This window comes from Myotis myotis, unplaced genomic scaffold, assembly GCF_014108235.1.
Source record: "Myotis myotis isolate mMyoMyo1 unplaced genomic scaffold, mMyoMyo1.p scaffold_m19_p_7, whole genome shotgun sequence".
NCBI classification, from domain to species: Eukaryota; Metazoa; Chordata; class Mammalia; order Chiroptera; family Vespertilionidae; genus Myotis; species Myotis myotis.
The window spans coordinates 6,448,168-6,513,497 of record NW_023416379.1 but is presented as its reverse complement, the minus strand read 5'-3'; the positions used below and the strand labels follow the sequence as shown (position 1 = coordinate 6,513,497).

The window sequence follows — 65,330 nt, the reverse complement described above, 5'->3', positions numbered from 1 at the left end:
TCCACTTTGGAGGTTGCCCACATTCCTTGGCTCATGGCCCCTTTCATCTTCAAGTTATTCATCATACCATTCCAACCCCTATTGTCATCTTGTCTTCTCTGACTTTGACGGACTCTTCTACCTCCATCTCCTACTTGTTACATCTCTGTGAAAACATTGGGCCCACCCAGAAAAATTTAGGATGATCGTTCCTTCTCAAAGAGAATCATGTCAAAATAACCACAATTTCATCTGGAACCTTAAGTTCTCTTTGCCAAATAATCCCACATATTCAAAAGTTTCAGGGATTAGGATGTGGAGATCTTTAGGCCAGGATTATACCTACCACACACCCATCTAGTGAGTTTTTCTCCCATTTCTTGTAATTTTAAGTTCTAAAACTTGCAATTGTTCTTTTTATATCTTCTATTTCTTTGCTGAGACTATTTTTCCATTTGTTTCACGAGTGATCGCAGTTGTCTGTTGAAACATTTTTAGGATAGCTGCTTTAAAATCCTTGTTAGAGAATTCCAACATTCGTGCCATCTTGATATTGGCATTTGTTGATTTTCTTTTTTTATTTGAGTTGAGATGTTCCTAGTTCTTTGCATGACAAAAAAAAATTTGGACTGTATCCTATACATTTTGAATATAATGTTATGACATTATGGTTCTTTATTTAGATCTTCTATTTTCGTTGGCAGTTGACAGGTTTAGGTTCAGAACACACTTCCTGGCCCACTTTTGTGGTTTGTGGTTCCAATATCAATTTAGTCTTCAAAGCCTTTGCAATGATATTCAGGTCCTTTGAAACAGCAAGGATGGACTGGCTCCCGGCACTGATACACCCCACTTGTACATACCCAGAGGCCAATCTGAAATGTGGAGGTATTCCTCATCAGAGTTCAATTCTCTAATCACTGGCTGTGTTGATTTTGGTTGGTTTCACACAGTGGCGTCTTGGGAATTTGCCCAGGACTTCAGACACAAATTTATGAATCCTTTTCTTCAGCAATCTTCTCTCTGTAATCACACCCCCCCTCCCCCACCACCACTCCATCCGCCGCCAAACTCTAACTAGCCGCCAAACTCTAACTATGTAGACATTTGTTTAGTGTTAGGCAGGAATGATTGGCAGGTCTCCATCTCACAGTCTCAGGGTGGGGTACAGGAGAAGCGAAGGAATAGCACCTCTGTTCATGTTAGTGTGGGGGAGATATGGTTGATAGAGTTTTATAATTTTCTTTTTAAAAATTTCATATATATTGTTGGGATTATTTATTAAGACCTTATATGGTTTGATGCTGTTCTTACACTTCTAAACATTTAAAAAACGAGATCTGAAGTTTGAGGTAACTTGGTTAGGAATTTGGAAGGTGTGGCATGAGACTGTCACAGAAAAATGTAATGGTGGGGGTCCTGTCCTTAGCTAGGGGACTTCTTAAACGAGTCAGTAAATTGAGACTAGAGTATTATTCAGCTGTTATCTTTAAGATCAATTAGGAATTTTTATAATAATTTGAAGGTATTTGATAATTCTTTTTTTAAAATTTTTTAAAAAATATATTTTATTGATTTTTTACAGAGAGGAAGGGAGAGGGATAGAGAGTTAGAAACATCGATGAGAGAGAAACATCAACCAGCTGCCTCCTGCACACTCCCTACTGGGGATGTGCCCTCAACCAAGGTACATGCCCTTGACCGGAATCGAACCTGGGACCTTTCAGTCTGCAGGCCGACGCTCTATCCACTGGGCCAAACTGGTTAGGGCTATTTGGTCATTCTTAACACAGCTTTTCTTCTCTTTGGTTTGAGAGGGAGAACTGAGAGAAAGTAACTTAGAAGGCTGCAGATATTCTTATGATTTTTGTTATATTTTTCTATCTGGATAGATCAGACTCTACATAGTATGTAGGGAAGTAGCCTAAAGTTTGCAACTAAAAAATAGAGATATTTTAAAAAGCAGCAAAATTTGTTTCTTTTTAAAAAGAGACTTTATTTTTTAGAACAATTTTAGAACAAAATTGAGAGAAATGTATAGAGCTTGAATTCTTTGTTTAAGGACAAGTATACTCTAATATATTACACAAAATTAGTTGAATATAGAGTACATTTTATTTTCAAGAATAAAGGGAAAGAAAAATAATAATTGAATATAATTAAGAGAAAATATTTTAATAGATTAAATTTTCCTGCAATAGTAAAGATTTAGTATATACATTTGACTGCTGAAAGTTCTAGTTGTAAAGGCTGAATCAAACTTAAATGGGAAAATAAATATACAGAAAGACGTGGGTATTTTGAAATTAGTTGAGTTTGAATGATATCTTCGAGCAATATTTAAAGAGACTGAGAAATTTCAATGTAGAGTTAATAGTAATAATTTTGAGACATCAGGGAATATACCCAACTTTTCTCCTAAAGCATATTTAAAAATCGTAGAATTAATGTCAATATCTTAGGATAAAGTAAAAGAAATAATCATTTTATAATTCAGAAATCTCTAAAAGAGCTTAACTGGCTGTCTGACTTTATAAAAACAAATCAGACCAATTTAATTCTTTTTTTATGACAGAATGATATCATTAAGCATAAGAAGCATTTATAAAATACTACCTATTTTAATTTCAATAAATGTTTTTTTTCTACTGTATATGGCATGCTTTTCATAAGCTAAGAAAATATGGGGTGGTGTTCTCAATGGCTAGCTATTACTAACCTGTTCCAAATTAGAAGCTCATAGTCAAGGCAGTTGCAAGAATTAGTGGTGGAATTATATGAGTTTAATAACATGATTAAAAATCTAAAGAAAGGTTTTTAGATATCACTAATTAAATCTGTAGATATTACTAAGCTAAATACTAGTATTAGTCTCTGATTGTAAACTTCAAAACAATCTTGAAATATTAGAAAGAAAAATTCTAAAAAATTAGCCAGTATCAGTAGAGAAAGCTATAAGATATGAAGAACACGTTGGGAACACTTTTGGGGTAAAACAATTGCATGATAAGGAAAGAATAGCTCAATGGGAGTATAGAATTTAAAACAAAATTCCAGTATGTTTGTGAGGTGGAAGGTGAGTTGGAATATAAGTGTCAAAGTGACCATAGATCAAAATGTTATGCAGCGGTTCTCAACCTGTGGGTCGCAACCCCTTTGGGAGTCGAACGACCCTTTCACAGGGGTCTCCTAAGACCATCGGAAAACACATATAATTACATATTGTTTTTGTGATTAATCACTGTGCTTTAATGATGTTCAATTTGTAACAATGAAAATACATCCTGTATATCAGATATTTACATTACGATTCATAACAGTAGCAAAATTATAGTTATGAAGTAGCAACGAAAATAATTTTATGGTTGGGGGTCACCACAACATGAGGAACAGTATTAAAGGGTTGCGGCATTAGGAAGGTTGAGAACCACTGTGTTATAGTGATAAAAAGTATTTGTCAAAAGAAGGTGAGAAAGAAATAAGAAAGGAGGAAAAGAAGAAAGAGAGAAGGAGAGACAAACAGAGTTTAGTTGTACTGAAAAGCATATGGGACACCAGATCTAAAAAATCACTCTGCTCAATACTGGTCATGCTCTTATCAGAATATTATGCCCATCTGAGTCAGCTCCTTTTAGAAGGATGTGAAGAAATGGAAATGAATTTAAAGAAGAGCAACAAGAATGATTGAAGGGCTACCATATATATACTAGGCTGCAAGGTTAAGAATCCAGTATTGTTTGGACTAGAGAAGGTTTGGGGAAGGGATGATTTTATTGTTGTTTTCAAATGTATAATGGCTTTTTGTAAAAGATAACCCTCATGATGATTTCTCAGTTCTAAAGGGTGAAAAAAGCACAAAGGAGCTTAAGTTTAAGCAGAAAAGACCAGGTCTGGACATAAGGCAGATGTCTCTGCCATCAGAGTGATGGAAATTTGAATGATTCTACCAAAGACTATGACCCAAACTGTCATGCTGGTCTCCATGATGGACGTCCCATTAAGCATGAAAACACGTTTGGGAAAGATTCTCTGTATCAGTGGTCAGCAAACTACCCACTGGCCCACAATCTGCTTTGGATAGTCCAAGAGCTAAGAATGTCTCTTACATTTTTAAGTCATTGAAAACAAAGAATATTTCATGATATAAGAAAATGATATAAAATTATATTTCAGTGTCCATAGATGAAGTTTTAATGGTACCCACCCACATCCACTCATTGGCGTATTGTTTATGGCTACTTTGGTACATTGCAGTGGCAGAGTTGAATAGTTGTGACTGAGACCATAACCCACAGAGCTTAAAATCATAATTATATTTGGCACTTAATAGGAAAGGTTTCCCAACCCATGACCTATATGATTGAAGCCATATATATATATATATATATATATATATATATATATATATATATATATATATTTCAGAGAGGAAGTGAGAGGGAAGGAGAAATAGAAACATCAGTGATGAGAAGAATCATTGATTGGTTGCCTCCTGCACACACCCCCACTGGGGATCGAGGACACAACCCGGGCATGTGCCCTGACTGGGAATCAAACCATGATCTCCTGGTTCATTGGTTGACACTCAATCAGTGAGCCACACTGGCTTGGCTGCAGTCACTTTTTATCTCCCAAGTCTAGAAGCTTTCTTTGTTGTAATAAAAATGGACCCCTCTGGGGTCTGCTGACGAATATAGGCGGCACATCCTCTGAAGCGTCTGTGAGAGAGCCTTGGGCCCACAGAAGAACACGCCAATGCTGCTGCTGCAGGAGGGGTGAGAGAGGAAATAAAGGTCACACAGGTCAAGGCCAGCCAGAAGCCGAGACAGAATTGCAAAAGCTGGGATGTGGTTGTGGTTGCGACTTTACTTATTGATTTTTCTCCATGCACTTCCTTTTTTCTCAGATTCTCTTTTCCTATTTCATCACCGTGGTCTCCCAAAGGTCCTCAGGGTTCTGTTATGCCCTAAGTCACACAGGTAGGTGAAGCAAAGAAGATTGAGGCTGGTAAGGTCATGATGACTGGGGAGGGATTTTCAGTACAGAGGTGATAGGGCCTGGATTTTTGGTCGAGTAACTTTGATTGACATCTTTTTGGATGGTAGAATGTAAGCTCCTTCAGAGCAGAAACCTGGTCTGTGTTTCTCATCTTTTACTGTAATCCCACCACCCAGAATAGTGCCTGGCATATGGTAGACAATTAATAAATGCTTATTAATTGAATGAATGAGTTAACGGTTATTACCTATGTGGTCTCGGGCAAGACACTGGACCTCAGTCTCCAAAACAAAGATAATAATGACTATATTGTATGTTTTATGGAAAGTTAAGTATGATAATTCATTCAAAAAGATTTAAAAAGTATTCGTTATTACTCAGATGCTGTTCAAACCTCTTTTTTTTTTATATAGATAATACAATTTATACTAAGTCATAACAACCTAGTTTATTTCTCCTGCTGGAATTACTTTAGTTTTCAAAGAAGGCCAAAGAGAAGGGTCAGAAAGGAGAAAGACATTGCTGATAATGTGGCCACCCAAAAGTTGTCAGTTGTCATGTGTAATCACGGTATTTCAGAAAACTGTGCTGAAGAGCTATTTTTGCATATAGTGACGGTCCCAGGGACGCTCAAATCCCTAGTCATCGCTACTGCCAACCTCGCTGACGTATAAACAACACCATCAGTGAAAGAACTTGGGTTATCTCTGGAAGATGGGAGAGGCTAGTCCCTATATGGACTTAGAGAGACCATGTTTCCTCTTGTCTTGCGTTGTGCTATTCCTTACAGCATTTTTCCAACCTCTGACATATTTTAATTAGTTACTTTAGTCTACATCAACAGTTCTACTTTGTGGTGCATAAAATTATCTAGGCCCATTGTTAAAAAGTAGGTTCCCAGTCTTGAGGTGAAGGAGTACATTTTTAGCAAGGCCCCCAGGTGACCCCGAGGCACATGGTGTGTGGGCCACACTTTGAGAAGCACGGCCTTAGAGGAATTCTTCCCATGCCGGGCTCTGCCCACCACACCACCACTTGCTTTTCATACTTAGTTTTTGTTAGGAAGCACTTCTATAGCCTCATTCTACTTAGCTCATGTATTAACAGGGTTCTCTGCCTATATCACATCCACATTAAATGATGTGTTCCAGGACCATAATATCCATGGCAGAAATTGATGGTTCAATTACATTTCAAACTCTATCTTCAAAGAAACATACTAAGTGGATTCATTTGTAAATGACGGTATGTTTAAACTGTATAAGTCTCATTTTTAAAGGCATCAGTCCCACAGCTACATTCGAGAAAGTACTTTTTTCAGGAACTATTTCTTACTGAAAAATATGAGTGTGTGACTTCTTGAAGCAAGTGTAATAGAAGGCAGTAATTAGGAGTGCTCTTGGTCCCACCATTTTATTGCTGATCAACTTTGGGCTCGTTAAGTGCCTCCTCAAAGCTCTATTTCCTTCCCTATAAAATGGGAGAACTATCCCCCGAGCTCCTAGAACCCCTGTGAGGGTTAGACACACGGTACAGCTTTCTGCCCCACACTTGGTACGTAGTGAGCGCTCACAAACAGCTCAGGCTATGGCCCACACAGTGTCCGCCTGCTCTCCAAAGCCGCACAAAAGACACGAAGTGCACCGTTAACCCAGAGATGATTAGGGACTTCCCTGACCAACACTCTGTCACCAGGATTTTTGAGTTCTGGACTGAAACCTTTTGAATGACAGATGGGTCAGTGAGCAGTCACAGCGTGGCTCTGTGTCTGATGCCCAGAGGTAGCCTTGCATCTAGGTTCAAAGATGCTGTGGTGGGTGGTGATATTTTTCCATTAGCGTAGGTGTCACCAAAGAGATTGCCACCGGCCCATTCCCACCAGGCTCAGATCGCCCTTTCGTTTGCAGCCGCGGCCAAGCGCGCAGAAGCTGAGACCGCCCTTTGATGCTCTGCCTGGAAGACTCCATTTCAAAGGATTCTGATTGCTGGCGGCCAGGTGGACCGCTGGTGTCCCCACAGTTCACAGCCACCCGGTCTCTTTTGAAGTTGTGGCTATTCCTCGGCACAGCTAAGTCTCACAAAAGCCATTTATTGTCTACCTTCCATTAAGGCAGAAAGGCCAGTCCTTCCGCAAACTGTGCATTCCTGTCCCCACCCGAGGCATTCCTTTACCCGGCTCAGCATTTGTGATTTCCAAGATGGAGATTTCTTGTCACAAATGCGAACTGCGACTCACAGAGCCCAGCATCCGCCCACAGCGGTTAAGACACGGATGTGGCTGTATTTCCCCCCCCTCCTTTACGAGGCAATGGACAAGTGCAACAGAACCCTAATGGGGTTGGTAAAGAAAAAAATTCTTCTATAAAATTTAATCACCCATGATTGCTTAGAAGGAAAAAGAGCAGATTCTCTGTAAAAGAAGTATAAAAACACGAGGCGTTGTTCTGTTTACAGCCTGCCGAGCTTGCACACGCAGGAGCTGGACTGGGGACGTTGTGGCATTGATCAGCCTGAGCTGCTGACTTTGATGAGAAAAGGACAAATTTTACACAAGCTGCGAAGACGGTTAACATTACAGCATTGTATTTAACTCTGATACACTATAAAGAAAATCCTCTTTCTCCTCTCTTATTTGCTAAATAACTATCATCTTTTCTCTGTGGGGTAGATGCAGTTTTCAAAAACCGATTCAGCAATGCCATGCATGAAAGGCACTGGAAATGTCACCCACTGGGCGATTTCCGGCCAGCAGATAGATATATGGGAGATGGGTGTGCCCGGGAGTCACTCCACCATCTTCCTGGATTCTCAGCTCCTGCTGCCTTGAGCCCTTGTCTCTTTAAATTGTATGTTTGTTTTTATGTGTTGGCTTTTATGCTTGGTAAGTTATAACCCTGTAGGGGCAGACCCTAAACCCCATTTTAAAAAAAATCAAATTACTTTATACCCTGAGTGCTTTCTGCAAATAAAATCGATACACAGAAGCTTCCTGTGAATTTATGAAGGCTGAGAAGGAAGACAATGAGAGCTACAAACTGGGTATCAGACAATGGGCACGACTTTGGGGGAATCTTTCCCAGAGGATGTTTTGCATTACAAATGCCTCCAAATGAGTCACCGCATAATTCTATTTTGTAAGACACCTTCTTTTTCGTAACCACAGATGATCATCGTGTTGGCCAGTTTCTTATTTTAAGCCATCTCCCGATGGATGGGTAGCAGCCTGCCCTGTTACTTCTCTCTGCACCCCAATTCCTCGGTTGTTGGTAAGAACCCACAGGCAGCTCTGGCAGTTTCCTCACTGCTGTGGCACTCCTGCCCTCTTCCCACCAACCCCACCTTCTCTGGCTAGAGTGAGGACTCTTGTCCCGGCTTCCTCACCCTTCCTACTGCCCCTTTGCTCATCGAGTAACGGTTGGCCACTGTGCTCGGCTCTGAGGGGCACAGAAACAGTTGCTGTCCTTGAGGATGTCAATAAAAATAGTTGACTTGTAGCATTGGATCCTTGGAAATGGTAGACCCATTTTTCTGCCAATCCTGTCGCCTCCCCCTCTTTGATAAGATTTTATATATATATATATATATATCCTAATCTTTTTGCCTTATCTCATGATTTGAAAGGAAATATCCCCAAAGAAACTTTGCAGAGCGATGATAAATCTACCTTGGCTCACCTACTCCCCAATCCCACCTACCACAAATGGAGTAATGCCAGGAATTTTCATAGAATCTTCACTTGATTATAAATGAAGGGCTGGTATCCTCTGGTGCAAAGATTCTATCTACATATGCAAACAATAGTCCAGTCATAAGTTTAGGATGGCATTAGTTTTTCTCATGAAGCTATAACTTGTCATGTGTGGGATTTCCTTTGAAGTCTATTTGTTTGAACATTCTGAACATTCTAGGTCTATAATGAATGTTTAGTATTCCTATTAGAGGGCCTTGCATGCCATAATCAGAGTGTTACATTTCTTTAAAATATCATTTAAAAACACTTTGCACATATGCACGTACCAATGGGACATGGAGGGTGTGCACAGAAGCAATTGTGGTTCCAGACGGACACATTTACTCACTTTAGCACAAAGGTATTTTTACATTTCTGAAAGCAATGGGTGGTCTAAAATACATTCTTGCAATTTGAATTAGAAGCTCCCAATCACCTTTCTTCATCACTGGGTTGGGTTGAACTTTTCTAACAAATGCTTGTACTCCTCTTTTATTCTTTACTGTTTACTTCCAGATGAAAGAAGCACTTCTATTGAAGTTATGACGTTTTTATGGTAATTAATTATATAAAGTTTCGTGCCTGTAAGGCATGGTGAAGTTATTAGTAGATAAGTTGCAAATGGCAAACCATAAATATTATGTGAAGTATAAGATCAACGAATGAAGTCCTATGGAAAATCACTTTATTCAATTAATTAAAAACAATTGATCCATATATCCAAAAGGTTGAGTATATGCACAATATGTGTTTATCAAAAAAGTAGCTGGGTGTGACAAAAATATATTTATTTTCATTCTGTAGACCTTCCTGGTAATGATTTTCTGATTTTCTATTTGTCTAAAGCTTGGGAACATATTGAAAATGCTTACAAAAAATGAAATACAACTTCCATATTTTTAAGGTACACATTTTTATAGATTCATAAGGTAGCCATCAATGCATGTGTTTAATTAACTTACTGAATTCTAACTGAGAGCATAATTTTCATTGTTTTTAGAGCACTTTTCTGTGCTTGTCTAACAAGCAGTATACCAGTTGTCACATGCATGTCAATCATGTCAATCAAAGACTCAGTTTTTATACAACCACTTACTATTGGTTGATCCTTTAGAACGTATTATGTTGTTGAATACAGCTGATATAATTATGAAAATTAATTGCAAATGAAAACAACAGAATACACTTTCCCATTTTCAACTTTCAGACTTTGATCTTTTTAATTTTTCTCCCCCTCTTTCCTTATTTCTATTCATTTCGATGCCCATCAATTTGCTTTTCTATTACTATTAGTTTTGCAATTTTCTGGTTCCTCTATAGCTTGCGCTGTTCTCTTTGATCTGCTTCCCTTCAAGCTTTGGTGCTGTTTTTCATGTTCTATAAAAATATTTTTTCCCTTCTTCCCTTTATTCTTTTGATTTAACTCCTTCTTTTTAGAACAAGAGCAATCTCTAGCTTTGAGCAAACAGGTAAATGTTTTTAAGACAGTAAGCCCTAAGAATCCCCAGCTTCATGCTGATGAATAGAAATGGTTGGGAGCCCACTTCAAAGGCCCTCAAGAACAAAGAACCTTTTTTGAGTCCACTAACAAACCCACCAATTCTTTCTGACCCATCTTTGCCAAAAGATATGAGCTAATGACAAGACAGGCCTGTCTTGTAAGACTAGCCAAGTAGTCTTGGGAACAAATATATCCTTGACATAATCAGGGGAAAACATGCTGTTTATCTCTTTAATAACCATCTTGAAGAAAATTAATGTTACTTTGTCCTTTGTGTAGAACCATAATTGGATTGTGTATTTCATTTATATCTGGACAAAGGCCAGGATATTGAAATACTTCTCCATATTAAATCTTCTTGTTTAAAAATTAGATTTTATTGGCATTCTCTTTCCGAGATTTCTTCATTAAAAGCTTCATTAAACATAAATCTTCTATTGCACAGCAGAAAACAAAATTATTTTAAGGAGGTCATTTGAAAAGTCTTTTGGAAGGGTGGTGCTAAGCTCTTTATTGGGGACTCGTCTTCCCATGGAGCTGGCACTCAGGGATATAATGATTATTGTTCTCTGACAACATGTGTCTAATATTAATGACATAGATAGTTGGAGCTATATAACAAATTGGGGTGTTCTAAAGTCTAAGGCTATTACAAATACGCTGTTTTTAAAATTTGGGCGAGGAAGTGAGCTGTGGAGATTTGATTCAGTGACATCTAAACCTTGTGGTCTGTTCTACTCTGGAAGAGTGAAGTCATCCATCAAGAAGAGAGTTCACACTGAAAACTATGAGTGCTGAAAAAATTCAATGGGGCTGTAAAGACATTCATGTACTAAACTTTTGATGATGGCTTCCGAAAAGGATTGTACACACTCTTCATCAGGGCAATGTTGTTTCCCACCTTCACACTGTTCTCCATTCCTCACTCCCTGCAAAACCAGGCACACTCACTTCTCAGCACCACGCAACAATTGTTTTGGGCAGAGTTTGTGCAAACTCACTTTTACTCTTTGTCTTTTGATGCTGTTGTTTCTGGTTTACACCTTCTGAAGGAAGGGAAATAATGAAATAATTTGGCTTGAAAGGCCTTTCCCGCTGGACTGCAAACTTCATGTGCAACAAAAATAAACAAATATAATATGAGATGTCACTAAGGGACAATAATAATAAAGAAGGGTCCTCTCTATAAGAACTTACAACCAAGATGTGTCTTCCTCATCAGCCTGCCAAGTGGGAACATTCGTTCCATGATCACTGAAAACTCAGTATAGGATGAATCTATATATATTTTTCCAAAAGGAGAAAATAGCAACAACAAAAAACCTGGTTGTGGCTGTAACATATGAGCTTGTAACATTTTGTTAGTTTTCTACTTATATTTTTTTCTTTTCTAACCTACATACTCTTTTTAAGGAAACTGCAGATAAAATGGTCCAGTCTGTGCCTTTGGAGAAGTACCTGACGGGCGTGAGATGAAAGGTAGTGACCTTCAGGGCTCAGAGGAGGCTGGGCTGCAGGTGTAGGGGACAGCCAACATTTTCTGAATTCAAAGTCTATTGTAGGCTCTTTGTACATATTCATGCATTTCATCCTCATAGAAGCCTATGAGGTAAGCACTATTATTGCCTGTAGTTCACAAAGAAGGGGACTAAGTCAGTGGCAGAATAAGTAACCTGTCCAAGTGAACCCGTGGCAATGGCAGAGCCAGGATTTGCACCCAGGCATTGGTCTCCATATCCTGGGTCTTTACCCACCATGAGAAATCCCTGCTTGGTCTTATAACATCTTGTCTGCTTTGTTGGACGTGCTGGGTAGAGTTTACAGTTGGATGTCAGTGAATTCTCCTGTTGGGTATTAGAGATCAACTACGTACACCAAAGAAGACATAGGTAGTTTCAGAAATACTGTCATTGAGTTTAAGTGTGAAAGGGATCAACATAATCGCTAATCATCAGTGTAAGCCAGTCAAACCGACATGGTGGTTCCTGAAATATCCCATGACCACCTTTTCTAAGGCCAATGTTTTATCTCTAAACAAGATGCCCACTGCTGCAGATGAGCCAGCGTGCCCCAGAGCTGTCCATTTCAGCAGCAACTTGTATTTTTCCAGGGAGACTCCCAGCAGGCAGAGGGAGAGGGCCTTACCTGGGGTGATTGTAGGCTATCTGCCTGAACTCGTTGTTCCAGTTAGGTCTTCCAAAGAAGGTTTTCTGCTTTAGTCCTGTAATCACGTCAGTATTTTCATCCCAGTGTAAAGCAATGTGAATAACCTACAATAAAAATTGTGGTATCAGATGACATTTAGGAAAAAAATAGGAATCTGCTTCTAAATAAAAGATAAAGTAATTGTGCTCATTTGTAGATTTATTGGTACAAGGCCCCTCCCACATAGTAGATGTACAGTAAGTCTGGAAGGAAGATTTTTCTCTAAAAAATGAGAATAATAGAGGAAATTTGGTTAAGGGAAAGCAAATGTTGAGCTACTTTTTTCCTGCCAAACTTTAAAAAAAAATTAATCAGTACCTCTGTCTCCATTTACTTAATGCTAAACCTTGGGGATCTGAGAGGGGCACTGGCAGATGAAAGTGACAGGAAACTTCCAGGAAAAGGACTGTACAATCAGATCTGCCCACTGGGCTGAGAGGGTGTGAAGTGCACTGTCTGGGTTCAAGTGCCGGGAGGGCGTGAGTCTGGCAGACTGGACATGGTGGCCAAACAGAGCAAGGGGCGCCGCTGGAGCTCTGTGCCCAGCTGTTTGCCTTCAAATTCTATGACTGCACCCAGGCTTCAGGTAACAGCTGGTCCATGGGGAAAGCCTGGGCATAGCAGTGCCTAGTGACGCCTTCTTTGGTGTTGAATTCTGGTAGCTTCTCTGGGATTTGTGTTGCCCATGCTCATCCGTTAGACCCGTCCACAGCTCTTAAACTCATGTGTTTCTTCCCTTTGGTTGCTCACATCTTAACTGTTCCTGACCAGTTTGGCTAACCACCCTGCTAGGCCCAACTCTTGCCCTAGGTTCCTGCTGTGCACGTGACTTCCCTGGCTGGGCTTCTTATCAGTCTGGAAAGCAGCCAGGGGTAGGAAGAGGGAGGCTGAGCAGAACATATTGGTGGTGCCCTAACAGGCCGGTCAGTGGCTGACCATGGTGGAATCTAGGCTGCAGGAAGTTGCCGTCAGGCAAGTCCTGACCTCCGGTAGCTATTCGAAGTGGGCTTGGCAATAGGGCTCCAGGAGAGAGAAAAATGGTGAGGAGGGCAGGTTTATCATGACAGAGAGGGAAGCATGAAGGCCAAGGCAAGAGTCCAGGAATAAGAGCTGAGGTGGTGGGCGAGGGCTGAGCCTTGGAAATGGGCAGAAGCCCTGTTATCAGAACTGGAGCCAAAGTCAGGGTCGTATCAGCCTCCAGGTTAGTGGCAGTTTGACATCCCCACAGCCCTCTTGCTTAACAGGACTGATGGGCGCCATATAGTGAGCTGGTTTCTGCTGAGGGCAAAGAAGACGGCAGAGCCCATTTACTTTTGATAAAATCAGGCCAACTCAGGCCTGATTCTCCTTGAGTGGCCAAACACTGCTTCCTCCTGATTCGGTTTGCATTGTAGGATCCCATTTCTTCTACTTCTCTCTGGCTTTTCTTTGGATTCAAGGGCGAAAAATTAGGTTTTGTTTTCCTATCATATTGTCCTGTCTCAAAAGGCAGCTGCCTCTAGTCTCAGCTCCCTGCACCTCTTGGGGGCCATTACACCCCAAAGAGCTTCCATTTCCAAGGCCCCAATGAGTATCATCTACAAAGATGAATCCAGACTTTCTTCCTGAGCCCTCCTCTTCCTGCCCGAGTAGAGCTGCATCTCGAGCTCCCCTAACATATGTTAGTGAAGAATTCTTTGTTCCTTGAAAATGATCAAAACAGCTAAAAATGAATCTTCCCAAATGATTCACGACTTCAGTAGGCGAGTGATCCCATGAGCGGGCAGTGTGTGCTGAGTGCGAGGTACAAAGAACAAAGAGGGAAGGCCTCTGTTTTAGGAGGAACTGGTCATTCAAGGGGAGCAGCTCACGTGCATAACTAGGAGTCAGGCCACAGTCCTCTGTCCTAGAGACGGAAACAAGCGCTCTGGTGAAGCCAACAAATTGCTCGGGGAAGCCCTTTTGACCAAGAGAACTGGGGAAGGCTTTATAGGGGACTGGGCTTTGAAGAATGATTCTGCGCAGTGGGAAGCAGGGAGGGGCATGTCAGGGAGAGGGGACATGTCAGGGAAAGGGGACAAATACGGGAAGACAAGAAGCTGACAGCATGACAGGAGACCACACATGGCTTGGTGGCCCCAGCACCAGAGGAAAATGATGAGCGTGGAAGAGAACAGGTGGGTTGCCATCAGGTCAGGAAGGGACTTAAAGAACTGACTAGTACTTTAAGTTTGGGCATCATTTAATAGAAAAAAAGGGCCTTTTCCTACTTGTAGTGGTACCATCGAGCTGCCAATCACTGATGTTTGAGCTTTTGGAACTGTATTTGTTCCATATTTCTCCACCCAATGCTCAATTAATCTCTAAACCCTGTTATCTGCCCTTCGTAACACCTTTTCCATCTGTCCCTTCTGTGCTTGTCATTCTGCCACTTTGAGGTTGTTGAATTCAGTTTAACAATTGGCTATTTCTAAAACAGCCTCTTGGGTTCTTACCAACAGATTGCATCAATTATTTTATTCCTGGAATTTGAGCATCTCAAATATTTCCAACATGTCATGGCAAAAATTTAAGAACATTATTTTAATTTACTTGTATTCAGAAAAAAAGTATATGTTATGGCACACTTTTGGAAGGGGCAGAGTGGGATGGGACAAAGTTGCATTGTCACACAATCAAACAGAGCCCCGTCTCCCGCATGCTGGGGCCTCCTAGGTGGACACTTAGAGCAATTCACGTTAGAAGCAGAAGAGCAAAGCAGGGTACTAGGGAGCAAAAGACAAAGGCTATGTCTATACTTCACCAAATGGGGGGGGGGGAGAGGGAGAGCGAGAGCTCACTAGCTGACAAGAGTGCATTCACTCATGAACCGAGTGATTAACACAGGTCGCCTGGGCTCACATATACTTTCCGAAGTGAAGTATCCATAGAAGCTGCTACAGAAGTGCCCATGAGAACATTCACTTCATAACCTAGTCATCACATCACTGTATCTGCCATGCTTGAGGAGTTAAACAATGATTTAAAATCTAATAATTATGATTCAATATCTGTAACACTGCTATACTCCTGTAGTGCAATATTTGGCTAGACATTATTTTTGGTAAATTCAACCTTACTATTTCTAGCACAATACACTGCAGAACACCTGTCACAGCAGAAGATGATCTTGATCTTTGGTGATTTCACATGCATGCACACAATTGCTAAGTACGCCTTAAGAAACAAACACCTCTAGATAAGTCGTGTACTCGTAATGATTATTTTCTGCAGAAGCTCACATACTTTACAATATAAAATGTTGAATATAAACACCAGGGAATTTTTTTTCTGCTTAACTTCAAAAGCATAGAACCAGAACCAGTTAGGAGCTCAACTCGACAATACAGCCAATAATATTCACTTGATGTCACTAAAATGACAAATGCCACTTTCAGTGACATAATTTTTCTTGGATTTTCAAAGTTGGGGTTGTCTTCCACTGACCACTCTCTTTTCCTATCTTCTTTTCCATTCCTCAGAATATTAACTGTAGGTTGTTTCATTGCTACGATTTGAATAGCTCTTTCTAGTTTGGTTTTATTTTATTCTCCTTTACTTTTTAAACACGAAAACATAATTCTTAAAGTTTTCTGCTACCAGAAATCTATATAGCTCATTATTGAAATTGTTCCTCTTCTCTTTGCTCTATGACAGATAATATTGCTTATTCTCGGTCTTATCAATACCTGGTTTTCATCCCAGCCTGTAAGAAATATGTGATAACTCAGAAGGTGAGTTTTCCCTTGCTCGCTCATGCGTGTTTCCAGCGAGAGTAAGAGATCAGCAAACCACTCAAAAGCTCTGGAATCCCGGCAAATCCAATAGAAATACACCTGCCGAGAGAAGAGGCGAGAACAGATTTGTCCCTCTTTTCACAATGTGCTGATAATCGCAGACTACTTTATCTCCATTAAATTATTTGAGCCCAAATGGGCACTTCTGCAAAATAACATGCTTCCCTCTGCCAGTGAACAGTCACACTGTGATTTCTTTTGAAAAAATTCACAGAGCGTTTCAAAAAGCCCAGAGTGAATTGAGAGTCAGGAGCCTGTTGGCTGTTGCCAGTTTCGCTGGATGAAAATCAATTCACCACATTCCTGGCTGTGCTGCTTTTGAACGAGGTTAATAATCATAACTAGCTGTGCCTTTCACTGCTCCCAAAGGCGGATAAACTGTCAGCCCAGCCCTTCATCTGTACTTATGACCTAAGCTGGGGATTTGAACTCTCTTCTCCAGAGACCCCAAAGGCTTGTGCACTAATCCACTCCACCAGCATGGCCTCCGGAGGGCGCAGATTATGGAAATTGTAGGCCAAGAGTTTCCCCTCAGCCAGACATGCCATTGTCCAAGGAGGCTGGTGGGTGGGTGGTGGCTATGGTCGTGTGCCAACTGCTGTAATAAAATTATACCTAGGAACATTAAAAAAAAAATAACACCTCTCTGTGATTAGCAAATGGCATGTGACAAGAAGTAGTTTGCGTTTGTTAAAAATACAGGCTTCGTTTTTGTGCTTTGAGCTTTAGATAATTGTCTCTAGGAGAAACCACAGGAGATAGATCTATTAATTCTCCTGATTTTTCTCACACTCCTACCTCCTGTTGCCCACCTCTGTTTCCTGCAACCCCTCCCCAACCAGACACATCTCTACTCCTTAACAGTCTACCAGGGGGCTGGTCTTGAGCTCCACCAGGAAATATCTCCTCCAATTGTGAGAGTTCTCCCTTCCCCCTCACCAACCAGCCTGCAAGCTCACCATCCTATAATGGAAGTTATAGATGAGAGTTAATTAACAGGTAAAATTCGCGAGGAAAAAAATCACAGAATATATTTCAAGGCTAACCAACCATCTTGCCTTTTTCTCCAGGTTTGGGAGGGAGTTTAAATATTAACAGTGAGGAAGAGCAGAAGCTAGTGATGATAAGACCTCTCCTCTTAAGAATTAGGGCTTATATATTTGTTGGACAGCTGCCACTTGGAAGGGCATTTTGAATATTAATTCCAGGATGAATGGTAATCTCTAAGCGTGCTAACCCCAAAAGGAGTGCTTGTCTCTTCCCAGCTTGAAACTGAGCCAATGGTTCCTTTAGGCGGATGCCCCAAGAACCCCCACAAGGACAGTGATTGCGTTCATCCACTCACTGGTTGACTCGGCAAACATGTATTCAATGCTTACTCTATGGCAATACTGTCTTGGCTCTGGAACTATAAGAGCAAACCAAAGACACAAAAATTTGCTGTCCTCATGGAGTTTGCATTTTTAGAGGGAGAAGTAAGACCGTGCATTAAGACATAAACTATAGAATATGTCAGCCAGTGGTAAATGCAATGGAGAAACATAAACAGGCTGGAAAGGGCTGCGATATGAAGTCAAATGGCCAAGGAAAGGGGACACTTGAGGAAAGGTGTAGAAGAGGCAAGGGAGTGGAATAGTTAGGGGAGGGACTCACCGATGGAGGGAACAAGGCGTGAAGGGACCCTGGGTGGGACCTGTCAGGGCAGAGCCAGGAGGATGGGATGGCTGGAGTGAGATGGGAGAGCATGTCAGGTGCCTGATCTGAGGAAGGTCCAGGAGGGCAGGATCACCCTGGCTGCTGTGTTGAGAATAGACGGGGCTGTGGGTGTAGGGTGGGGGTGGGGGCAAGGATGAGAGGATGGAGGCAGGAGGCTGGCTCTATACTGTGGATGATGAATACGGCTTTGAGAGTATTCTTCTTTCTTTCCACTTGGTGCAATGCCCAGTCTAAATTATTCTTTGCAAACCTTAACTCTCCCTTTATCTTGCTTTGCTCCCCATGGAAATAGGAAAACTACTGAATTCAATGCCGTTCTCACCTACGCACCTCCCCCTCCTCCTGCCCTCTGAAGGTTGCTTTATCTAAGAACATTAATGTTGACAGCTGGTATGGAACAAACTTCACTCACTCATTTTCTGTTATTCCACTCTTTAAGGAACGTGCTTAAAAGACATTCATATAGGAATAACAAACCAAAACATTTTTTTAAACCTGTCAATTTCAAATCCAGTCCCAATCATTCTTACTTGAAAAATGCCCCATCTTGCCATCTTAGCTTTCCTTCCAGACAGGAATCATTCCCGTCCTCCATGTGTGCGGAAACCACACGGAGGAGTTGCATAGGTGCCAGAGTTGCCCTTGACCTTGGTCAATACCTCCACCCACCATGGAGTTGCAATGTGGCTTTGCCTTCTCCTGGGCAGCACTCTTTGCTCCCCATTGTGAGGGACTGAATGTTGGTGTCCCTCTCAAATTCACATGTCGAAACCCAATGGGATGGTATCTGGAGGTGAGCCTTTGAGAAGTGGTTACATGTAGATGAGGACATGAGGGTGGAGCCCCAATAATGGGATTAGTGTCTTTCTAAGAAGGACATGTGAGGGCACATGGGAAGGTGGCCATCTGCAAGCAAGGAAGAGATTTCTCACTAGAGCCCAGTCATACTGCTGCCATGATCTTGGACTTCCAACTTCCAACACTGTGAGAGATACATGTTTGTTGTTTATGTCAGCCAGTCTATGGCATTTTGGGTACAGCAGCCTGAGCTAACCAAGTCACACTGTCTGAAATGACAGAACTGACAGAAGTGTCAAGCCAACAGGGTGGTGGAGACTTTTCATTGCGGGAATCATGACCATTGAGGAAGCTTCTCTGAAAAGATGAAGACTGTTACTGATACGTAGAAAGCACAATATGGTACTTAACAAATGGGAGCGATGATTGTCCTGGTCTTAATTTCCTTGTTGTTGTTGCCAAGCTCATCCTGGATGAACACAATAGCAAAGTTTGAAGTAACTATTTCGTCTTATTGAGAAGCTTCCTTAATGTGGTTTCTGCGTCCAGTTTTAAAGAAATATATTTACAAATTGTTTTTCTAGTTGACAATGATAAGACTGAAAACACAGTATATCAATCATGTTTAGTCCTTAAGACTTTTTTTTTAACCATTATCCTTAATGTTAACTATTTCATGACTATCCTGCTGGTTTGCCCTGTGACCAAGGACTGACCTTGTTTGTGCCTTGTTCTGTTCCACTTAGAGTTAATAATAACTGTTAGACAACCAAAATGTCATTAATAATAGAATGGTGACAAAATTGTGAGATACCCTTACTGCAGAATACAGTGAAGGCATTAAATAAAATAAAGTCAATCAGCAGGTAATAACACTGAATGTGCTCCAAGCCATGTTAGAATGAAAACAAAAATAAAACAAAAAACACACCTCTCACTCTCTCTCTCACTCCCTACCCTGCAAAAATAAAACCACACCCTGCATATGTGCATCGATGAGTATGTTCATGCAGATGAATGGAAAAGGAACGGAATAAGATGCACTTAATGGTGCACCCCCTGGAGAGCAAGGTGTTGGTGCTGGTTAGTTTGGGGAGGAAGACTAATGAAGGAAGATTCTTGGCTATTTGAGTATTTTATTTGAATCTTTTACAAGGCCACTGTAGTCTTGTATGGTTAATAAACCAAGATATTAGAAATATTAATACTGGTCACCTCCCCATAAGGCAATGGTGAGGTCTGATGGATGACTGAAGTTTCTGGATCCCATCTGGTGAAAGACGAGAAGAATGCGTGTCTCTGGAGGGGCAAACAGGGCCTCATGCTCCCCGTTCAGATATTACAACCCTCCACGTGTCCAGGAGACATGATCAATTCCAGGAGTAGCCACAGCTCCGTGAGGGAAAGTGAAAGTAAATGATTTCTCAAACTAAACGGATTCAATTAAATGCATTTTTCATTCATTAGAAAAGAGAGCAGGCCTGCCTTTGTTCCATTAATATATTTAAGTAGAGTATGGATTTTTGCCATTCTTGGCCTCTTCGTCTTGTTCCCACTGGCCCGACTGTCTTTTTATTTGAATTATCTGTTTATTATATTAGGTTAAGAACCCAAAGGCCATTTTGCATGGGACACACTATAAATACCCATTAGCACAGTTGTATATTCTAGAGCTGATGAAGGAAGACCATTTATGAAGAAATTAGATTACCTCGGTTTTTCTATAACCTATTCTATTATAGAGTGAGGATTACGTATGCAGTTAAGAAAATGAACCCACTCATCTGGTTCCTCTCAGTTCTGCCTACACAGCTGTGACATCGGGGCGAACTACAATATGGAAGCCAATATATTTATGTCAGCAATCTTCCCACGCCCTCCCCACGTGCACACACCTGTTTCATTCATCATTTTGACAGTTTGCACAAGCAAACTGTCCTAATTTTTTTCAAGCTCTTTTCACAAATTGAGTGTGATGTAGAATTAATCTTATCCGTTAGGCAGGAGCCGGAGGGCATCCATGGCAATGGGGCATTTATACGCCTCAGCACCCAGCTTCCACCTTGTTGCATCAGAGACTCCTCAACCAATCATTCCCCCTTCCCTCATCTCAAAGGAGACTATGTTCTCGTCTGCCTTCTGCTAAGTGAAGGTTGGCTTTTACTCCTGGGTTCAAAGTATTCCTTTCATAGAGTGCACTGTTCCTGCATCTTCTTCACCGCAAACCATCATTATTATACTTATTGTTCTGCTTTCTTGGGAAGTCTCCTCCAAACCACCTCTCCCCCTTTCTCTCCACCTCCCCTGACTATCTTTAAAAAATAAGAGACTAGCCCTAACCGGTTTGGCTCAGTGGATAGAGCTTCAGCCTGCAGACTGAAAGGTCCCAGGTTCGATTCCGGTCAAGGGCATGTACCTTAGTTACAGGCACATTCCCAGTGTGTGTGTTGGGGGGGGGGGGTGTAGGAGGCAGCTGATCAATGTTTCTAACTCTCTATCCCTCTTCCTTATTCTCTGTAAAAAATCAATAAAATATATTTTAAAAAAATAAGAGACTGTTAGGAAGAAATTTTTAACTTCCAATAGGAAGTGCTACACATGATTGGAAAGAAGCAGCAGGTGTGCTGTTGGCTATTCTGCATCTTACTTAGATGTGTACTAGAATAACGTGGAAGAGGAAAAGGGTGAAGAAAAATGGTTTGCAGTGGGAACAACAGAGAAAAGTTTGGTGCAATTTGTTTAAAATTTTAGACTTGCAACATGAGGCTTTTTACAAAAACATGTATGCCTTTGTGCCAACTGGTGCTTTACCAGGGGAGGAACAATCCACTCTAGTTCACCATTCAGGCTTAAAATTCCAGCTCTGAACCCAGATGCTATTTTTCCTCTTTCCTGTTACAGAAGAGAACAATCTGGAAACTAGATCTATAATTGTTAAGATGCTGTTAGATAACCATATACTGCTCTGCTCTGCTGCACTTTAAAAAATTCTATAGATGCTGACAGGTTAGTTGGAAGAAGTAGTATTTATATCTCAAAGCATGTGGGTGGCTCTGACAAACATTAGTCACATAAGCCTAATGTTTATAGCCACACTCATACAAACATGAACATGCTTTAAAACAGAGAAACTTCTTATAATAGACAATAGAGTGGGGAAGGCCTAGGGAGAGGGCAGGACCTGGGTGCTGGGTGGAGGGGGTCAATGGAGAAAAAAAGGGGACATCTGTAATACTTCCAACAATAAAGATAAACGAAAAAACAAACAAACAGAGAAACTTCTTAAACTGTTTCTCATGCATGAAGATTCGAAGGAAGTGGATCTTCAGTGTAATTTTCTGCCTAAACTGTCAATAGCATGGAATCTCACTTTCATGGCGTAGTGCTCCCACCCTGACTCAGTGGCTAGTCAGCGGGGTGACTTTGGACAAATCACTTCCACTCCAAGGACAGATGCTGACTTTTGTTGTCATGTGCAAAGCTAGGAGGCTAAGACCCTCAAGTTGTTTGTGATTCTATGTGTTTAGCTCCCATACACTATTATTTCTACCTTTAGTTTCGGTTGAGTTTTGACCCAATATTACCCCCAGTTTTTATGTTATATAAAAGATTGTCTTTTTATTTTCAATTTCTATGTTTGGAATAAAGGCCATTGTCCCCGTTTTATAGTTGTGTGTTAACTGCCTAACCCTCCCATTGAAACAGCCTTGAGACACCCCATATAGCATCCAGGAATAACAATGGAATGTTGAGAGAGGAGGCAGTATTAAGATTTTGAGGGTTCCTATATGGACTTTACGATTTTGTGGGTTTTTATAAGATTTATTCCATTCTATTTGTAGTAAAATAATTGGATGCATTATTTTTATTATAGAATTACTGAACAAACAGTCTTTCTGGTTAAATACAAAAATGAATTAACCTTAGTAACCTAGACGCTTATAGAGAATTGCACAAAAGCCATTTGTTTATTCTTTTGGGCACATGGACATTTATTCACTCATTCATTTATTCAAAATTTGTAGTGTGTGTGTGTGTGTGTGTGTGTGTGTGTGTGTGTGTGTAATAACTAAAGAAGCTATGGGAAATAAGATATTGCCTGAACATGCAGGAGGTAAAGAGGTAGATGTTAAGAGAAGGGTGAGGTATTGTAAGTCTGGTGTGAGGAGAATTCTGGGCTTTTCATATCAGTATGAGAGGGCCTGGCATATACTAGGTCAGGGGTGGGCAAACTTTTTGACTTGAGGGCCACAATGGGTTCTTAAACTGGACCGGAGGGGCGGAACAAAAGCATGGATGGAGTGTTTGTGTGAACTAATATAAATTCAAAGTAAACATCATTACATAAAAGGGTACGGTCTTTTTTTTTTTAGTTTTATTCGTTTCAAACGGGCCGGATACGGCCTGCGTGCCATAGTTTGCCCACGGCTGTACTAGGTGGTAAATAAATAAATATTCATTGAGTGAATAAGTGAATGAAAGTGAGACAATCTATCATCATCAGGTCACATGAAATGTAAGTTTTAGTGGAATGAAAACAATGCAGCAAGGAGACATGTCTCGAAGGGTGTTTCACCTGGTAGACAGCAAGAGGAAAGAAAAAGATTAGGAGGAATGAAAATGATCATCAACCCTAACAAAGCATTGCTGTGGGACCCAAATATATAAAACAACAGCTATGACTGGCTGGTTTGGCTCAGTGGATAGAGTGTTGGCCTGTGGACTGAAGGGTTGGTCCCAGGTTCAATTCTGGCCAAGGGCCGTGCAAAAGGCAGTGGATCAGTGATTCTCTCTCATCATTGATGTTTCTATCTCGCTTTCCCTCTTCTTTCCTCTCTGAAATCAATAAATATATATTTTAAAACAGTAGCTGTTTTGCTTGCTTTGTACCATAGACTGAATGTTTGTGTCCATTCAGAATTTATATGTTGGAACCAATCCTAAACATGATGGTGTTTGGAGTAGGGTGTGTCTTTAGGAGATAATTAGGTCATATAGGTGGAGCCCTCGTGAATGGGATTAGTGCCCTTATAATAAATCTAGACCTCTATATCTTTTTTCCTCCTCATTGAGTTACAAACTGCAAACCAATAAAGGTGACTCCTGCTCATTAAAAGAAAAGACCCCAAAGAGCTACCCGTGTCCTTCTGCCATGGATAAGGACAATTCTAGCTAGAAGACGTCTGTCTATAGACCAAGAAGCCTGCAGGCTCTTGTCAGACACCAGGTGAGCCAGCACATTGACCCTGGACTTCCCAGCATCTAGAACTAGAGAACTAAGGGCCTGCTGGTTACAGTCACTCAGTGATGGTGTTTTGTGCTAGCAGCCCAAACAGACTAAGACACTTTATTAGATTTGCTAGAGGCCTGATGCACGAAATTCATGCAAGGAGCCTCTGCCACCTCTGCCTCGGCCCCCCACCTGCCGCAGCAGCCAGGAGACCTCTGCCACCTCTGCCTCGGCCCCCGCTGCCTTGGCTTTGCCCTGTAGGTTGTCCAGAAGGACATCCGGTCTAATTAGCATATTACGTTTTTATTATTATAGATTGTGTAGAGGAAAGAAGATGGGCTTTAGCACAAGAAGGACCTGGATTCAAAATCCCATTCTAATATTTACCAGCTCTCTGTGCTTACGGTCCTGTTGGGCACGGATTCTTATTTCTCCATAAATGGATCAGGAAATCCAGCTTAAAGAGATGCACTGACTCACTCAAGGTGATGCTTATGGTGAGAGTGGAACCAGGCTGAGCTGGAGTCTCTGACCAGGAACCCCATCCGCACTGCGATGGCAGGAGGCTTGTCTACCATGTGCTGGTTATGTCATGGAAAGAGCCGGATGGACCTGAGTTTGCATCCTGAACCTGTCCCTTAGTATCCATGTATTTTCAGGGAAGTCCCTTTGTCTTGCTATGCTTCAGGTTCCTTATCTGGGAAACAGGTCTTTTATTATCTACTTTATTAAGGTTGTTGGGAAGATTATAATGATCAAATGGGAAAATGTGTGGAAGTTCCTAAAATGATAGCTAATTTTGCTCTCACTTCTTAATTGGAAGCCCCAGCTGTAGCGCTGTCCTGGCCTGGCGTTGCCTTAGGAATGAGTGATAGTCCCTAATAAATGTCAGGTGAAGAAAGCTCCCATGGCTGAATCAGCTTGGGGAGGGTGGGGGAAGCAAACTGAATGAGGTTCTTCTCTACAGAGCGTGTTCAATAGGCTAGCGGATGCTGCGACTCTGCTAGGGTGCCATCTGTACTAGCATTTCTTAAGTTCTTTTGTGGACCACAGCATATGACTAATGCTCCATAGGACACTCACTGAGACATGCTGATCTCACCAAGCATCTGGCTTTGATAGATGAGGACACTGCAGCCCAAGTGTCAACCAGGCAAGAGGTAGCAGAATCAGGACCAGAACCAGGCTCGCCTGGCCTCCTGGCTCCTCCTAGCTGACACCACTCTGTCTTAGCAAGGCTCCCTTTCTTTGGGGCTCTCGGGTCTGCGGCTGGTCCCGGGAGGCTTAACGCAGGGGACAGAGTCTCCCGATAGCACAGAGAGAGGAAGGCAATCATGAGCATCTAGTCAGAGGACACACAAGAAACTGGGAAAGGGAGGTTTGGGGATGGATGACAACTCCAAGTAAGCAAGCCAATGCACCCCATGACGGCATTTTCGCTTCTTATTAAGACCCGGACTCCATGGGAGGAAGATACTGAATGGTACCCTTGCAACCGGAGTATCAAGCTGAGGAGACCAGAGAAGGCAGCCTGTTAATGCCGCTCCCTGCGCCCCAGTCACACAGCCATCTGCAGCCGGGCCGCATTTTACTGACATGAGCAATTACATGGCCTGCAATGGCAATGAAGCAATAAAATTTATGTCTTGTCATCTTTAACAAGATTAGACAAACCCTTCTCATCAATGCAATACTAAATGGAGGTTTTTAAGAACATAAGTACAGCGAAGGATCCTCGAGTTTATCCCCCCGAGTTCATTAAAATCCTCCCGAGAGTCGGCAGATGATAGATACCCGGACGTGGAGCCTTGGACTCCGCGGAAGGTGGGCACGTGCTTGCTTCCCTACCTTGCTCAGCGGCAGCGGGGGTTGCGGCTCACAGCATCTGTACCACAGGGACTTCAGGACAGCGGCGAAGGGGGTGACCCCGATCCCCGCCGCCACGCACACGCTCACCGGGTAGCGGAACACGTCGGTCAGCGCGGCCCCGAAGGGCCCGTCCACGGCCAGCCTGCAAGCAGAGCGCCCGCGTGGTCAGAGCCCGGCGCTCAGGGCCTGGCCTCCCCGCCCAGCGCTCCCGGGGGCCTTGCTTGCCAGTGTGAGCGGGGAGCTGGCCCTGTGCTCCCACGGGCCGTGCTTGCCAGTGTGAGCGGGGAGCTGGCCCTGTGCTCCCAGGGGCCGTGCTTGCCAGTGTGAGCGGGGAGCTGGCTCTGTGCTCCCAGGGGCCGTGCTTGCCAGTGTGAGCGGGGAGCTGGCCCTGTGCCCCCAGGGGCCGTGCTTGCATGTGTGAGCGGGGAGCTGGCCCTGTGCTCCCAGGGGCCGTGCTTGCCAGTGTGTGCGGGGAGCTGGCTCTGTGCTCCCAGGGGCCGTGCTTGCCAGTGTGAGCGGGGAGCTGGCCCTGTGCCCCCAGGGGCCGTGCTTGCCAGTGTGAGCGGGGAGCTGGCCCTGTGCCCCCAGGGGCCGTGCTTGCCAGTGTGAGCGGGGAGCTGGCCCTGTGCTCCCAGGGGCCGTGCTTGCCAGTGTGTGCGGGGAGCTGGCCCTGTGCTCCCAGAGGCTGTGCTTGCCAGTGTGTGCGGGGAGCTGGCCCTGTGCTCCCAGAGGCTGTGCTTGCATGTGTGAGCGGGGAGCTGGCCCTGTGCCCCCAGGGGCCGTGCTTGCCAGTGTGGCCCTGTGCTCCCAGGGGCCGTGCTTGCCAGTGTGTGCGGGGAGCTGGCCCTGTGCTCCCAGAGGCTGTGCTTGCATGTGTGAGCGGGGAGCTGGCTTTGTGCTGCAGGCCCTGCTGGAGCTGGGACTCAGCGCGAGCATAGGGGCTGCCACATGGGAGGGGGTGGGGGGTAGGGGGACCAGACAGTCGGCCCAGGTGCCCTTCAGGGAGGGGCAATGCCCAGACTCCCCGGTTGGAGCTCAGGCTCTTCTTCCAGGTCTTAGAAGCTTGTTTGGGCTCCAAGCATCATGAAGCCGGGTGGCAGGGCCTTTCTTTCCTTTTATTCTCCTCGCTGCCACCAGAGCAACAACGCGGGCCTCCAGGTGGTTTCCATGGTTTATCTGTTCTTTCGTTAATATATTTCTCTCCCCCGTTTTTATTTATTCGGTCTCACACCTTCGTACCATCTATTTATATAATTTCAGCATAATGGAAGCCATTTGTTTGAAATCAACAAGACATTTTGAGATCATTTGTCAGTTATGTGCAATTTCTAACACAGGTTGTTTTAGCCTGTGCAAACTCAACCTCTGTAACCATTAGGCCAGGGTGGCACAGGTGTGTCCTTGCTTAGCAAACTGGTCTTGATAAGGAGAAAGCATATGCACTGCATAAATATAATTGTCTTTAACATGGTCCTGGCTGGACTGGCCCCTGGCTTCCACTCCAGTTCTCACAACCAGTTCTCCGCGCTGGCTGTTCTGTCATTTCCTAAAACAAACAGTACTCCACTGTGCCACAGGCCCTTTGTACATGATAACCCAAGTCATCACTTGGAATACTCTGCCCCAAGTTCTCCCCTTCCTGGGTTAATAGCTGCCCTTTCATTAAGTCGCATCACAATCATCACTACCCTGGGGAAGGTTCATGGACCCCTTAGACTAGTTGAAGCCCCCTGTATATAATTCACAGCACACGTACCCTCCTCTGCAGCCCTCGTCACAGTTGCAATTTTACACCTGTTTTGGGGGGGTGCGTGCATGACTGTTTTGGGTCAGCCTTTGCTTGTTGCTGCACCGCAGTGCCTCACACCTGCATGCAGTTGTTCACTAGCAGTTTGTTGAATAAATTGTAAAGGGAATGTTTAAAAGATTTCAGTCAGCAGAATGTATTAAAAAAAAAGTCAACTATTCCAAAAGCACACATTTACATATGAACAAAGATATGCTAATTAAAAGGGTTCTAAGCTATTCATAACCACTCCCTAAGGGTGTCTGTTGAAGGCACCCCAGTTTGGCCCACTGGGCTTAGGATGTGCCGTGAAAGTTCAATTGAGTTTATTTAAAAATATTCCACCTGCCAGACCTCCTAATAATTCAAATGAAGTCTCCCCAAGTTAATCTTAATTAATAAGGTTTTATTACATATGGATATATGGAAATGGAAGAATAAAAATAAAAGGCCGCTAACTGGAAAGGGTTAGTATTTCAGCCCACTGCAGATTATTTCATAAATAATTAGAGAAGGGGAATTGAGAGAGAAAAGGTGAAACTGTCCATGGATTAACATGTCCTATTGGTAATTGCTTTTATAATTAGTCATATTGGGGATTTATATGACACTGATTTGAAAAGATAACAATTAAATCCAAAGAAGAATTGTGTCATATAATCCATAGAAATAGATAATACACAAATTTCTGCATAATTAGAATTGAGAACCTAAGTCAGAAGAGACAGGAAAAGAAATAGTCAGCCCCTCTTCCCTGCTAATATAGGCGTCCCTCCTGCCACCTCCCTGACAGCTGACATTTTCTGAGAGTAAATTGCAGGGCACCTGGCTCCATTCAGGGGCAGCTCTAAGGAGAGAGTTTTTTTCCACGTCTCACTCAAGTATCTTCTGACAACGCGCTCCTCCTGTCTTCTTGAGACACACACATATCAGGTCTTTTCTCTTCCCTGCACCTCAGGCCTTTACATACTTGACGGTAGCTATCATGACACTTTAATTATTCTTTTTGGACCAAAATGTCCTCATTTCTCAAGACCTCTCACGATCCAGAGATGGCTTCCTTTGCCCAAATTCCTGTTTATCAAGTTCGCTCAGCTGCTTCCTCTTTGATTGGGATTCAGAGAATTTCTAACAACGCAGCCTCAAAGGCAGTTTGCCCTTCCAGCACCCACATAGGCTGTTCCCCGTTGCTAATGGCTAGCAGCTCACCCCACTCACCTCATCAACCTCTAGTCTCGCCTCTTTTTTCCCCCCAATTTATTTTTAAAACTGTATCTTTTTATTGATTTCAGAGAGGCAGGGAGAGGGAGAGAGAGAGATTAACATCAATGATGAGAGAGAATCATTGATTGGCTGCCTCCCACACGCCCACACTGGGGATTGAGCCTGCAATCTGGGCATGTGCCCTGACCCGGAATTGAACCTTGACCTCCTGGTTCATAGGTGGATGCTCAATCGCTGAGCCACGCTGGCTGGGCTAGTCTTGTCTCTCTGAACTCGAGACGTTTATTCATCGGTATGCTTCTCCTTATCTAATCACCCCTTTGCTGTCATCTCTGTGGTAAGTGACCTTCCTTATTTTGCTAATAATAATAGCTAACTTTAAACAAAATCTTTATTGTTGAAAGTATTACATATGTCCCTTTATTTCCCCATTAACCCCCTCCAGCCAACCCCCCACTCCCTGCCCCAGGCCTTCACCACCCTATTGTCTGTGTCCATGGGTTACACATACATGCATTCAAGGTCTTTGGTTGATTACCTCCCACCCACCCACCCTCCCGCACCTTCCACTCGGAGCTAACTTTTTTTTTTATGCATCATGCTAAGGGCTTTATGGATCTGTCACATTTAATCCTAAACAAAGCCTCAGGTGCTATTATCATCTGAGGCGCGGCAGTTCAGGGCCACACATACAGTTTGGCTTTGAACCCAGGCTGTCTGAGGCTGGAGCCCTGGCTCCGAGAGGCAGGTCAAACTGCAGAAACCTCCAGAATCAACTCTGAGAAAGTCTTCTAAAGGAGCTCACGCGCTCCCCCTTTCTCCTGGGCTCAGAGAAAGGCTCTTGGCCCTGCTCTTTGCTTCGGTTTGCTTCTGCTCTGGGTTCCTTGGCCAGTTTCCCTGGGGCTGGATTTAAATCCTTTCTGGATCCAAAAGCAGTGAAAACCTACAGTTCTCTCCCCAACGTGTTTAATTTCATTCAAAACACCTTTGAGAGATAAAGTCATTTAAGGAGCTCCAATAAAATGCTGGTTCTTCCTGGGTTAAGATATAAACAAATTCTAGGTTTTTTGGTTTTACTGCTAGTACTTGTGCTGGCACATACATGTTTGTTCAAATGAATTGAACAAATAAAAGGGAGCTGCACTGTTTATGACGACACGTTTTTATTTATTCCCTACATATTTATTGATGCAACTAAGAGTGAGGGCCTTTTCTAGTTCTGGGGGCACCAAAGTGAGCCAAACAGATATGGTGCCTTTACTCATGGAACGTCCATTCTAGTGTGGGGAGGGAGATGTAAACAAGCAGATGTCATCCTAGCTGGTTTTGCTCAGTGGATAGAGCGTCGGCCTGCAGACAAAAGAATCCCGGGTTCTATTCTGGTCAAGGTCACGTACCTTGGTTACAGGCTCCTCCCCAGACTGGACCCTGGTCAGGACTTGTGCAGGAGGCAACCAGCCAATGTGTTTCTCTCACATCGATATTTCTGTCTTTCCTCTCTCTTCCACTCTCTCTAAAAATCAATGGAAAAATATCCTTGGGGGAGGATTAATAAAAACCACAAACAAACAAAAACACCAACCTGCCCCCCCCCCAAAAAAAAACAACAAGCAGATGTTTAGTGTGTCCGGTGGTGGTCACAAGCAAAGTGACACCAAGCATCAGCTGGGCTCAAGGAGGGAAAGAAAGAAAGGGCTCAGTAGGAGCCATTTGAGCAGAGGCTTGAGGGAAGTAGGGAGCACAGATCTGAGCAAGAGCGTCCCAGGTGGGAGGAGAGGCAGCGGCCAGGCGGGGAGAGTGTACTTGTTGTGTGAGGGAAACAAGAAGGGCTGATGCCCCCAGGGAGCAGGAGGTGGAGCCCAGGAACCTGGGGCCCTCGGGGTACGTGTGTGTGTGTGTGTGTGTGTGTGTGTGTGTGTGTGTGTGTGTGTGGAGGGTCTTGTCAGGCCCTCCCCAGATAGAAAGCATATGGACCTCTGAGAAACACCTTCGGAGCCATTGTTGGGGGATTGGCTGAAATGCTAGCTCGTCTGTGAAGGGAAAGGTTGGTTAATAGACTGAATATCTGTATGCCCAGAGCAGAGACCAGGCTAGCAAGTAGGATGAAGGTATTGATCTTGCTGAGGGGCCAGTGGGGTGTGTGTATGTGTGTGTGTGCCTGCTTTTATCCCTATGAAGCATTTATTTTGCATTCTGAATCTTAGCATCCTATTACATGGCTTCTTTTCCATGATAAAACAAAAGGTCTTCATGGAAGAGTCAGGTGTTACCATCTGACTTGGAGCTCTGGTCTGGTGTGGCATCGTACCACTCTTTAGTGCTAATGTTAGGAAGGAAAGCTTATGGCTCTTCCTACTCGTTAAACCAAGCCAAGTCCAGTGCTGTGCAGGTACAGCTCAGTGTCCCACGGGAAGGGGGGAAGGGGACAATACACTGATTAGATTCTGTGCTTCAAATTCATTCCAGTGCCTGCTGTGCCACCCGAATACTTGTTAAGTTAAATGAGCTAAAGCACCCATTTTGGGTCCAGGGGCTCATTTATTCCTTTATCAGATATTTACTCTGCACCCACCATATGCCAGAAACTGTTCTAGGTGCTGCCATTCAGAAGAGAACAGACAACATCCCGCCCCCAGGAAGTTCCATTCTGGGAGTGTCTTTACAGTGTTCACCACCCTCCGAGGATGGCAGGAGAGAGAATCTCTTGATATATCAATTTTTAAAAAAATGTTTTTCTCAACATTGTGTGTGTGTGTGTGTGTGTGTGTGTGTGTGTGTGTGTGTGTGTCCCTGTTTATCTGGGGCCCTACACACCGGCTTTGTGTGCTTATCTGGTAATCCTGCAGTAAGAGTGGGAATCAACATTAAGCCGCTGTTTTCTAAGAGGAGCCAAAGAGTGGTAATTTACATGGGAAGGCTGTCATGTTCTGGATTGCATCATCTACCCCAGGTGATATGTGACCTTATTTGGAAATAGGGTTGCTGCAGCTGCAATTAATCAGGTGAAGATGAGGCCAGACAGTCGGGTGGGCCCTTATTCCAATGACGTGTGTGTATAAGTAGAGGTTATAGGAACACGTAGATGCAGTCACAGGAGGAAAGAACACTGTGTGACAACAGAGGCAGAGACTGGAATGCTGCAGTGGGCAGCCAAGGAAACAAGGAGTGCTGGTCAACCCACCAGAGGCTAGGAAGACACGACACAAGGAAGGATTCTCCTCTCCGGGTTTCAGAGGGAGGATGGCCCTGCAGACACCTAGATTTTGGACTGTAGTCTCTAGAACTGTGAGAGAATGATATTTCTGTTGTTTTAAGCCACCCAGTTTGTGGTCCTTCCTTGTAGCAAAATGAAATCATTTGCTTGCATTAGACCTCCTGAGGTCCTGGAGGAAAGACTGGACTGTCAGATCATGGTGTCATTTTTATGAGCCTCGATCTGGGATTGTTAGCTTATTCTCCAGTGTCTGGAGCCGGCAGATCAGTTCTGACTATGAAGCATGCTTCTTAGGAAGCTAAAACTTCACAAATATAAAGACCTCAGCCTAACAGCCAAAAGTTCACAGGGCTGTCTTACTCACCACAGGCTGCGGATAACCCACCACGTGATGGTTTGGATCTGGGAAAGCAAAATTCTCCTTCTTCCTGAAACATCACCTGCCTTTGTTGAACATTTCTCTTTTTTAAAGAAATATACTTGCTTCTATCTGAAATCTTCTAAATTACAGTTGACTCTTGATCAATGCAGGGTTAGAGGCACCAGCCTCTGTGCAGTTGGAAATCCATACGCTTGACTCCCCCAGAACTTAATGAGTGTAGTTTTCATATAGATTCTCAAATTTAAGAAATGGACTTGAACTTACCATCTAGATATTAGATTTAGCAATACAGATATTGCTAAATTTGGTAGCATGTTGATGCACTAAAATACCTTAATTTAAAAAATATTCCACCTGACACACAGAAAGGGAATGGGAGCCAACCTTGGCAGGCTCCAGGGCTCCTTCGGGGCCTGGCCCTCAGCTCCAAAGGCCCGACACAGAGCTGCGGTCCAGTCTCCCGCTGCCCGGATGTGCACACTGAAGAAGTCCTCCTGGGGCGCGGAGGTGAGGGTGAAGGGGTGCCACTCCAGCCAGGATATGGACGGGCACTGTATCAAGATGTACTGCCCGGGTGCCATGTGGAAGTGACGCTTTTTCATGTGAAGTTCCAGGACCCCAGACGGATGGCTTACCACCTAGAGTAGAGCAAGGAAGTTGGTCTTTCTACTCAAACCAAGTAATAAGAAGAGCTTTCATCACATCAAGGGTTTTTACATTTTTAAATCGGCTTTTCTGAAGTATAGTTTACATCTAGCATTTGTAATGAGCCTCCCAGCATCTCTGTCATCATGTTTACATCTTGGTTGGCAAGTGCAGTGAGATTGGAGTTCAGTTCCATCCCAGTGATGTCTGAAACTTGGGTAGCTGCACCCAGGTGCAACGTGCTGTCCAGCACGTGACTTTATGTCTGAGATGGCCACGCTTTCTTAGCACAGTTAACCGGACCCAAGAGAATATACATGAGCACATCATGTATTGCACGTCATTATGCTTCAAGTCATGAAAGTAGTCACAGAATTATCTCCACGTTTTAAAAACGTAGGTTCTGTTTTAAAGGATCTGAATCGCTTCTCAATCCTTTGTGAATGAACCCTGGTCTGTCTTCCTTGTGAGTGGGAAACCCTCTTCAAACTCACTCTGAAAGGGTTCCTTTTGTTTGAGTCACATGTTGTCTATCTCCTTCCTGCGCTCTGAGTTTTAGTAGAGGAAGCATCATGCAAAGCTCTTATCATGGTTCTAAGAAATTTATAACCTGCTGCTTATCAGAGGCAAGGAACTGATTTCCCTTTTTTAGATTCCAATAGGTTTTCTGAAAAATCTCTTCAGGTCCCAGGTCTTTTATTGCGGCAAGAGTTACAAGGGGAACAAAATCTCATGTCCAGATTCTGTGACGATATTTTTCCACACACACGAGAATTTCACCGCATTTTAATCACTAGTTCTGTTTCTCTTCTCCCTACTGATATCCGTTCTGATTCTGCGGCGAAACTGTCTCCCCAGTAACAGCTTTAGTAGATTTCTAGACGTTTACTGTCTAGCGTTTGATACAGCCTCGTAGGCTTTGGTGCTTAGCTTGAAAATAGCAATGTAGCAACAGCTTAAAACAGAAATATGGAGCAATTTCTAGGCTTCTGCTCTCATGAAGACAGTTAAAGGGATATAGTATTCTGGTAATACTGTATTAGCAAAGTGGTATGGGCTTGGTTAGCAGATACTTTCCTCTTAGACGTTTAAAAAACTGGGGGCAGAGTATTTGGTACTTTCTCAGACTCCTAGACCATGTATTCCTGGTCTGTCTGCTCATATCTTCCTCCTGCACGAGGTAGACATTGGTGAGTCATGGGTAGGGTTGGCAAGATTGGAAAATGCTACCACCAAGCTAGTGCCCCTCATTCTCCAGGGTAGAGCTCATCCTATGTCCTTCCTCCCCACTTTGAGGCCCTCAGCACACCCCCCTCTCTGAACCTGAGAGCGACTGTTCCCCCATCTTCTGGTCAGTAATTGTAGGAATGAGAATGGGCTTGAACACACATGTGTATCATTTGTGTGTTTGCAGAATCTGTGGCTCAACGTGGTGAAGGAAGTGATTATACTTTAAGGTGCCATGACCAGTATAAAGCAGGCTCAGTCCCTCTGGAGAGAAACTGAAATAGAGAGAAATACAGCCAATTCGTGTGCTGCCCCACAGCCTTTATCAGAATTCAGTGCACCAGTCGGGAGCCCTGGTCCCTGCCTTCGGTTAAATTAGTCACACGAAAGGATGTGCAGGAGGCAAGCAATTATTAGCACAGAAGATGAGCCTCTAAATTACAGACAGTTCTGCAATAAAGATGGCAAATTAAAAACTTGGGCTAATAAAAAATTTCCATCTACACGCAGGCTTTTATTCTGACATAAAGCTACATGCATACCTTTGTAATGACAACTTCTTGGTGAAATCGCCAGAACCTAATTAGTCTTTCACATGCATACAGGACCACAGGGCCTAAAACCCATTTCCAAGCCTGCAGAGAGAGAGAGAGAGGAAAAGGAAATGAAAATTGAATCCAAATACCTTCAATTTGAACCAAATCGATATGTTACATTATGGGGTTTAGACAGTTTCCTTTAACTTTGGGCCAGTTGTCAACAACAAAGATGTCTCCTTGTATTAAATACTAGAACATTCAATTATTCCTTGAAGTCTACAAGCTTATTTAAGAGATTAAACTCTTCTGTATTGGTTTTTATGCTCACTTGATCAATGATGCCTTTATGTAATTAGAAATAATTGAATTTGCAAAGAAATAAGAAAGCAGATTGATGTTTATGTTCCATATGATAGGGTCATAAATGCTCTCAAACTCAGCCAAAGTCAAAAGCTTATAAAGCTACATTACTGAGCCAACATAGGACATGGGAAATTAAATAAAAACATTTCAAATAGTAATTTAGGGGGCCAAAATGCATCACAACTTGGGGGTCTGCCTGAAGAAGTACCCCACCCCTCACACACATATACATCCACACATGCACGCACAGCCAATGTGATCTGGAATAAAACAGGAAGTTAGTTTCTTAGTATTTTCAATCCATGTTTACAGAGCCAGAACAAAAGCCTCAACTCGCTGTTACAGTTCCCACAGTGATGGTCTCTGGAACAGTGAGCACTGTAACAGTGAGCATTTCTGTTTTCACTAAAGCCCATCCCCCTGTTGGCGTTTTCTGAGTATAAACTGCATGACTGGTGCTCATTTGACCAGGAGGCTATCCCTGTCTCAGGGGTTGGGGACAACATAAGGTGTCTTCTTTCCCTAAAAGGAAACAAATAGGAACTTTAAAATTTTGAAGGCTTCTCCTAGGTCTTATACCAAACAAGCCCCCAGGACATATGGTATGGCCTCTATTTTACAGAAGTAAAGTGGAAATGAAGGCTCAGCAAGATCAAATGGTCCAGGGACACAGAGGCCATAAGATGCACAGTAAGACGTGAACTCCAATGTGCCTGGCCCCCTGGGCTGTGCTCTTTCTAGGACCCCAATGCCCCCTCCAGCATTGACCATGTCATCACACTTCTTCCTGTCCAACACTGACATAGGTACTGACACTTGTTTTATAAAACATTAGAAACTTATTCATTGCATTTCAGGATGTTAAGGGTTCTTGGAGGTCTAGTGTAATTTTGCAGGTGTAGAATTAAGAACCAGAATGGGTATGAGTTGCCTGGGAGACAGATCTAGATCACAGAGACCCAGGACTGTAACTCCACCCATTTTACCATTTCCCTAAACTCCCTTCCTGGTTCACTAAACCCAGCACAACCTTCTTACTATCTTAGGAACAGGAGTATGTCCAGGAAGCTGTCACCGATGGACTCCCTGTCTTCACCACTCCCTAGGCCCTTACCTGCTGTCCTGCTCCATCTTTCCTGTTGACAGGTCACAAGCACTTCAGCATTATTTTTATTCCTGTTATCTTTCTTGTTGTTGTGAATTCTCTTTTACTTATTTCTGGGTGTGTTTGCATGGCCCCTCTTCTCATCTACATCAGCCTTCGCTGCTTTTCCTGAGAGCCTCTCGTTTACCTGAAAGAGGCTTGATTTATGCAGGCAACACAAGGCCATTTGGCCCACCTATTCTTGTCTGCCTCAATAGCACTCAGCAACGTGTTCAGAGTAGCAGAGAGAACGACCCTTTGTCCCCCTACGCTGTCAGCGAGGCCGTGGTGATGGGCAGAGTAAAGGAAAAGATGGGAAAGGGACCTAGGGAACAAGTCCTTCGGTCGCTTATGCTCAAATGAACCAAAAAATGCTTTGAGAATTGGTCTGGATATATACAGAAATAATAGCAAGAATACAATTCTTTCTAGATAAATTTAGAGAGATATCTGCAAAGACATTCACATGGTCTCTATGGATGTTTATGAATAATCTTCCATGTACATTCTGGAAAGTTTTAGACATCGCAGACTTGGTTTCGGGGGTGTCCAATCAGGCACGGTCTCTGATTTTTCCATGTTGATAAGATGGAATGGATTAGTTTTCTTCGTCTGGCTCCTCAGGAAGGAGGATGTAAGCTATTCATCCTCAGCTCTATCTCTACTCTAGTAAACAAATTGCTTCAGGGGGAGAAAACCCGATTTAGTTCCGCTGTGATAGTTAGTCCTGGAGCAGCTGGAAATTGGGGCGTGAGGGAGAGGATATCTCAGAGGATTATCCTGATAGCAATAACCAATGCTGACAAGGTGAGGGAGGCCAAGGGGGCCAAGGCACAGAGCAACAAGGGCAGGTGGAGGGGTAAATCAGAAGACCCAGCTTCTGGTGTTGTGGTTACCACGCATAACCCTATGCCTTCAGGCAAGTCTTGAGCCTTTTTATGGTCAAGTTTTCTGTTTCATAAAATGGGTTGGAAGAAGTGATTACTTTGGGTAATCTCCAAGATCTTATATGTTTTAGCTTTATTCACAGAGATAAATATCATGTTGGGGACATTTACTCATAGGTAGCAACGGAGAGCTGACAAGGTGAGGGGTGGGAGGAGGCCAGAGATTCAGAATGGATGCTGGAGGGTATAGCGGTGAAAGTTCATGGCCACAGAGTTAGGAACTCTGGTTTCTTGATGTGGCTTTGTTGGCAATGCCTTTGTGACCGTAGGTAAGACATTAAAGCTCCTTGGGCATCCATTTCTCCATCTACTAAGTAAAGAGGCCCGACTGTTTACTATCGAAGTTTCTTAAATGCTAACATATTTTGTGGATTCTTAGCTTTATTTTTTCTTCTCCAAAAATACTCAAAAAGTCACTGTACAGCGAGTATTTTATGATAGAAATAAAAACCACTTTGATTTAAAAGCTGCAGCAACGAAACTTGTTTCCTCCACTTTCACTTCTGGTTTTTCATTCCTACCAGAAAATGAGAACATGCTGGCTCTGAGTTTATTTTATGTGTGAGCTTATGAACAATAAGATTTCCAGGGCAGGAACCACGTCTCTGAATCCTGCATCGAGTGCAAGTCCAAACGTGTAATAGCCACTTGGAGAAAGTTTGCTGAATTGACTCTGCAGCAGTTAAAACTTTCCCTGTAGCATTGCTGTCATCCCCTAGTAATTTAAAAAGCTTCAGCCTTTATTATTGGTATTTATTATTACTGATTGATGCCATAGTTCAGTGCAACAAGGTGCTTCTTTGGCTAAGGGAGACCAGGTATCTTTTGAGAGTGGATAGCATGAACGATTCTAGAATCCAGAGTCTTTTATGCCTGAGTGTAATCTGATGTCTGAGTTTCAAGATAAAAGGGGCAGTGAGACAAGTCAGGGAGAAGGGACTGCAAGGTATAATTGGTTCCTTTGGTCAGTTCAGTTTCTAGGAGGTGATGTAACGTGGGGAATAGTGCACCGCTGAGGGTGAATTGAAATAGTCCATTGATAAAAGCACCATGAAAATGCACTGAGTTAAGGGAGGCAAAGAGCAAGTCCTACAAAGACAGGGTGCATGTGGTGCCGTGAAGTGCAGGAGTCCCTCCTTGTCCTTGGAATGCCTTCTGGATTCAGCGTCTCAAAGACATCAGAGAGAATATTGCGCACCCAGCCAAGCGGTAATTGCACAGCCCACACACGCTTTGAATTAGGATCCATTAAAAATAATAGGAAAGAGTGACAACATGAGTTTGGGTGTGCAAGGAGGTGTAGCAGGGGCGAGTGAGAGAGATGGGTAAGTTCTCCCTTTTAATGATAATTAATGCGGGCATCTGCTGCTGCCGGCAGCAGCCTCTGGTCCGTATTCATGAGGTGTGGGGAGATATTGATTTTTTTATGGAGACGCTGGAGCTGGAAATTTTAGAGAGGCATTCATGTTCCCCATTAATATGCAGGCTGGGTATTGGCTACCGATAGTTGAGTTTAAGACAGAGACAATCTATATTGGCCATTAAAGGAACCACAGTCTTATGGGCACATCTATTCCAGTTCGCTCTGTTTGAAACATTCTTCCCAGCAGTTTTCACCTTAAAATCCAGTGCTTACTTTAATGTATTTGAGGATTTTAGAAAAAGTTGATTGTTTTATTCTTCCAAAGTTGATGATTTAATTCCCTAAATCCCACAATTTATATTCTGTTAAATACTATGAGTCCATTTTTTATGACTTTCTTTTTTTAACTTATTTTCTTCAAGTTTTAATCTCCGGGCTTCATTTTTTTTTTTTTTTTTTTTTTTCACATCACCCAGCCATCCCAAGGTTTGTGTTGTTTTAAGATACCCGAGAAGACCAAATAGGATTATTATTTCTATGTTCCTATGCCATCAACAGAAATGATTACAGCACACCAGGAAACATTACTTCTGAGATCTTGCAGGCACTACCATCCACTCTAATTAAAGTCTCTTTGGCTCCTATGGTCATTATTTCAGTTGTGGGAGCTTAATTAGAACAGAAAGTAAATGCATGAACACCACCATTTTTTTCTATCCCATAAGCTATAGAAAGAAGGGAGGCAAGCTTAGAAAGAGGACATGTTCTCATTTGGTTGTTGCATCATGTTCGTTTGAGAAGTGATGCTGTTTATTCTCAGAGTGGAGTAGAAGGACAGGGAGCTGAGCTCGCTGAGAACAAAAGGTGGTTTTCTTTTTTTTAAATAGGTTTTTATTGATTTTTTTTTTTTTTTTTTTTTTTTTTTTTTTTTTTTTTTTTTAGTGAGGAAGGAAGGGAAAGGGAGAGAGAGATAGAAACATCAATGATGAGAGAGAATTATTGGTTGGCTGCCTCCTGCATGCCCCCTGCTGGGGATCGAGCCCACAACCTGGGCATGTGCCCCAACCAGGAATCGAATCAGCGACCCCTTGGTGCATGGTCTGATGCTCAACCACAGAAGCACACCGGAATTAGAAGTCTTTCTAATCCCCCCAGAGGCCTTACTGTGCTGTGGTGCTGTGAATTCCCACAAATGAGACATCCCCATTTCAGTGTAAGTAGAACACATATCAAATCCGACAGAGTGCTTTTGGCAGTGAACCTCTTTTTAAAATTGTCCATAACTCGATCTCTCCATTAGCACACTTAATGAAGACTTGGCTTTGTCTAGTGGTGACATGGGCTGTTCTTTCCTCAAGCATAACAGAGCTCTAGTTCTTTTAACTACGGAGACAGCTATGTTTTAAAAGCTCCTGGGTTCATTCTTACCGAAGGCTCCTTGCCAGAAAATTGAGGCACGGGGCACGGGGCAGCCGCCTGCCATTCAGCATAGTGGTCTCTACAGAAGGTGACGTTGTGTCGCAAGAGGCTCTCAGGAGTTTGGCCTCGAACAATCCGACTTGCCATTAAAAACAAAACAAAGCAACAAAACAAAACCCCAACATGTTATATTGATTTTGTGTAGTCTTGTGATGCCACATATATATCCCACAATGGGCTCTAGAATCACACTTGCACTGTCTCGCAGTGGGTTATCATCTATTCCTTTCCCTCAGCACCTTTAAAAATGGGAGCCTAAGAAGCTCTGAGTAACTTTGAAGACCCCAGAAAAGAAGTGGCCCTCTGTGGGATCCTGTGTTAAATGGAAAGTGTCTGCTTTAGAGAATTTATAATGAAGGGAAATTGTTTGAACACATCCTTTTGTAGACTGTTGAATTTAATTAGGTTCCATCTCATCCTGATTGCTGATTCAGGCTAATTGGCTAACTTTGTACTGTTTGAGCCTTTTGTCGGTTTATTTAACTTCTACCCTTCTTGGTTTGTTTCTGAGCACCTAGAAGTTTTTAGGTGAAGAAGTCAGAGGAAGTGCCTTAAATAATGATATTTTCCCCTTAGTGCTTGACAGGGTCAAAGTAGGTCAGTGTGAAGTGTGTCTTCAGGACTAGATTGTCAAACTTGAGAGTGAGAAAAGAAACCGGCCTTGTGCACAGAGGGCTGGATGGAGGCCTGTAGTCTTTCTGTATTGTATTTGCCACAAAGGCAGTGCTGACTGACTTTTGACGAGGAGCTTTGGCACAAGTTCCTCGATGTACCCATGGGTACCCAGGCTGCGAAGCATAAGACATTGAGGTTGGGAAATCTGGCAGTTGCTCAGCTCCTAAGTGTTCATGAATAAAATACATCGGTTTATTTTTGAGAAACATGTTTCTCACAGGCAGCGAAAGGTGAGCATCACAAAGGCTCGTGTCCTGGGTGGCCTGTGGAGCACCACGCGCCTCCTTGCATCAGAGGGATGGGGGGAGGGAGCAGCAATGCCCTTGGAAATGGCCGGAGAGCTCGCCTCTTGGCCTTTGTCCCCATCTGCTAATGGAAGTCATCCAAGCTTGATAACACCCCTTTGACTTAGACAAGCAAAACTATCTCTGAATCTCCCCAGATACAAGAAGGGAAGATAATACCTGGGAGCCGAAGGAAAAGAACCTGTAATATTAACACCTTCATTCTCAGGCTCTAGGCAACATTCCCTATTTTATCTAAAGAAACTTCAAGACAGTCCACCAATGCCGTGTCTTTAAAATTTTTAAAAATTTGTTATGTCTTCATCTATGCCATCCCATAATAGGAAGATTAGTGGGCTTTAACACATCCCAATAATCCTCCTTTACTGGAAATTTGCAAATTACTTTTTGCTGTAAACAGTAGCTGTAAAATACTTCAAGCTGAGAAGATTAGATGAGGCCCTTATCCCAAAATAAGCCTTTCAACTCAGTTAAAATGACTAAAAATGCCATCTTATGAAATGGTATTTGGATATTAAAAAATATCTCAATGGAGCACTGCCCATTGAAATCCTCTTGTACTTGGACAATGCGCCAGGGTGTGAACGTTGGGGTGGTGGGATGGGGGACATTGGGATGGGGATTGTGGGATGGGGGCAGTGGGATGGGGGCAGTGCATGCATAACTTTTGTGAAGAGACTTCTAGACTCACATGGGTTATGAAAAGCCTCTCAGATCCACTGCAGGATTAACACTGGCACTGGGAGAAGAATCTGAGGAGGGACGGACAGTCTTTGGGGTGAAAACCTTTGGGACTACCCCCGACCTCCTTCAAGACGAATAGTCAGAGAGGGTTTGATCACACACTCAGAGGAGCTGGTTACAGATATTTTAAAGTTAAAAGAGATTAGTCAGGCAACAGCAATGTGAACGCTGGTTGACTAGGTTCCTAAGGATCAGCAGAGGGGCCGGCAGTTGGGCGGGTACTATATGCCCCAGGGGAAATTCTTCCTTCCACTGTGTCCGTGTGTCAGACAGGCTATGGGTAGTGGGGGAGCTCTTAGGCATTGGAGCAACAGCAGCAGAAGTATGACCCCCTCCCTGGAGTGGAGGCTGAGATGGAAGGGACGTCCAGTGTGGGGCGTGGGAGGAGGCAGAAGTGAAATATGGGTGTCAAAAATATATATCCCGACTAATGCCACATGCATTGGATTGTGGGAATAGGTTCTGGATGAAGCATGCCTTTGCTGTCATCAACCTTCATTACAATTCCTGCATTTTTTGAGCATGTCAAGACTCCCAACAGAGTTACCGAGGAAAAATAAATGTAACACCTCAATGCCTATGTCGCTTATTTTCAGTTTTACTGAAAAAGGTACCGCGGTGAGTGTGCCACACAAAGTGTGCTTTTCCATGTGACCTATGTGTCCTTTAGCCCCTGCTGCCATGTTCCTCCACCCAAAGGACTTTCTAAAAGATAGAAGCTTACACATAGAGCACAGCACGGACTTACCCTGCCCCGTGGACAGCCAGGCTGATGAAGAAGATGATGAAGAGGTGGTGTGTGTACCAGAACAACTCGTAGGAGGTCTGTCTGATGAACTCGGTGGAAGAGGTCATGATCAAGATGAAAGCCAGAGAGATCATCAGGCCAGAAATGCCTGCGATCGTCATTAGCAACTCGGAGGTGGTGTTCTGCAGAGAAGCAGGCGCCAGGACAGCAATGTCTTAGTTCTGATTTTCCATTTGAGGGCCAATACTTGAGAGTCCAAGCAAGGAGCAACTCAAACGTTCTAACCAGACACATATACAGAGTGGGGCAAAAGTAGGTTTACAGTTGTTCATATGGAAAATAATACAATAAATAGTAACACAAGAATAAACTCTTGTTTCACACACTTACACTGTCAACCTACTCTTACCCCGCCCTGCATTAGCTTCAAGATGGTCCCCATACAACTCAAGAAGGGAGTTTCTTCTCCCTGGCCACTCCCCACCTGATGGCAGGCATTCGCTTTGTGAAAATTTCATCAAATGCATTTCATTAACTTCACTTTTCATCTGTATAAATCAATTTTCAGGTCAAAGATACTAGGTTGAACTGAAATTAGGGCAATATCTGAAAATACATTTTAAGATCAAATACTGCAAGAGAAATCTGAGTTTCAAGTTTTTCATTTTTAAAGTAAAAAATGTGGCTCACTTTGCTTAATTGCAGCCTAACATGAAGAGGTGCCTTTTCTGCGAGGTCCCTTGGAGGCCTCCGAGTCAGGCAGCTGCAGCCCCTGCTCCTCTGGTAGTTAGCGATGCCTTGCGTTTACTTTTTAATTGGAAGGACCATGACTTGCATTTCTTTCATGCCACCTCAGGAGGCTTGGCGTAAGACTCTGCAAATCCAAGGTGATCAATAAAGATCCGGCTATTCTTACCCGGCATACTCTACCAAAAGGCCGAATTTCTGACCTGTGAGTTCCGGGGGTGGTTCAATAGCCTTTTAGGTTATAAATCACAAAGCATTTTGTTTTTTATTGTGAGTTTCCCATATTCTTGTCAAGTCATTAGTATTCATACATGGTGTTACTGTCGTTGAGATGACTGTGAGCTTAATAAACTCCCACTGTATCTTTTGTCAGGAAAATCTCATTAATTTGGGTTGCCTTGAGTTGCTAGGTAATTTGGACGGGGACTTCTCTGATGTTTATTTTTTTCTTCATAGAGCAAACGGTGGAAATGAAATTGGAAGGGTGAGTCTAAAACATTTAAAAGATGTTTTCCAAGTGTATTCGCATATTTTAGAAAACCATTTACACCACATCATGTGCTAATTGCAAACCTTTCCTCTGCTTATTAAAGCAAATCCCTACGTCCCTCTTCTTGCATCATCCTTACAGACTGGTTTGAGTTGCAATGTATCCTCTAAAATGATCCCCCTGCATCAATTTAGAAATACTCTGTAAAATATACTTTGTGTTACTGATACTCATCTTTCTCCAAATACCCCAAATTAGAGGGTTTTCTGGACTTAATCAGTACATCCATGGTAGATTATTAGTAATATTTTTTGAAATAACTATATTGGAAGTAGCTTAATCATGCTGCTAAATTGCTTTAAGAGTATTTATAATAAATGTTATTTACTAAATGGTCTCTTTAAAATGTTGAGATTTATTCTTGGGCTTGTGTGGCAATGAACTCTGCAGAGCCTTAGTGGAGAAAACAGTTAACTCCAGTAAGTGCCCAGATAAACGCCTAGGCCCAAATGAGTACCCCAAGGCATCCCGCAGGCTAAGGGCATCGCTAGTTTTGATTTATGACTTTGAAACTTGTCCTTTTAACTGTTGTCAGCTAAAAAATGTAGCTCTACTTGACTGATAGACTCATATTGGAAATTATCTTTAGGATAATTAGAGGACATGACATGGAAGAATTTCCCCAAAAAGAGACTTTGAATTTTGCTTCTTCAAATAAGGCTGCCTGGGCCAAATGGCCCAGATGGTAAGAGAGAGATTTCCCTGTCTGGACTGTATTGTCTTGCGGCTCTTCTTGGGCAATACAGATTTTTTTCAAACTGGATGAATGTTCTGGATGCGTATTCCAAGATGGTAGTGCATGGCGAAAGGGTTAGATCATCTAGGGCAGTGGTTCTCAACCTTCCTAATGCCGCGACCCTTTAATACAGTTCCTCATGTTGTGGTGACCCCCAACCATAAAATTATTTTCGTTGCTACTTCATAACTGTAATTTTGCTACTGTTATGAATCGTAATGTAAATATCTGATATCCAGGATGTATTTTCATTTTACAAATTGAACATAATTAAAACATAGTGATTAATCACAAGAACAATATGTAATTATATATGTGTTCTTCCAGTGGTCTTCAGTGACCCCTGTGAAAGGGTCGTTCGACTCCCAAAGGGGTCGCGACCCACAGGTTGAGAACCACTGATCTAGGGAGAAAGGCAGGGGGTAGAATAAGGGAGAGGAATGTCTTAATCTCTCCAGGTGGATTTCCGGGGCTACAGGTTTGGTGTTCTTTTTGTTTCCCACATGTGCTGCCTCTCTGTGCACATAGATCAGCAGTGGGCAAACTATGGCCCGCGGGCCGGATCCGGCCCGTTTGAAATGAATAAAACTAAAAAAAAAAAAAAAGACCGTACCCTTTTATGTAATGATGTTTACTTTGAATTTCTATTAGTTCACACAAACACTCCATCCATGCTTTTGTTCCGGCCCTCTGGTCCAGTTTAAGAATCCATTGTGGCCCTTGAGTCAAAAAGTTTGCCCACCCCTGACATAGATACCTAGCATGAATGATTTCACTAGCCATGCAGGCCTCATGATGAAAGTAGCTACTTTGCCTAGCACCTGATTTGGCAAACCAGCTAGTCACACGTGTGCCGAAATAAATGGTACAGGAGAACTGATCCAGAACACACTTTTCGAACTGAAAATGAAGACACCTAATTTATAATCCCTGGATTTATATGGCACTTCACATTCTTTATGAGTCTAACATCGGTGACAAAATATCTAAAATTTTAAAGGTTAGCGATTTAACAGGTTACTGCATTTCCTGTTTAGGCATATTTATTATTACGCTTTGCTATAAACAAATTAAGTGGCATCAGTTTTTCTCCTTACTCATAACCTCTTAGCAAACATTTATGGCAGAAAGAAAATAACTTTTTTTTAAAAAGTGAAATTAATGTTAACATCTGGCAGTAACTTCTCTCGAGCTCTTTTATGAAGAGCTTTTAGAATGCAGTGTTCTTGATTGTAGAAGGGATGGGAGAAGGTCACGTTTTTCAGATGAAGAAGTAGGCAGCGTGCGAGAACTCACCGTGCGGAAGGTCCGGACGGGGTTCAGGTAGCTCTCGTTGCAAGTGCCGCCCAGTTTGGAAAGGGCAGCCAGGAGTCCCCCCGCCTCCGCTGACTGACCCCGGTGGTAGCGCTCCAGGTTGCAAGCATGTGCCACGATGTGGATGGCTGCAGACAAGGAGGCAACATGGGCCTTGAGCCATGTGGTCTCCTCCTCTGTCGTTACTTAGGAACACAAGGTCTACATGGTCAAGCTTTTCCGCTGTGGTGTTTATAATCCCAAGGCAGAGTGAGCTACACATGTGTCTTACCCAGTGTCTTAAATGGAGTGAACTGAATACTTTCTAAAATATATTTTCCACATTCGTACTGATTATATTAAGAAAAAAGCATAAATCTCGATTCACCACAATTTAATTATAAACACGTGATCATTTTGGAATTGGAAGAGGTATTGTTATCACAACATAATTTTGAATAAAACTTCTTTCCCAAGAAATCAGAAAGCATTATTCTAGAATACTGATTTGAAGCTGTCCATCAGGTACACTGGCTCTGAGGCCTCCCAGAAAGTGCAGGTCAAAGTCATCCACTGCCTCTGCCCTGTCTGGGGCCACCTGGCATGAGCTACAGAGCGATCTGCAGATGGCTGCTTCTTGTGCTGGGTTTGGAGATGCCTGGGAGAGGCCGAGCTGTGAACCAAGGCCTGTTGCTACCAGTGCTGGGCCTGGGTCCACTTAGCAAGAGGTATGGGACATGCTGAGTCCAGATGCTGCTTATTTGAGAGATTCCAGGAAAGTCTGAAGCTTGAGGCAAGAGAGGCCATTTGTATTTAAAACAAACAAACAAACAAACAAACAAACAAACAAAATAAATGCCACTGGAAACAGCTTGGGTATGCCTGAAAGTTGGGTGGCGCTGCTTCTCAGGGAATCATGGGGGTGGGGCTAACAATGTTAGGTTGGTGGGGATTTAGATATTGTGCATACCTGCCCGCTCTGTGGAGCAAGGACCCAGAAAAGGGACAACGGCCTCTGCCAGCACTTCTGTCTGAGGAAAAGCTGCCCCTCCAACACTTTTTCCAAAGCCAGATAATTCCATTTCTCTCCATATGTCCCTGACACCCTTTGAGCTGCTGCCCCAGTGCTGGAGCTCAAAGGGAGTGATTAAGTCCATGCATCCAGACCTTTAAGAGAATGCTGGGACGCCAGCAGCCTCCATCTCCATCAGCCACCATCCTTGCTGGTTTTAACAACCAGAAGTTATGGGGACTTCTCTTCCAAGCAGTGGAACTCTGGGCTGGGGTTGGGGGGTGGCTATTGTGGGACTGGGACCCTTTGCTCTTTGGGGGGACCACTGCAGCTGAGATATTCTTCCAGGATTTAACCACCACACCTGGTTGTGAGACCAGCTCCTCCTGCATCTCAGCCCTTCTTAGCAGCCTTGACGTGGCTTCTTTTTATCCTTGGTTATAGGACTTCTGTTCAGCTAGATTCCAGATGGTACTGAATGATGGTTGTTCTGTAGTTTAGTTGTAAGTTTGATGTGGTGTGGGAGGTTCTAAGAACCGTATTTACCTACACTGCCATCTTGACTGGGAGCCTCCTCCCTCTCTATAGAGCAGCGGTTCTCAACCTGTGGGTCGTGCCCCCTTTGGGGGTTGAACAACCCTTTCACAGGGGTCACCGAAGACCATCGGAAAACACATATATAATTACATATTGTTCTTGTGATTAATCACTATGCTTTAATTATGTTCAATTTGTAACAATGAAAATACATCCTGCATATCAGATATTTACATTATGATTCATAACAGTAGCAAAATTACAGTTATGAAGTAGCAACGAAAATAATTTTATGGTTGGGGGTCACCACAACATGAGGAACTGTATTAAAGGGTCGCGGCATTAGGAAGGTTGAGAACAACTGCCATAGTGTCTTAAAAAGAAAACTCAGCTTCCTAATTCTGGGAATTGATGGTGTCTAAATTCTAAATCAAGACAAGGAGCCCAGGAACACAGCATCACTCAGCCTGAGGAGTCTGTGCCCAGTGCTGCTACTCTTTTTTTTTTGCCTTGTGAACTCTGTGGGGAAGCCAGCCATCAGCCACAACAGACAGACAAGTACATCCTTATGCTTTTCCTGAAAATGGAACCCCTGCTGGGTGGCCAGTTGACACCCACTGTTGGAATCAGATTCAAGTGTGAAATGAGAATTCATTTCCAGGCATAGATAATTACCCAGTTGACATACATTCTTTTTTCTTTTTCTTTCTGTACCTGTGGTGAAAACTAGAGGAGGCCACTACTGTTATTCAATCTCTACAAGTTGTGGGTGGATTCTGGGACCCTCCATGGCTGCATGTTGTGGGTTGAGGTGTGGGGGAGTTAGGGAAAAAGGAACAGCAACAACTTTTGAGACTATTGGTGTCATTTTAGTCTCTCTTGTCCTTGTAGGAAATATATTTAGAAACATCATCTTCTGTTTAGCCTCTCTGTCACCCGAGTTCCTTCTATCAGAGCCATTCCCTTTCTGCCTTGCAAAGTTCTACTCATGCTTTAAGACTCGATCAAAAGTTGTTTTTAAGCAAGCATTCTTCAATTCCACAGGCACCACTGATACCTTGACTATAACATTTCCCAGACATTATTGTTATGAGTATTTATTTATATCCACACTTCCTGATGGACATTGATGCTTCAAGACTTGTTCATCTTCAAAATAACCAAACAAAATTGAAACAGACTCATAGACACAGAGAACAGACTGATGGTTGCCAGAGGGCTGGCGGGGGTAGGGGGGTGGGAAGTGAGAGGTGGGGGGGGGGGGCTGGGTGAAAAGGGTGAAGGATGTAAAGTACAGCATAGGGAATGCAGTCAATAATATTGGAATAACTATGTATGATGCCAGGCGGGTAATGGAAATATTGAGGGGGGAGACACTTTGTAAAATAAACCATTGTCTAACCACTATGCTGAACACATGAAACTAATACAAAATAAAAGTAAATGTGAGCTGTAATTGAAAATAAAATTCAAAAAAATAAAAGCAGTTAACCTAAAAAAAAAAAAAAAAGACTTGTTCGGCTTGAAACCTCAACACCTGGCACATTGTTTAGCACCAGTATTATGTAATAATGATCTCCTGAGTGGCAGTGAAATTGTAGAGAGAGAGATGGGGCAGGGAGTTTATCTGTAGATGCAACATTGTTGGAACAGTGTTTTCTGTGCTGATGTCTATTACTTGCACATTTTTTGGTGCCTTTGTTTTGGTTGGGGCCCACCTATGAAGGCAAAACCCATGATAGTGTTTCCGAGTTTGTGATATTGATCATCTGTCTCCTTATGGGTTCTGTGAGGTCAGCACCTAAGAGACTGTATTTACTCCTTATGTTCCATTCGTCAACATGTCCAGCCGTGTCTATGAAGGGGCTGCCTTGTTTAGTCTCAGCATCTTCAAAGATAGAAACCTTACATAGCAGCAGTCTCTTCCTATGAGTCATGTATAAAATAGGAACTACTTGCTAAGTTAAACACGAACCATGTCCGGTATTCCTAATAGCTATTTTCTGATCATTACTTGCATGTTTGAAAAAACAAGTAATGTTTCCCATAGATAATGTATATTGAATGCTTTTTATATTCTGAACACTGTTATAAATGCTTTCAACATATTATCTCTTAATCTTTAGGTATTAGTTTTATTCCCATTTTACAGACCAATATTCAAAACATCAAGGAACTTGTAGTTATTAATGAAAGCTGGGATTAAACCCTGTTTTCCTGACTCCAGGGCCCCATTTTTTTTTTTAATCTTTAAGTTATATCATGGGCTTTTTTCATGAATCAATAATTGTTTTACCTTACTTTTTACTGAAAGCAAATACCTCCCCTGAGCTTAGCTAAACTCTTCAAATATTTACTGGTCTCTTTAATCTAGAATCAAATAGCTCCTAAGACTTATGAGTGAGCACAACCTTTGGAGCCGTCATTGTGGGTGGGTATAAACGCTGCTTTCACACTCCACCCTTCTGCCCTCACTTCTCTGCTCTTAGCTCGCTTTTATTCTCCCTCCATGGACTAAATAAAACACACCAGACAGAGAGTGGAGCTGCTCCCATTTTGCAGAAATAGATCCTGAGCTTCAAATAAAATTAAGTGGTATCTTTCCCATTACCTTATCTACATGTGACCGTTGGAAAGGGAGTACAGGATAAATTCCGTGTCTTATAGTCTACATTTTGTAACAGCCTTATGTGTAATGAGCTGTTGATCACAATCTATTTTCTATTAGATGGATTTCCACATGAGAATTTGATGCTGTGAAAACTAAATGTAAGTATACTTACTGAGAGAGCGAAAATACTGAACTGTTTGTGTATTGCTATTGCCAGATCTCCCATAACAGAGCTGAAGAAACGAATGGTAGAATGAGAAGCCAAGGTGCTTTTCCAGAGGTAGCTCCTGAGGGAATCGGTTGAAAACTGTTCTTTCCAGTTTTTTGCATGTACTTCACAATTCATGTTCCTTTGCTCTAGCTCCCTCCATCTTGGGTTTTCTTCATTTTTTTTTTTACAGGTAGAAGATAAAATGTAGAATCTCTTATTTTGTGTATCTCAGTAATTCTCAGAGAGAAAACTGTCTGTGTCTACTTTGTCTAAACATGTTATTTCCTCTTTAATCTGATCCTAATGTTATTATGACCAGTTACCAAATCCAGGGCTATGGGGACCTGATAGATACCAGGAGAGATGCTGATTTTGTTCATTTTCAGACATTATATTTCAGATTCTTCGCTTTATACATTTTAGTTATTTTAATAGGAATAACCAAGTCACCTAAGTTTACAGGGACAGTGGCTTCAAGTATGTGGCCAAGCAGTGATGCGACTTTACTTTTCTTTCTCCGGAGTCATCAGAATCCTATCACGTTATTAGATTTGACATTATGTAGGAGAAAGAATAATAAAGAGAATACCTCTTAGTTACTTGACTTTCTCAGCCTCTGTTTTCTCATCTGTGGAATGGGTGAATGGGACTGAGCTACACGCTATGGGAGCTCCCTTCTAGCTGCCTGACTTTTCTGTCTCTGCCTGCAGTTAACCAGGAGCATTTATCATCTAAAAGGGATCTGTAGTCCAATATGAAATAATGCAAACATGACACTCATGCTTTAAGATGTTTTCAAAGTCAACACTGGCTTACAGAGGCATTTTAAGTTCTTGTGGCAAACCCAGTGCCATCAGCTGCACAGGTGGGCTCCTCCTGCTCCTCAGGACTTTGTGCTGAACCCTTGGAAGAGCGCAAGATAAACATTTCCCACCCAAAAGCCAGGCTAAAAGCTGCTGTTATGGGGTCTTCCCACAATTTTATTTTCTCACCAAAGCACTTTTCCAGTTAAAAGAGAGCAGCGATCTTGGACATACTACAAATGCACATTTAATTGGTGTGTGAACTTTTGGGTTCAGATAAGGAGCTTTTATTGAAGAGTGAAGCAAAAATATCATAAAGGCTACAATTAGAGCCAGTTGCCCTGAGAAGGTTCCTTTTGCTTCTTTCTTTCCTTCTTTAATTTTTCAGGAGATCAAAGGAAACACGGTGGAGGGAGAATCTGGGAAGGGGGGCGGTCAGTTCCTGTTATCTTTGAGTTGGTCACCTCCTAATGAAGCAGCCATTTGAAATAAAGACCCAGGGACAAATCCTGGCTGCACTCCAACAGGGAGAACCTGGCCCCAAACTTTCGACTCTGTGGTCTGATTTCTGCAGAAACATATATTGACTGTGGCACCCTGCGCATTCCACTCATTTGTAAATTAAATTTAATCATGTTTGGCAGGGCTGTGGGGGAGAGTCTCCTTGGAGCTCCCAGTGCCTGAAGCAGACCTGGATTAGTACCAATTCTTTGGGGATGCGGGTCCTGAGAGTTAGGGCCTTCTCTACCTTGAGGCCTCCAAATCTTTCTTCTCAGTACCTGCCTCCTTCCGAGCTCACCCTCCTGCTTCATTCTGAGCTCAAGCCTCTCAACCTGTCCTTGTTATGTTTACTGAGCTTTGCAACCTAATTTTAGCAATTGATCGGGAGCTGCACTTGGGTAATTGTCATCCCCTGGAAACTAGCAGATGCAAGTTGCAGAATTTGCTGGAGGGAGCTGCCTGGGTCGCTGTTTACAGCCCCCTTTGCAGGAAGCTCATGCTGCAAGGACTGCTAGCCAATTGGAAGGGCCTCTGAGGTCGACCCGTGGACCAGAGAGTCCAGAAAGATCTGCATTAATAAGGACGAACAGGCTGTGAAACTACGATTTGTATACCAGGGGGGTTAGGGGTCCCGGGAAATGATCTATTGGTGGCGGAAGAACACCGGCAGTCTTATCACAGGCAGGCAAGCAGGCAGCAGGAAGCCAGAAGGAGAAGAGTTCCTGTCGCTGCGTTTTCGGTGATGCCCTTGATTACAGATACCATTGTTAGCCTCCCCCTCCTCCTCCCGGCCTGCTTCCACCGGGCTCTAATTACAGCCTTTAATGATGTGACCAATTAAAGTCTGCAGCTCAACTTCTAGGGGAGCGGATGAGAAATCAGAGGCTGGCACGCAGGCGTCCGCCCGGACGTGCCTCTGCCCAGGTTACACACCTCTCTGAAGCCGGTGGGCTGTTTGAAGAGCAGCCTAATGGGCGATGCCAATAGAATAAGCACGGCCCGGGACGCTTCCCGCGGCTCCCAGGCGGGCACAGCAGAAGGACACAATGTGAAAAGCAACCGCGCATCCGTGAAACCAGACTGCGTTTTTTTTCTTGTTTTCTCTAAAAGCACTGTTGCCAGCTGCCTTTCTGAGTTACTGTGAAATGTGAGCATTGCTTTGCCAGGGTCTGGGAGAAGCCGAGCCACCTCTCCCCACCCTCCTGCCTTTGCTAGGATCGGAAACCCCTGCAGCCCGCTGGTTGCCATGGCGGTGGCAGAAGAGGAGGGGCGGAGCAGTGGGGGTTCAAGTGCAAGGGGGCTGGTTCTCTCCAGGGGTTTGTGAGGGAAGGAGGAGGAATAGCACCTTATTTTTCTTGTGGCACCAGGATCGGACTCTAAGAGAAAGTTACAAAGATTCTATAAACAGAAGGAACAACAACAACCAAAAACCCCCACAGCGTCAAAACACATCAGGAAAGAAAGCCAAGAACAAGGGAAAATGTGTTATGAAATAGTTTTTTCCTTAAATCTTTGGGCATCAAAGGTTTATTATCTTGGACAATTGGCATCATTTGAATTTTTTCCCTGCCCACACCCTGTTTTCTGCGCCCTAAAGTGCTCTGGGTTCTCCAAAGGACTCCTGTCATGTCTTATACCTTCCCACTAGTTCCGTCCATCTCTTCTGCCTGCTGGTCGACGCCTACTCATCCTCAGATTTGGCCAAATTTGTTGAGATTCTATTATGAGCAAGGATGCATATGGCACAGTCTCAGGCCCTGGGGTAAATCAGAGTCTGAGAAAGTTCTCTTGCTGGAAGAGGTGTGATTATGGCCACCAGGGGAGGGGGGTGGGCAGCCCAGCCCTGGTGGGTCAGGGGGAGGCAGACCAGGCAAGGGGTCCTGGATGAAGTGACATCTCACCCAGTGAGGAAGGAGTGGAAGAGCATTTCAGACACAGGGGGAAGCAAGAGCAAAGCACAGACATGTAGGAACTGCCAGTAGCTGGGTACACCGAGGGGGAAAAGCAAGGGCGTGTGGGGAGAGATGAGACTGGACTAGAAGGCAGGGCTTGAGGAGGGAGCCTGCCCACCACACTAACCTTGGATTTCATTCTCTTTGCAACTAGCATAAGTGAATGACCCTGTAGTCAGTAGGTTTCCAACCGATCCACTCCTGACAGCTAGCTCGTCTGCACATTTCTAGGGATGGGTAGATTGTATCAGTGTTCTTTTAATTCCACAGAGGGAAGGAGGGGCCTTCTCTGAGACCACACAACCGATCTCCTGCTACAGGGGTATATGATAACTTGATTCTAGCTGACTGCTGCCCCTATTGAGTCATACTCCATTCTGAAAACAGTACTGACCACCCCAGTTTGAGAAGACTATGGTGCCCACTGGAATATATTGCACTTGGGAAACATGTGATATACACTGCTTATGCATTTGTGCTGTTGATATATGATTACATATAAAGAAATTTACGTGCTCAAAGGTTTAACACTATTTCATAACACATTTTCCCTTGCTCTCTGCCTTCTTTTCTGATGTGTTTTGATGCTGTGGGTTGTTTTTTTGTTGTTTGTTTTGTTGGTTGTTCTTTCTGTTTATAGTATCTTTGTAACTTTCTCTTGGAGTTTGATTCTGCCTTTAAGTGACTGCATAGTGATAACATCCTTCCTGCCATGTTACTGTGTCTTATCTCCTCTTTTAATGCAGGAATTAAAGAACTTAAGATTTTATTAAAACTTAGAAATCTCTTGAATTCCTTCTCCCAAGAGCCTTCTAAGGAGCAATCCTGAATCCACTTGGACACCAGCCAGGACAGGGAACTCAGTACTCTCAGGGACCCTCGTTCTAATTTTGGATCATTTTCAAGGTCTGGGAAAGACTATTTCTGAGCTGAAACCTTCCCTGAGTCTTCACTCCTTCATGCATTCAGTCATTCATCAACGGTCATTGGCACCTATGTATAGTCCTTAGCACTGTTGTAGGCCTTGGAACACAAAAGTGAATCAGCCTTGCCCTTGCCCTCCACCCCTTAGCTGGTTTCCTCTAGAACGTGATGTCCTTTTACTCTTATTTCTTAACAAACTACAAAGACCTTTTGCAAACATTGCCTGGGTTGGTTTAATCTGGTGTTGAAGACATCGAAGGGGAAAACTCCCCACATATCTTGCCACACACCCCAAGTTGTGCTAATTGGCACTCGGGCACCGTCTGTCATGTCTTGTTGCTTAATTAAATCCACATTTGTTTTGAGTGTTCTTTTTACTCTGCTATTATTTATGCATGAGAGGATAAAAGCAAATGAGGAAAACATTTTATAGTTAAATTAGTTCGAGGGAAACAGTCCTGAATCATAAGTCTTTATTGCTCAGATAGCTTTTTATTTCAACGTAATTTTTGTCCAACAAAACCACAAGCTTGTTGGTCACTACCTCTTCCCCCCAACACACACACACTTGTCTTTCTCCCCAGAGTTTAACCTTGGCCTTGGCTATTAATTTCTAGTGCCTTTCTCTTGTTTTCCAATTCAAGAAATAACAATAACACTTTATATGCCTATAAAGCTTCACATCTTTTCAAGATCCTTTTATATTCACTAGCTCAGCACTATTCAGAACCTGTTCACAGGATCTTGCTTTTCTGTTTTCTTTTTACTGCCCCTGATACCATTTGATGGGCACTTTCTTATGGCTGTGAGTAAAATTTTGAATATAGGCCAATTTTATTTCTGATGTGAATTATATTGAATCACAAAGTATTCAATAGTCAAATAGGCATTTATCATTGTATTAACAAACACCAAGCTCAATTATCCACAAATAAAAATGAAGTTTCATAAACTTTCTCCGGAGAAACAGAAGGCTTGGTAGAGAAAACTGCATGAGTGTAAATTAGAAATTAAAAAACCCATTTGTCTAGATGGAAGGCAAAGATTCCTTTTACCTCAGGGCGAGCCTGTGGTGAGAGGAAATAAACAAAGCTCTAAAGTTAAACATTAGACATTGTAAAAATCCATCAGTCAATTAATAATAAGCACTTACTTGCATTAACGGCTATCCCATAGGCGACCAGTTTGTGGAATTTGAGGTTTTTGTCTAATTGCCTTCTCCACGTTCCTCGGCAGCACTAGGAAAACAGAAATCAAAGTCTTGCTTTGGGAAATACCATAGTGATGACAGTGTCATGAGAAATAAAGAGAGGACCACACTCTGCTTCTAAATACTGAAGGTGGGGGCAATGTGACACAAACACAGTGGACATTCATTAGTCAAACAGGCAAAGCCAAATGGTTATTATTGGCTTCCTAAAATTTCAACTCAATAAAAATGACTGTGTTAGGAGTACCCTGGCGATAAGTCAAAATAAACCTGCTACAATAAACCTGCTCATATTCATGCTCAGCTTATTTAGAAAATGAAGATGATACCCACCATTGTCATTGATGTGGTTGGGTAGTTTATAAATTACCCCTTATTACACAAAGAAAGCACTACTATCACCTACATCTAAATACTCATAAATTTACGATGAGTATGCATATATAAAAATTTCTTTGTCTATTAAAGGTTTTTTAAGGTCATCTTTCTGTGCAGTGTGTTGCTCTGTTTAGCATGAGCCTCAGTTAAGTACCCAGCACAGTGAAATCAATATAATTGGGAAATGTTCCATTATGTCCGGGAGGGGTTAAAGTATTCATAGTAAAATCTGTGTGCTGTGATTGTGCTTTCTGGTGTTGAGAACTCAGATGTTTCCGTAGTGATATTTGGCTCAGTTGCATATTTGTCTCCTTTCAGTCAGGAATGGTAATAGTTCAAGCTGTTATAATACTTCTGTGTCAATGAACGAGCTCAATTTTATTAGCCCTACTTTTCAGATGGAGCAAATGTATCAGGGAAAGGTTGAGCGCTGGCCCAATGTCATGCAGGGAGTCAATGGCACAAACAAAAGTCAAGTCAGATGGACCAGTTTCTGATTTTCAGTTTTAGCCATTGTGTTCTCTTACAAAGAAACAAACCTGAATCTAAACAAGATAATTGGGAATTTCACAATAAACCACATCTCTGTGTTCAAGGGCACTTCTGTTAGTCATAACCACTAAAATTATTTCAAATACTTTAGTACTTACAGTACTTGCTCCTCTTATGAATGAAATAAGGTTCCGACTGACGGGTAATAGAATTAGCATGCAGTTAAAATTCAGGCAGACTGCAGATGCTCGTGCCCACGCCAGTGTCGACTGTCCATATGTAAAGATATGAGAGAAAGAAACAGTGAAAACAAGGAAGCTGGGAAAACAGGATGCATTTTGTTTTCTAAAATGATAATGTGTAGTCACCAACTCTACTTACCCCCAGAATAACTCGTGTGTAAAAGAAAGACTCTTCCTCTTCATACCAATGGAATGTGTCAAAAAACAGATATACATTAACTCCCAACCAAGAGAGCTGGAGTAGAATGAAAAGAGAACAAACCAATACGATCTTCAATCTTTTTTTCCTTTTCATAATCACTTGGGGTTCTTCTTGGGGTTCAGTTCAAGTGAAATAATATTAATCAGAATGAATCCATATAATTATTTTATAGGTTAGTTTTTAACAGTAATTATATTGGTAAGAAATCATTACCTTAATAAAAAATATCTTAAACATGTATGTGTATTCTTTAAGGAATTTTATGAAAGTACAAAGCCTTCCTAATCAGCATTGCTCTGTAACGTTTTAAATCAACGCTATCAAGGAGAAGGAGGAACTGTTTAAAGACAACTCAGAAAGTCCTCTAGAAAAATTCCAATTTCATAGTCTAATTCAAAGACTTCATTTGATTTAGAGAAGCACTCATACATTATGCAAAAACAAGCTACTTGACTTTAAAAATAATTAAAAATAAACTCAATCGGAAAACAACTTTACATGATTCTGCAAGGGTACATTAAATATATCTACTAAATGTTTTCTAACAAGTTTTATTCTTTTAACCAGAGTAATACTTGAAGCCATTCAGCAGTTATTCTATACACGTTATTCTAAAAATCAAAGACGACTCAATATATACATTTGAAGTTGAATAGCAGAAATGACACTTACGACTAATATGACAGAGAGACTCTCATTCAAAACCCAGCACTCCATCACGCAGCTTCGCTCTTTTTTGCTGTTGGCAAATTATTCCTTTCGTTCACCTGAGTTACCTCCTTAGTCAAGGCTCCTCTGCTAAATTATTTTGTCTTTTTGTCTTAGGAAGCACCTACTGGGAGCAGCTCTCAAGGAATTCCTAATTAAGGACTTCATGCCAAAGGCACATCACCAAGCTGACACGCCTCATGACCTGGATGAATATAAGGCAAGTCTCTGTCTAATGATTCCTTTCTTCAAAGATCTCCTACGCAAAGAAAGCTCATTTTATTAAATTATCCTCATGTACTTTATACCCCACTCATTTTCTACATGATTGCAGTCAAGATGATAATAAGTCTTTATGTAAATTTGAGAAATAACCTAACTGCCGAAGGTTAGATGCAGCAAAACACTCCACAGGAGCTTCCTCTACTTCGTTTATTTTCTCTTCTTTATTTCCTATCCTCCCCTTAAAAAATAAGCTCTTTTAAAAGATAGAGAATGGCGTGTAAATAAATATGAATAGAACACTCTTTTGGAAGATGGTGAAGAAAAAGGAAAAGGTCGTTTAAAAAAATCACATACAGGAGAACTCTCATAAACCTGAAAGTGTGACTAGAAAGAATGAAGTAGATGATTTCTGTGGGCTTAATGAAATAAATCCAATTTTCCTAATCCCACTTGGTGCACCCATGAGGTAAATGAGAATACCCTGATCCCAGGAGTAGCTGTGTATGAACCTGGCCATGCTCTGATTTCATGTGTCAAAGTTGTTAAATGCAATGACTATGACAACTCTGGTAAGTGAAGTTGTCTCAGTTGAAGCAATTTTCTGGCTAGTCCTGGTCTAAGTATTTTATTTAAAAATTTCAGACATTGAAGATGAAAACAGGAGGATATTTGAATCATTTGAATGATTGCCTAAGCTTTCTGTGTCTTCATATGGTGAATCTATTTAGTTGTCCTAAAAAAATAAAAAATTGAAAAAACCTGGTAGGAGTAATAATAATTTATTGACCGATAATAATAATCCTAAACTTTAAATAAATAATATAGGTAGTAGGTTAAGAGCTTTTTGAGAATTGTCCAATTAAATCATACATTAAGTATATGAAATAGGTATTATAGAGCCCATTATACAAATATGGAAACAGTCCCAATGAAATCTTGTAGTAGAAGCAGTTGGGACTTGAATTCAGTGCTCTCTGACCTGAGCATCTTCATTTTTAAGCACTACCTTATGCTGCACTTTATGAAGTATTAATATGTGGATTTGTGCATCAAACACACTTAGTATACAAATATTAATTTCACTCCTATAAATTGGACATATTTAATAGCAATTAATTTAGTTGATTAATTTCAAATAAATATGGGTTATATGTGATTAAGTTTGCTATTGCCACATAATGCCAATGAATTATATAAAAATCAAGTTATTCTAGTTTATGAATCATGTTTTTTATTTTCTATATTAAAAAATGTCTTTAACATCTTGGGAGCCTTGCTAACACTGGGCAGAGCCTGTCCTTCCCAGGATAAGCTAATTCCTGTGATAGCAAATGACTTGCCTGGGAACACATCTTTGATAGGCAAACAAACCAATCCAGAGCTCATGGCCCCAATCACCTCCTTCATCAAGCTCTCACACACCAATTCAACATTCTCTCTGCCCTATTTCACCCCAGGGCCATGTACCAGAGAACTAAGAACCATCCCTCCAGCCCAGAGTCTATTGAAATTCTCCGAACTATTTAGTCCTAAGCTTCTTCAGCTTGCCCACCCAGCCTTGCTCGTTCTTTTCTGCAAACACCACAATAAAGGCTCTTCTGTCTCCTTCTGCCTCCTGACTGATGGGTGCTTCCCCAGGTGCCCCCTCCTTTTGGGAACTATAGGTGCCGGGGTCCAGACCCGGGGGTCCAGGGGTTCCCAAAGGTGTGGATGGAGTCGGCGAAGAATGTTTTACACCGAGAGAGCGTTCAGAACTCTCTAGCTCTCTTTAGTCTCCGTGGCTCTTCCTGTGCCTGGCTGAGGCCACAGAGAAAAATCCGGAGGCAAGCTGAGCCTTTATTTTATAGTCAGAGGCAAACAAGGTAGTGGTTTCCATAGTTACACTGTTCTTGTGAGTTTCACTTGTTTTTGTTCTTGTTGCACTTCCCTCAGCCGATTAGCTTCCCAGGTAAGACCTAGGGAGCGTCATAAGGTCAAGCCTAATTATGCTTAAGAGGACTGTGCCCTCTAAGCTGGGACTTGTTTGTGACTTTGCCAACAGGTCAGTCCGAGGCTTAATCCTATATTGGCTCCCCACATATAGGTAACAAGCTCTTATTTCAAGGCAGATGTCTCCATGTCTACCATCTCACCATACTCAATTAGAACAGATTCCATTCAAAACCCCCCATAGTTCTAACCATCCTGAACTTTGGTATCGCAAGTTAAACATTTTGATGAATAGGTGAGCTTTCTACTTGTCCAACCAGCCCTGACTGTGTTACCTCTTTTGAGCCGTAGTTTCCACATTTGTTTAATGGGGCTGATTATATCTACCTCCCATGAAGCCCTTCTTGTTTCTCTGTCATCTCCAGTTCTCCTAACAGACACACATACTCCCAGACCCTCATCAACACGCTCACACATGAGATGATGCCTCTTTAGCTGAAGTCTTAGAGTTGCCAATAAAAAGTTAGCAAATTTTCTTCCCTTTAGAAAAATACATCTTTCTAAAGGAATTCCCCCTCTAGAAATATATAAAAGTAGAGGTATTTTGGCAGCATTAACCTGAGGTTAGAGTGCATTTAGTGAAATATCTTCAGTTGCTTCTTTAGCAGTGAGTATTGTAAAGATGTGAAGCTTTCATAGACATTTCCTTAAACCAATAATCTTCCATGATGAAATGACTTGTTATTTCTCAAGTGTTTAGGATTTACATATCTTAGAGGCCTTATTCAGTTGGGTTATAAAATTAATTCAGATAGAATACACCTAGAATTTTATACTATCGTATCTATTTTAGATTCAGTGAGTGTGAGGAAGAGTTAGAATTTTCTAGCCTTCTGTACTTTTCACACAGTGTTACAAATGAGAGGTATACATTGATGAATAATAATGTGGGGTCATTTTTGTTGTTGTTAATTTCTGAGGATATTTCTTGTGGTGAAAAAAATTGGAAGGTTTAGTTTTAAGAACATATCTTTGCATGCTTCATTCTTATTTCTAAAATGTGTTCATTCCTCTTTTGAATGTGTAAAGGTACATTGTGTTAAAATAGAGCTATTATTCATTTATAATGTATAAGAATGGATCATTATTGTATTATGAAAGCATAAGCCATGACTTAATTCAGCATTTTTCTTCCTGGGTTTTATTTTTGTAGAACTTCCCAATGTTATTTAGTTCATTCATAAAAATTTTGAACTTCAAATTCTATTCAGATTCATTCAGAGCTCAATGGTTTTAAGCAATTGATGGGCATACCTTTTCTTCTCAACATTTTTATTTTCACATTTAGAAATAATTCGATAACTCCACTGGTTGGTTTACAACATTGGAAACACACTTTATAAGACTCAAGGTATTATATCATATCACACTCCCAAGTTCAACTCAGTTCAGCCTCTGGGCACCTTCCCAGAAGCTCTGTTTTGCTAAATAAGACATTGTGATCCCTCTCGTTATTCTTAGTTCACCCGGTATCGCTCAGGAGTGCCGACCGTGCCTCAAATGTCTGCCTCAGTTTGTACTTCAATGAAGGAGTCTGTACAGATCAGAGTTTAAATCAAGACTATTTGAATTAGGCCAAGCTAATGGGATTGCACCTAAAAAGAGAGGAAGATGTGCGAAATCTACTAAAGTGATATAAATGCTCAGAATTTGATCTAGTCTCACCTGATTATTTTCATTGCAAATACATTTTATTTCTCAGAACAAATGAAGTGAAATTTGCATTGTTTGTTTCCAAGGTAGGGAGTCTTTGTAATTAAATGGATATATGCAGTTAGCTCTTCCAGAAAACACACAAAAGAGGATGTGGGCTTTTTCCCTTGTAAAGATCACCAATAACAAACTTTCTATAAGGAAAGAGTAGGAGGGAAACAGAACAAAGATGTTTACAAAGAAAAGCTAGTTGCTTGTAGATACAAACACAAACTCTGCCTTGTCTACAACATAGTCCAGGACTGGATTTGCTCTATTATATTTTTAGTTCTTTTTAGTTTCTTCACTAAACAGTTGACCCAACAAAGAAACAGTTTGATCCTCAAGGGCAAGATTGATCATCTCGCAGCGCTGGCTGCTGCATACTAAGATCTAAGTTCCCTATGGATATAGCAGAGTTCCTAGAGTATAAAAATAATGTTGCCAAATTTCCCTCTTCTAAGCATTAAACGTTGTTTTTTCATTTTCCTAAAAACATTTATATATATCTAAGTATTACATTGAAAAGAGATGAATAAAAAAAGAAAAAAATACAAACATATAATCTCAAATTCTTCCTGGTTATCTTGAGGAGCATTTGTTGTGATAACTATGCATTTATATTAGATAAGTCATGTCGGATAAATTCTATTTTTAAAAAGAAAATCAGAATAAAAGACAAAAGGTAAGGAAGTCCATGCATTAAAATATATCTGATTTGCCAGTAAAATTAAATTAAGAATGTCACCAATACCCTACCTTTGCTGAATTACGTATATCATATTTTTATTTCAGGAAACATTGTGCTCTAGAAATATCATTTAAAAATGGCTTGTATCAGGCCCGGCCTGTGTGGATCAGTAGTTGAGTGTCAACCCAGGAAACTGGAGGTCACCAGTTCCATTCCTGGCCAGGGCACACGCCCAGGTTTCAGGCTTGATCCTTAGTAAGGGGCATGCAGGAGGCAGCCAATTGATGTTTCTCTCTCATCAATGTTTCTCTCTCATCGATGTTTCTCTGTATATATATCTTTCCCTTTCTCTCTCTCAAAAATCAATTAAAAGTATTTTTTAAAAATGAATAAAATAGCCTAACCAGTTTGGCTCAGTGGATAGAGCGTCGGCCTGCGGACTGAAAGGTCCCAGGTTTGATTCCGGTCAAGGGCCTGTACCTTGGTTGCGGGCACATCCCCAGTAGGGGTTGTGCAGGAGGCAACTGATCGATGTTTCTCTCTCATCGATGTTTCTAACTATCTATCTCTCTCCCTTCCTCTCTGTAAAAAACCAATAAAATATATTTTAAAAAATGAATAAAATAGAAATGGCTTGTATCATAAACCTAGTTTACATTATCCAGTTCATGCTTTTTTCCCCACCTGTGGTATAATTCTCTTATTTATCCAATTTTTATATTTTCAAGTGAATTTTCGCTGAGACCACTGCAGGCATCACCCGTGCTGGGCACAGTGGGTGTTAGATGCTTACAAAGCAGAAGGGAGGCGGCAGGTACCTGTGCAACAACTACAGAGACTCCTGGAGGGCAGGTGTACTCCTGGGGGCGCCTGAAGCCCAGAGCCGTCTAGCTGAGGGATTTACTCTGGGGAGAATTCTCTGCAGAAGTGGATTGAGCTTGGCTTTGTCAAAAGTTAAATAGTGTGGAGAAGAGGAGGAGGAAAATATTTCGAGTGGCAGTGTCTCTGGAAGGGTCACTCCAATAAGCTCACAAAACATGAAAGGGCGTGCAAAACATACTCCTGCCTCCACCCCCTTCCTGTGCTCACTCCCGGCTGGACTGCTTGGCCTAAAGGGCTTCCGTGCCCCATTCCCTTCCCATTCTCCTGCCTCCATCTTCCCCACGCTCACATGTACTTGCAACACATGACTTTATATTTAGCAAGTCACCTAAGAGCCGGCTCAAGGTCATTCTGAGAGTGCCTTCTGCAGGGCACTGGCTCAGTCACCTCATCAAGGACCAGAGTGACCAACCCACCATGTCTTCCCCAAACTAAGTGGCACAGTTCCAAGTCTCCTGTTTGGCTAGTTTTAACTTTTTGGTGTAGGAGTCTGATGGAAGCTGGAATGATCATGCTTTCCATGTTCTATAATGTGTCCAGCGAGCACAGGAACGTAGCGTTACATAATCAGGACAGAATCACGTTCGTTTCTCTGCTTCTTAACATGTCAAGACAGTTCTGTACAAGACACAGGTGCGGGATGTTCAAGAAGCCCGTGCAGTTTCTTCAAGTGGGAAAGTGAGAGGGAAGTTTCCCTCGCGAGGCAGTGAAGCGTCTCGTTCTGAGTTCAGGAGAATTTCGAGTTTGAGAGGCTAGTCCAGAAATCCCTTCTTTGCATACCCAAGCTGTTCATCTCTCAGAAGTCAAAGTGGATGCCAGAATTCCATAGATTTCATGTTTCAAGATGAACATTCATATTTGAACATATTTCAAGCCAGATGGTTTACAGTTCATGTATTTGTTGCCGTTTTCCTGCCACAACAACTAAATATTGAAGACACATATTTGTGATGAGGAGAGCGCTTCCAAACCCTTATTTCCTGCTGCTCTTTCTCACTGCTCGCTCACCAATCCCCCAGGGCCGCAGGGGAAGGCCCTGGAATCCAACAATGAGTTACACCCATTTAATTTAATAGCGGAGGGGTGAGATAATATAAATCAAGCTTCCTGTAAATAAATACTTCTTGCAACAGCCATGAATTTTCTGGCAACGAGTAAGAAAGCAAATGAACATCTATTGAAATATCCTGTTTTCATGATCCCTTTAGACAAGCTGGAAAGTTTACTTTTAAACATGCTAGGAACTTACAAGATAGTTCGCCAAACTGAGGGATAGTTTGACTGGAGTTCAGAAGAACAGGAAGATCAAACAAAGACTTAGTATTTTGTGTTGCCAGTCGAACCACCAGCTATGAAAAGAGGAGTTGTAGAAAGCACTGCACATTTTGCTGAAGAATGCCAGTGTCATTCAGCGGGTTCAAGGGCAGCTCTCCTCTAGGATGAAATGATTTGCTCTTCACTTGTCATCTCATGCAGTTTGTTATGATTCTACTCTACTATCAATGTGTGCATTATTACAACTTGGAAGATTTATTTTGCTGACAAAGGGCCATTAGGAAGCTGAACCGAAACAATACAAAATTCAAAAACAAAGGGAAATAGAACAAAGAATGCTAAGCACAGAAAAAGAAGTATGTTTGCTTGGTACCATGACAAGATTTCTACAGCTTTTCAATAAGCACTAAATAAGGAACTGGCAAAATAGGATATCCCTGTCCACAGTCATGATCATCACCATCGCCATCCAACAACGCAGGGCATGCGCACACAAAAGGACTCAATAACATTTTTTTTTAGATGTGGTTTGCAGAGCCTCATACTTTGAATCAAAACTGTCTAGCATCATAGTACTCAAGGACTGAGGGAAAGCTCAGGAGTGATGTAGAGCAATATTTCCCTTTTAATGACTAATCTAAAGTCATATTGCTGGTTAGTGAAGAAATAGGACTAGAGTTCAGGTGTTCAAGTCCACTGGGGGCGGGGGAGTGTTTCCTTCTGTTTTAATTGGCATCCAGAGCTAAATGCATTTTATGATGGCCTGGCTAATTAACTTGAGTCAATAAAAAAACAAAACACATGATTCAGAATGATGGATCCCTTAGGCTGTGCTCCTGTC

The 65,330-nt window shown here is 42.4% G+C and overlaps 1 protein-coding gene across 1 annotated transcript; it reads right to left on the bottom strand.

The window, feature by feature from the left end:
* Positions 1-4,616: 4,616 nt before the first annotated feature.
* On the bottom strand, positions 4,617-57,744 carry NOX3 (NADPH oxidase 3). Its single transcript, XM_036316152.1, has 13 exons — positions 57,700-57,744; positions 56,965-57,060; positions 56,742-56,852; positions 55,657-55,741; positions 45,956-46,101; positions 42,627-42,808; positions 40,104-40,233; positions 34,862-34,954; positions 32,832-33,085; positions 25,821-25,983; positions 16,121-16,267; positions 12,354-12,478; positions 4,617-4,743 (listed from the first exon to the last, which is right to left on the bottom strand). Exons 1-13 carry the CDS (start codon positions 57,742-57,744, stop codon positions 4,617-4,619), a joined length of 1,704 nt encoding a protein of 567 aa, XP_036172045.1.
* Between the last annotated feature and the right edge of the window lie 7,586 nt (positions 57,745-65,330).

Bases quoted from the DNA above. Each gene is read 5' to 3' on its own strand.
- NOX3 (XM_036316152.1), bottom strand. From the start codon at position 57,744: ATGGAGTGCTGGGTTTTGAATGAGAGTCTCTCTGTCATATTAGTC. The intron at 56,853-56,964 runs GTAAGTAGAGTT...ACATATGGACAG, and splicing joins ACACACGAGTTATTCTGGGG to TCGACACTGGCGTGGGCACG. The intron at 55,742-56,741 runs GTAAGTACTAAA...CTGTTTTCCTAG, and splicing joins TCATAAGAGGAGCAAGTACT to TGCTGCCGAGGAACGTGGAG.